Below are 71,406 nucleotides of genomic sequence, written 5' to 3'. Positions count from 1 at the left end.
CCAGCAGACGTGGTTGGTAAATCCACAGTAACTGAATTTAAACATGTCTGGGATAAACATATATCCATTGTAAGATAAAATACAGGAAATAGTATAAGGGCAGACTAGATGGACCATGAGGTCTTTTTCTGCTGTCACTCTTCTATGTTGCAATCAATCAATCAATAAGTAAATAAGTAAATAAATAAATGGTTATTTTGTTTACATCTCCCCTCCAGACATGTGGATGGGACGATCCTGTCGCAATTCTATTCAACGCAAGTAAAATTCCAACAGGAAGACTGCAACTTAACAAATTCTCTTCTTTTTACAGGCCCACCATCCAAACCTTTGTTAGACGTGTTGGGGAACACAATAAACCACACAGAAGGAAATATTACCTTAAGGTGTTCCACGGAGGGCAGCTGGCCTGCTCCTCGGATGACCTGGATGCTACAGAACGGAATAGAAATCTTTGGTATGTTTCAAATAACTTTTTTTTTCTTTCTGGATTATCCTTCGCCTTTTACCGTGTTTCCCCGATAGTAAGGCAGTGTCTTACTATCTTTTTACCCCCAAAAAGCCCCACTGTGTCTTACTTTGGGGGTATGTCTTACATTGTCCCGGGCACCGGGGCCGGCTCATCTTCGGGCGCGGGGAGCTGCCGGAAAGGAGGCGGGCGCCGACCTCGACGTTCGGCGGGTTGCGGGGAGCATCCCCTCGCCGCTCCCGGCAATGTTTCTCGGCAGGGGAGGCCAACTCCGCGGCAACACGGACGCTCGGCTGGCTGGCTAAAGGCAGGTCAAGGGGTGGATGGGCAGTCAAAAAGGGTGAGCGGCCGCCGCTGTGCCCGCCTCCTTTCCGGCAGTTCCCTGCGCGCCCCTCGCCTTCGCTCGCCGCGGCGCCACCGCCTCTTCCCCTGCCGAGGCTCAGCTGCAAGCGGCTCCGAGGCGAGCGGAAAGGAGGCGGGCGAAGGAGGGCGCAGCTCCGGCCGCTCGCCTCGAAGCCGATCTGCCTCGCTGGCCGCTTGCAGCTGAGCCTCGGCAGGGGAAGAGGCGGTGGCGCCGCGGCGAGCGAAGGTGAGGGGCGCGCGGGGAGCTTGGAAGCAATGTCATCGCCCCCCCCGCAATAACGTTTATACCGTGTTTCCCCGAAAGTAAGACATATGTCTTACTTTCGGGGTATGGCTTATATAAGCCGACCCCCCTGAAACCCCCCATATGTCTTACAATCGGGGGGGTCTTACTATCGGGGAAACACGGTAATAGCCCTTCTTCAATAACACTGAAAAAAACCACCAAGCCATTGCCTGCTTTAAAATCAAGTGGTGGCCTAGAGGTGGAGCACTTGCCTCGCAACCAGGAGGTTGTGAGTTCGATCCTAGGTAGAGAGAGATGTAGGGTCTCCTGCTTGGGTAGGGGGGGGGGGATTTGGACTAGATGAGCTGCAAGGTCCCTGTCAACTCTGTTCATCGTTTCTTTTATTTACTAGTTGGACCCACTGAATGAGCAGTGAACTTGGTTTACAATCAGCATTCCACACAAATAATATTAAGGATTTTTTTTTTTTTTAAAGAAAAATCTGTTCCAGATGTTTTCGGATTGCACCAAATTGCTCCTGGTATTATCTTTGCTTCTTTTGCTGTTGTCATTAGAAACATAGAAACATAGAAGACTGACGGCAGAAAAAGACCTCATGGTCCATCTAGTCTGTCCTTATACTATTTTCCGTATTTTATCTCAGGATGGATATATGTTTATCCCAGGCATGTTTAAATTCAGTTACTGTAGATTTACCAATCATGTCTGCTGGAAGTTTGTTCCAAGGATCTACTACTCTTTCAGTAAAATAATATTTTCTCACGTTGCTTCTGATCTTTCCCCCAACTAACTTCAGATTGTGTCCCCTTGTTCTTGTGTTCACTTTCCTATTAAAAAACACTTCCCTCCTGGACCTTATTTAACCCTTTAGCATATTTAAATGTTTCGATCATGTCCCCCCCCCTTTTCCTTCTGTCCTCCAGACTATACAGATTGAGTTCATTAAGTCTTTCCTGATACGTTTTATGCTTAAGACCTTCCACCGTTTTTGTAGCCGTCTTTGGACCCGTTCAATTTTGTCAATATCTTTTTGTAGGTGAGGTCTCCAGAACTGAACACAGTACTCCAAATGGGGTCTCACCAGCGCTCTATACAGCGGGATCACAATCTCCCTCTTCCTGCTTGTTATACCTCTAGCTATGCAGCCAAGCATCCTACTTGCTTCCCCTACTGCCCGACTGCACTGTTCACCCATTTTGAGACGGTCAGAAATCACTACTTCTTTCATTCTACTTCTTTTTGTTGGTCTTCGTATTCAGAGTCTGTTCCTTACGTGTCCAACCACACTTGGCCAATAAAGAATTGTTATTTTGTCGTCGTCGTCATCATCATCATCATCTCTATTTGCCTTTCTCCATGCATTCTAGGGAACACTCAACACCAACTGCAGGCCAAGAGGTTCCATTCTGTAAGCAACTTGGACATCTACGCCTTCCCTCGGGGCTCGGCCATTTCTTGTGTCGTACGCCACAAAGCCTTAGGAAGAAGATATTTAACGGCGACTTTGCGCCTGGAACATGCCAGTAAGTGGACCTCTTGAGGGCAGGATAAAAAATGTGTTTAAAAAATATAAACAGGAGAAGCAACATAGCTCCCAACGACAGTAGTGATGGGCTCCTATGGGTACGGCCAGGTGTTTATTTATTTATTCGATTTTTATGCCACCCTTCTCCTTAGACTCAGGGTGGCTTACAACATGTTAGCAATAGCACTTTTTAAAAACAGAGCCAGCCTATTGCCCCCACAATCCGGGTCCTCATTTGACCCACCTCGGAAGGATGGAAGGCTGAGTCAACCTTGAGCCGGTGATGAGATTTGAACCGCTGACCTACAGATCTACAGTCAGCTTCAGTGGCCTGCAGTGGCCTACTCACTGCGCCACCTCGGCTATGCATCCTAATTTGGATTAAGGCACGTAGCCAAAGCAAAAATAATGACGTTCCAGGTGGTTCGTATTGTTCTTATGGATTTTGAATGTTCAAAGTTCACACTGTACATCACTTACAGACGCCATTTCGAAACACTGCTGCAGCTACGCTATCTGAAGAAATGCAAAATTTACACACACACTCCTGACAATTTAAATAATGTACATCTAAAGTTTCGCATTCGTACCACTACTGTAGACTGAGGGGGGGGAAATGGTGCATTACTTTCTGGGCGACCCTTGTACATATGCGCTGGAGTTGACATGCCTTCATATTATATGGCTCCGCATGCTTCACCATCATGGCCCTAGTATGTTTTTTTATGCATGTTACACTTGGGCATTCATAGCCTTCTTTGTTTCCTTTTCCACACATTCAGAACATAAACAGAAGACAAAAGGAACCTTTAGCATTCCAACATTGTCCCCAGCCAAGGAAGCAGAAACTCAAACTTCTAACACCGCCAATGGTAAGAAAATGACATTGATTTCTCTGGTATTTCTGCACATCAGCCTCAATTTCCTTCCAGCTCTTCTAACTTAACGTTGGTTGCATACCTCCCAGTGACCAATTAGAGCCCACAGGGTTGGCCTTCTCTGAGTCCCATCAACAAAACAATGTCCATAAGATAAAGAACACAAGAATTAGAGAGATGAGAAGGAAAATTTTACATAAATGGTACTTTACGCCAGTAAAACTAGCACACTTCCAGAGGAAAGGGAAAGGAAATTGCTGGCATGGTTGCCAAATAAAAGGAGTTTTTATGCATATGCTCTGGGAATGCGTTGAAGTTCAAAAATTTTGGAAGGAAGTACAGAATGAAATTAACAATATGCTAAACATTAATTGGATAATCACGAAAGAATTGGCAACACTAGTTAAACATGGGGAAATACGAGAATTTAAAGAAATCAAAACAGCAGCTTTGGAAAGCGCTCAAGCAGTAGTGGTATTAGGGTGGAAGGATAGCAATAAATGGACAATCCAGAATTGGTACTGGTACATGGTGGACCACATCCACTTCGGAATTATGGAAATAAGATTAAATAACTTTGATGAAAATAAATTGGAGAAGCTGATGGCACGATGGAATAAGGTGAAAAATTATATCTTAAGTAGAATTTATGACGACAATGTGAAAAATAAATTACAATCACTTTTTGTATGTAAAGAAATGTAAACCGGAGCCAGGGAAGAAATTGAAACTTATTGCAAATAATTTAACCCCCTAAATGGTGGTGGGGTTTATTGGTGTTGGGCACTTTTTCTTTAAGTAATTTTTATTTTTGTTTGTTGTAATAAAAATATTTTTTTTTTAAAAACCAACAATGTCCATAGGCGGGACTGCGAGGGGAGGGCCTTCTCTGTGGCGGCCCCGGCTCTTTGTAATCAACTACCCCCCCCAGAGATCCACGCTGCCCCCACCCTACTGGCTGAAGGCCAGGATTTGCTGGCAGGCCTGGGGGGCATGAAATTGACATCTTATTCCGGCCAAGATATGGTTGATGGAGATTATTATAGAAACATAGAAGATTGACGGCAGAAAAAGACCTCATGGTCCATCTAGTCTGCCCTTATACTATTTCCTGTATTTTATCTTAGGATGGATATATGTTTATCGCAGGCATGTTTAAATTCAGTTACTGTGGATTTATCCACCACGTCTGCTGGAAGTTTGTTCCAAGCATCTACTACTACTACTACTACTACTACTATTATTATTATTATTATTATTATTATTATTAAATTAGATTTGCATGCTGCCCCCTCCAGAGACTCGAGGCGGCTCACAGAATAGATACAAACATAAGCATGTAGCATAAATCTAATAATTTAAAATACACCTGATGTTTGACAGTATGATTGCAGTGGGTTACTTAGGGTTTTAAATGTATTTTTAATTGTTGCATTTTAATTATTCGATTGGTTTTTTTTTTTAAATCTTGCTATAAGCTGCTCTGAGTCCCACAGGACTGGGCGGCATATAAATTTAAATAATAAATAAATAAATAAATTTATCTTAGCCTTTCCATAAGCCTCTTTTTTATCCCTTCCACAGAATCCAGTCCAATATTCAACGTGACAGAAGGAAACCCAACCAGGAAAACACCGTTCGCAAGTAATCGAACATTCAACGTAACAGAAGGAAAACCAACAACACAAACAGTGTTTCCAAGTACAGATACAAAAGTTTGGGCAAACAATCGTAAGTGGCTCCCAGATTACTCCTAATGTTCAACTGATGGGCTTTTAATTCTTTGCTTTCCTTCCTGGTCTGATACCAGAGGCTTCGTGAAATTGTTTAATCTATCTATCTATCTATCTATCTATCTATCTATCTATCTATCTATCTATCTACCTACCTACCTACCTACCTTTCTATCTATCTTTCTTTCTATCTATCTTTCTTTCTATCTATCTTTCTTTCTATCTATCTATCATCTATCTTTCTTTCTATCTTTCTTTCTATCTATCTATCTTTCTTTCTATCTTTCTTTCTTTCTATCTATCTATCTATCATCTATCTATCTATCTATCATCTATCTATCTTTCTATCTATCTTTCTATCTATCTTTCTTTCTTTCTATCTTTCTATCTATCTTTCTTTCTATCTTTCTATCTATCTATCTATCTTTCTTTCTATCTATCTATCTTTCTATCTATCTATCTTTCTATCTATTTTTCTTTCTATCTATCTTTCTTTCTATCTATCTATCTTTCTATCTATCTATCTATCTTTCTTTCTATCTATCTTTCTATCTATCTCTTTCTATCTATCTATCTTTCTATCTATCTTTCTATCTATCTATCATCTATCTATCTATCTATCTATCTATCTTTCTTTCTATCTATCTTTCTATCTATCTCTTTCTATCTATCTTTCTATCTATCTATCTTTCTATCTATCTATCTTTCTTTCTTTCTATCTTTCTATCTATCTTTCTATCTATCTATCTTTCTATCTATCTATCTATCTTTCTATCTATCTATCTATCATCTATCTATCTTTCTTTCTATCTATCTATCTATGTATCATCTATCTTTCTTTCTATCTATCTTTCTTTCTATCTATCTATCTATCTATCTATCTTTCTATCTTTCTATCTATCTTTCTATCTATCTATCTATCTTTCTATCTATCTATCTATCTATCTATCCTCTATCTATCTTTCTTTCTATCTATCTATCTTTCTATCTATCTATCTATCTATCTATCTATGTATCTTTCTTTCTATCTATCTATCTATCTATCTATCTTTCTATCTTTCTTAACATAATTAATTTAATTAATTGGTTCTAGCAGTTCATGATGATGTTTGTAAAATTCTGTGGGAATGCTGGTGTGGTGGACCCAGATATGTTACACCATGGATGCTCAGATGGTGGAGAAATATGATTGATTGATTGATATTGATTGATTAGATTTATATGCCGCCCCTCTCTGAAGACTTCCCATCTTTCAAAACCCCCAATATTTTTCCTGCTGGGAATTAGAACCTAAAGATGACAAAACAATAATAATAATAATAATAATAATAATAATAATAATAATAATAATTATTATTATTATTATTATTATTATTTTTTAAAAAGTAGTGATAATTTATTAGATTTGTATGCTGCCCCTCTCAAATGTTTTCTCTTCCTTCCCCCCCCAACCCCCCAACCCCCCAGAAACAAACATGACTTATAGAGGCTTCGTGGAGGAACAAGCCGACATGTTGTTCCCGGGTCTTGTTTCTATTCTCCTCCTTGCTCTCCTGATTATTGTCCTTCTCTTTGTGATGAAACTGTGGAAAGCACACAGGGACTGGAAAAAAGGTAACGGGGGGGGGGGGATTTAATGCATAAGGCATCCCTTGATAATACACGGGTTTTTGAGTGCATGGCAATAAGGCCAAGCACTTATTTCAGGGTTCAAAAAAACTATAAGACAGGGTCTTTTTGGGGCGGGGACACAGTAGATGGAGACAGACATACAGAGATGAATGGATGGATCGATAGATATAGATATAGATAGATAGATAGATAGATAGATAGATAGATAGATAGATAGATAGATAGATAGATAGATAGATAGACAGACAGACAGACAGCCAACATTGTCGACTAAACAATGTCGTTTGGCGGGACCCAGGGGAAGAGCCTTCTCTATGGTGGCCCCGACCCTCTGGAACCAGCTCCCCCTGGAGATTAGAACTGCCCCCACTCTCCTTGCCTTTCGTAAACTTCTTAAGACCCACCTCTGCCGTCAGGCATGGGGGAACTGAGACATCTCCCCCGGGCCTATACAGTTTATACATGGTATGTTTGTGTGTATGTTTGCTTTTAATAATGGGTTTTTTAGTGTTTTTTAAATTATTAGATTTGTTTTTACATTGTCTTTATTATTGTTGTGAACCGCCCCAAGTCTACGGAGAGGGGCGACATACAAATCTAATAAATAATAATAAAAATAATTATAATTTTGAGTGCATGGCATTAAGGCCAAGCACTTATTTCAGGGTTCAAAAAAATATATAAGACAGGGTCTTTTTGGGGGGGGCACAGTAGATGGAGATTGACAAAGATGGATGCATGAATGGATAGACAGACAGACAGACAGACAGATAGCCTATTGTCCTCCCCTGATAATAAGCCCAATTGGGCTTTTGAGTGCATGGCATTAAGGCCAAGGGCTTTTTCAGGGTTCAAAAAAATATAAGACACAATCTTATTTTCAGGGAAACACGGTAGATGGATGGATGGATGAACGGAGAGATGGACAGACAGATGGATACCCAGTTTTCCCCAAAATAAGCCCTCCCCTGATAATAAGCCCAATTGGGCTATTGCTATAGTTGCAGTGCTAACTGGAGACATCATCTGACCAGACCTGATTTTATTTTACGTTCACTATTTTGGCGGTGTTTGTTAACGAACGCCACGGTTGTTAAGCAAAACCCAGTGGTCATTAAGCAAATCCATTTTACCCAACGGCTTTAAACACAAGTAACTGCCATCGCTCCCCCCCCATCCCCGCAAAAGAGAGATATAAATTCCAGTTATGTGACCACCGCATGCTCCAAACAGCCGGTTGCAAATACCCAAAATGTTGATCGCGTGACTTTGTGTGTGCGTAACTCTATAAACGGGTCATAAGTAGATCTGGAGGCACCTTCACAACTTTGAATTGACATTGAGTGACCAGTCCTAAGTCAAGGACTATCCATAAGTATGTGGCCTAAATCTGCCTTGCCCGAAGAGATATCTGGACTAATACTCTGCACCTCATTCTTGTCCCTGCCTGTTATAGAAAATAGTGCTGCTTCTGAGCAACCCGTTGAGAATTACAGGCCTAAAGTAAATGAAGCCCCTGACAGATTGAAGAAGAATTTATGCGGTATGTATCAATGGGATTAATTCATGTTTGCAGGCAGGGCGGAGGTTGGGATTAAGAAAAGCAAGGGGGAACAAATGTGAAATTCCATTGCTGTGGAATACACATATAGACTGGGTAAAAACGTATATACACAGTATACCCATGCAACGAAATCCATATGACGCCAAAGACCAATGTCAACACAATCCGAAATAACATGTTCAAACCCACCGCAATTTCCCACCTGAACCATCCAACATCCACACAACAGACCAAGCAAACTCAAACTCAACCCAGACAAGAGGGAGTGGCTGTGGGTCTTGCCTCCCAAGGACAATTCCATCTGTCCGTCCATTACCCTGGGGGGGAGAATCATTGACCCCCTCAGAGAGGGTTCGCAACTTGGGCGTCCTCCTCGATCCACAGCTCACATTAGAGAAACACCTTTCAGCTGTGGCGAGGGGGGCGTTCGCCCAGGTTCACCTGGTGCATCAGTTGCGACCCTATTTGGACCAGGAGTCACTGCTCACAGTCACTCATGCCCTCATCACCACGAGGCTCGACTACTGTAATGCTCTCTACATGGGGCTACCTTTGAAAAGTGTTCGGAAACTTCAGATCGTGCAGAATGCAGCTGCGAGAGCAATCATGGGCTTTCCCAAAAATGCCCATGTAACACCAACACTCCGCAGTCTGCATTGATTGCCGATCAGTTTCCGGTCACAATTCAAAGTGTTGGTTATGACCTATAAAGCCCTTCATGGCACCGGACCAGATTATCTCAGGGACCGCCTTCTGCTGCACGAATCCCAGCGACCAGTCAGGTCCCACAGAGTGGGTCTTCTCCGGGTCCCATCAACTAAACAAGGTCGTTTTGCGGGACCCAGGGGAAGAGCCTTCTCTGTGACGGCCCGGCCCTTGGAACCAACTCCCCCCAGAGATTAGAATTGCCCCCACGCTCCTCGCCTTTTGTAAACTTCTTAAAACCCACCTCTGTCGTCAGGCATGGGGGAACTGAGATATTCTTTCCCCCTAGGCCTTTACAATTTACGCATGGTATGTCTGTATGTATGTTTGGTTTTTATAATAATGGTTTTTTTTAGTTATTTTAGTATTGGATTGGATTGTTACATGCTGTTTTTATCATTGTTGTTAGTCACCCCGAGTCTACGGAGAGGGGCAGCATATAAATCCAATAAATAAATAAATAAAATAAATATACATAGTATACCCATGCAACAAAATCCGTATGACGCCAAAGACCAATCTCAACATGCGTAACAATCCGAAATAACATGTTCAAACCCACCACAATTTCCCACCTGAACCATCCAACATCCACACAACAGACCAAGTAATATTGTCCAGCAATTCACCGATGGTGACCCCCTGGTACATTGTTACGTGCAATTATAGCTCTGGGATAAAATCTGTTCAGAAACGTATGGTCTGGGTTTTAATTGTTCTGTATCTTCTGCCAGAAGGCAGAAGTCCAAAAAAATTGTAAGTCACCACTCTATAAAAAAAGTTGTTGAGACTGGAAAGAATGCAGAGAAGAGCAACCAGGGTGATTAGAGGATGATTGTAGGCTAAAACATACAAATAACATTTGCACGGCAGGTACAGTGTTCCCTCGATTTCCGCAGGGGATGCGTTCCAAGACCGCCCGCAAAAGTTGAATTTCCGTGAAGTAGAGATGCGGAAGTATATACACTATTTTTGGCTATGGACAGTATCACAAGCCATCCCTTAACACTTTAAACCCCTAAATTACCATTTCCCATTCCCTTAACAACCATTTACTCACCATTATTACTGGTACTCACCATTGAATAGTGATCCTGATATTTATAAACATAATTATTTATTAACAAGAGTTAATTTTTTTGTTATTTATTTGCAAAAATTATTAGTTTGGCGATGGCATATGACGTCATCAGATGGAAAAAACCGTGGTACAGGAAAAAACCCGCGAAGTATTTTTTTAATTAATATTTTTTGAAAAACCGTGGTATAGGCTATTTGCGAAGTTCGAACCCGCGAAAATCGAGGGAACACTGTATAGTGAAGAGAAGGATCAGGGAAGACATGACAGCAGTCTTCCAATATTTGAGGGGCTGCCACAAAGAGGAGGGGGGGGTCACATTATTTTCCAAAGTACCTGAAGGCCAGACAAGGAACAATGGATGGAAACTGACCAAGGAGAGATTCAACCTAGAAATAAGGAGGTATTTTCTGACAGTGAGAACAATCAACTAATGGAACAGAAGTTGCCTTCAGAAGTTGTGGAAGCTTCATCCCTGGAAGATTTCAAGACGACAATGGACTGTCAGAAATGGTGTAGGGTCTGCTTGAGCAGGGGGTTAGACTAGATGACCTACAGGGTCCTTTCCAACTTGGTTCATCTGTATCTTTTTTTTTTAACCAGCTGTTTGGGGGCTGAATTATGAACTAGTATCAGAAATTTTTAAAAAATGAGCTGGAAGTTGGATAAACATCTGTCTCAAGTAGTGAAGGGTTGCCTGCCTAAGCAGGGGGTTGGACTAGAAGACCTCAAAGGTCCCTTCCAACTCTATTGTTATTATTATTATTATTATTATTATTATTATTATTATTATTATTATTATTATTTAAGTAGTAATGACCTGTGCCTTTATTTTATGCAGTGATCCCCTGGAGGAACAGCGAGAAGTATATAATTCAACAATCATTTACCAGGACACCAAAACCTTCAGAAGGAAGTCAGGATTCTTCAGTCTTTGAGAAGGAGTTGTCCCACTTTGAAGAAACGGATATATAACACTAAGGACAATATTGTGCTGTGTTCAACAGCGAGGACCATTTTTTCTTCCAATTTTTCTTCCTGCGCTGCACTGTTCTACCGAGAAAGTATCTTCAAAAATCCAGATTTTGGAGATGATTTAAGATGAGAGCAGCACAATGTTCCATATAAAGTGATAACCATACTATAAAGGCCTTTGAGAACCTGTGTCAGTTGTTACTTAGCAGTTAAATTCGTTGTGTGGACTTAACGATTTCAGGATACACAAAGTTATTTTAATACATGACTCCAATAAATCTTTTGCAGTGCAATCTCTTTGGTTGCCCTCGATATCCATTATAACCACAATATACGGTAGTATGGTATCCACTTGCCAAATATGTTCTACCGTGTTTCCCCGAAAGTAAGACAGTGTCTTACTTTCTTTTTACCCCCAAAAGCCCCACTACGTCTTACTTTTTGGGGTATGTCTTACATTGGAAAAAAATTGAAAGGGTCGTGTTCCCGAAGGCATCTCCCCAGAGTTCAGAAGGGCAGCCGCGGGACAGGAGCCTCGTGAGCCCTTTTCCAAGTTCAACCTCAGGGCTCCAAGCGGCGTGCACGCATGGAGCCGCAGACGTGTGTCGGGGAAGCGTGTGTCTGGAGGGGAGGAGCCGCTCTGCGCAGTTGGGCAGCCCCACCTACCTGCCGGAAGGGAGGCAGGCGAAGGAGGGCGCAGCTCCGGCCGCTCGCCTCGGAGCTGGTCGGCCTCGCTGGCCGCTTGCAGCCGAGCCTCGGCAGGACTCTGTTGCTGGGACGAGCGCCTTCGCTGCAAGCCGCCGCCCACTCGGCTCGCTTCGAACCAGTGCCGTCCTTCGCTTTACCAAGCCGGGGAAGAGGCGGTGGCGCCGCGGCGAGGCGAAGGGCGCGCGGGGAGCTTGGAAGCGACGTCATCGGGCTCCCCCCCCCGGCAATACCCCCGTGTTTCCCCGAAAGTAAGACATATGTCTTACTTTCGGGGTACGGCTTATATTAGCCGACCCCCCTGAAACCCCCGATACGTCTTACTATCGGGGAAACAGGGTAGCAGCACATCCAGGCTGCAGAAATCAAGACAACCAGGAGAGGGCAGCAGGTTTTGGGTTAAAATCACCCCCTACTGGTCATGTGAAGGTTTGCAACCTCTTACAACTTAATTTTCATTAAACACAGTTCCTTTTTGGAAAAAAACAAATACAGTATGCCAAAGTGAAGACAGAGGGACTGTCATAAGAAAGGCCATTTACAGAAGAGAGAGGGGGGGGGGAGAGGGAGAGGGCGAGAGAGAGAGAGAGAGGGAGGGAGGGAGAGGGAGCAGTCGACTAAATTGTCCTGTAAATTTCCTCCCTGGCTTTCCTTTCTTCCTTCCTTCCCTCCTTTTCTTCCATCACTTTTTCTTTTCTCCTTTTCTTGCTTCCTTCCTTGCTTCCCATCCTATTCCTTCCTTTTTTCATCCCCCCTCCCTTTCTATCTTTTTTCTTCCTCCTTTCCTTGTTTCTCTCCCTTCCATCTACCTACCCTCCCAATCCCTTCCTTCCTTCCCTTTCTTTCTTTCTTTTTTTAAAAATATAATTTATTTATAAATACAGGAAAAAAGGGGGGAGGGAAGGGAAGGGGAGAGTGAACAGAAGAAAAATAGGGGGGGTAAGGAAAAGGGGTACAATATCAAGGAATTTGGAAAAATAGTAACATTACACATCATGGTACGTAAATTTCTTAGTGTCATTATAATATTTCTCAAGCTATGTAAATAAACAGTATCCTTATTATTACCAATTATATCTTAAATTGTAGTAGTAAATCTTATGTCCCGTTTCCAATGAAATATCAATTTCTAATACGTGTATATACATATATGTATTGGGTAATAATAGATAAATAAAGATGATTTATAAAAAAGAAAGCAAGAGCAAAGGGGTAAGAAGATTTTAACATTTATTTACAAATATAAAAATTTAGGGTAGAGGGGGAAAAAACAGAGAAAAAGAGAAAATGTGAAAACAGATATCTGCGTATGGCGCAGACGTATTTAGGTAATACGACATTGTGTAAGGAGATAATAGAAGGTGTACAGTATATGTATAATATAGTAAGTATATTTTTGTATGTAAAGAAAGAAGATATAAGAGTTGACATAGGTATTAGTAAGTATTTGTGTTAATGTAATATATAGTGTATAATCTATTGATTTAAAGACGGATAAAAAGAGATATGATAAAGAATCTTTTTCGAATTTGATTACAATTTAGTTGGTTTTGGAATTGTTTTGTAAATTAATTTGAGCCAATTTTGAACGTTCAGAAATAAGATAAGGTTATTACTTTCATAATATAAAAGTTTGAATTTTTTTTTGCTGAAACCCATTTGTACCAATTATCCCATATTTTGTAATATTCTGAATCTTTTTCATTTTGAGTTTCCATTGCTATTTTGGACATTTCTGCGCACTCTATAATTTTGGTGGTGACTACCAGTAGTGGTGGTATTTTTTCCTGTTTCCAAAAAAAGGGCAAATGAAATTCTTGCTGCAGTCAAGATTTGTAAGATGAGATATTTTTGTGTTTGTGTGAGGTTTTGCCTAAATACACCGAGGAGGTATAATTCGGGTTTGAATGGTAGGTTGATTGACATGACTTGGTCTATTAAGTTTTTAATGGTTATCCAGTATTTTTTCACGTGTATGCAGGTCCACCATGCATGGTAGTATGTTCCAGGTTTTATTTTGCATTTCCAGCAATTGGGGGGGGGGGGGATTAGGAAACATTTTAGATAATCTTGCTGGGGGCAAATGCCATCGATAGAACATTTTTAGTTGGTTTTCTTTATAGGACATTGCTGTGGTCATCTTATAATTTATTGTCCAAGTTTTCTCCCATTCAGTTAAATTAATCGTGTAACCAAAATTTTTAGCCCCGGCTATCATACATCCTTTAACTTGCTCTTCGCAATTTCCCTGTATTAATAAATAATTATATAATTTAGAGATCATTTTTGGTAGAGGGCCGAAAAAAATTGTGTCTATTACATTATCGTTTTGGAATCCAAATTGTTTTTTATGTTCTTTGTATTTTGATTTAATTTGTAAGTATGATAGCCAATCCATATTTATCCCTTTGTCTTGTAATTGTTGTTTTGATATAAGAAGATCGTTTTTATCTAGTAGTTGGTGGTATCTCAATATTTTGGTATGGGAGAAAAGATTGGGAAAGGTAAGTAATTCATTTGGGGATACCCATTTAGGTATTGAGGTGTAGTAATTCTTCTTAATCGCATACCAGATTGTTATTAGAGTTTTTCGGAGGTAATGATTTTTAAAATATTTGGGTATTTTATGGTAATCCATTGTTAAAAATGCATGCCACCCAGCAAGAAGATCGTAGCCTTCTAAAGTTAGAAGTCTTGTATTTTTAAGAATGACCCAATCTCTTATCATTGATAAAGTTGTAGCCTGGTAGTATGTATGAAAATCAGGAAGTCCAAGGCCACCTTTAATTCTATGGTCCTGAAGGTTTTTCAATTTTATTCTGGCCTTTTTTTTGGCCCAGATAAATTTCCTTATTTCTTTGTGCAACGAATTGAAAAATGATTTGTTTAAATTTGTTGGGGCTACTTGAAATAGGTATAAAAATCTTGGGAGAATGTTGGATTTAATGGCAAATGTTTTCCCCATAAGGGATAGTTTCAATTTAGACCATCTGGAGAGATCCTTTTGTACCTCTTTGAGCAATTGATCGTAATTGTCTTTTTTTATAGTACTGTAGTTTGAGGTCATCCATATGCCTAAGTATTTAATTTTTAAAATGACTTTTATGTTAATTAAATTTTCCCCAAAAAAGTACCTGTTTTGTTGTCATGATTTTAGTTAGAATTTGAGTTTTGGTCTTATTAATTTTCATCTTTTATTCTTCCATTCCTTCCTTCCTTCCCTCCCTCCTACTTACCCTCAGTATTCCTTCATTCTTTCTCTCCCTCTTTCGCTTTCTTCCATCTCTTGTTCTTCCACATTTTCTTGCTTCCCTCCCTCCCACCCACCCATCCTCCTTATCCCTTCCTTCCTTCCATCCATCTTTTTTCCTCCTTTACTTTCCTTCCTTCCCTCCAATTCATCCTCCGTCCCTATTCCTTCCCTCCCTTTTTCCCTATCTTCCAACTCCTTTACTTTCTCCTTTCTTTGCTTCCCTCCCTCCCTCCTTCCTACCCACCCTCCCTCCTATTCTTTCCTCCTTCCCTCCCTCTTTACCTTTCTTCCCTCTCCTTTTCTTCCTCCTTCCCTCGCTTCCCTTCCTCCTCCCGCGCTCTCTTTACCTATCCCTGGACTATACCATTTCCCTGCAGACAAAACCGGAAGCTCAAGAACGCAACTTCCTCCCCCGAACACACGCACACCCCTCTCTTAGCAGAGAGTTGGTTCGCGCCGAAACTAGGGGCGGCGCGGCTTGTGCGTCTGTATACCGTTGCTAGGGGGCCTAAGCCACGCTGGTGGCTTAGCGGGGGCGGCGGAAACGCGCTCTGTGAATACCCCTCAGCGCTGCGGCTGGTGGAAGGTACTGAGCAGGTGGGGGGGGGGGGCGACCCCCGAGATGAGCAGGGCTTTTCTGAAGGGGAGGCGGGGGGGGCTGGGAAGGAGGGGGGGGGCAAGCTGTGCTTCTCCCCCCCCCCCGCCGCCTCGAGGAATGGCGTAGTTCAACAGGGCTGTGTAGGTACGGTAGGTGCCCTGGACTTCCTCTGTTGAATTCCCGCCTGGAGGAGCCCATAGATTCTCCCTACTGTGCAGCTTTTCAATGGAATCAGAATTCTTTATTGGCCAAGTGTGATTGGATACACAAGGAATTTGTCTTTGGTACATATGCTCTCGGTGTACATAAAAGAAAATATACATTTCTCAAGAAGAGAAGAGAGAATACTGTAGGGTAGGGTAGGGTAGAGTAGAGTAGAATTCTTCATTGGCCAAGTGTGATTGGACACACAAGGAATTCGTCTTTGGTACATATGCTCTCAGTGTACATAAAAGAAAAGAGACATTTCTCAAGAAGAGAAGAAAGAATACTGTAGGGTAGGGTAGGGTAGAGTAGAGTAAAGTAGAGTAGAATTATTTATTGGCCAAGTGTGATTAGACACACAAGGAATTTGTCTTTGGTGCAGATGCTCTCAGTGCACATAAAATAAAATATACATTTCTCAAGAAGAGAGCAGAGTAGAGTAGAATTCTTCATTGGCCGTGTGATTAGACACACAAGGAATTTGTCTTTGGTGCATATGCTCTTAGTGTACCTAAAAGAAATATATACATTTGTCAAGAAGAGAAGAGAAAATACTATAGGGTAGGGTAGAGTAGAGTAGAATTCTTCATTGGCCAAGTGTGATTGGACACACAAGGGATTTGTCATTGGTGCATATGCTCTCAGTGTACAAAAAAAAATAGAATAGGAATACTATTCTATTCTATTCTGTTGTTCTATTCCATTATTCTATCCTATCCTGTTCCATTCCATTCTATTCCATGTTCTGTTCCGTTCCATTCCCTATCCCATCCCACCCCATTTCCTATTCCATTCCACTCCATTCCATATTCTATTCTGTTCTATTCTAATCTATTCTATTCTATTCTATAGCTCAAAACTAGTATAATTCTGTATTTTATAAGAGCAAAGCAAGCAGTGGCCACCAGACTGCTGGGTCTGTAAGCATTTAAAAGGGCTCCGAACTCTTCATGTCTCTCTAATATTTTGATAATATTTATTCTCAGGGCGCATATGCTGAAACCATCCTGAGGATTAACGGCAAGAACTCATTGGAAATTATTCTTAAAATACGATTGCTTTGGCACAAAACTGGTCCGGGCATCCCTGAAGCTTGACCTATTTGTTTTTGCAAGATGGCGAAAGGCTTGACCGAAGCACACCGCCGTTACTCCTTCTTGCAAACTGCCTCTGAAGGGCTGGCTCGGAACGAATCGGATTCGGAAAGCCTTGCTGAGGAAACTCGGTACCAGTGGGAATTGCAGAAACGGATCCGCGAAACTCAAGAAAGGGTCAGCCGGGCCTACGGAGAAGAATCGGGGGAAAGCATAGAGAAGGACAGTTTGGAAGATATGAACCTGAGTGAAGAAGAGTCCGATGGAGAAGAAACACAGAGGTTGGGTGAGGACCAAGATGAACAAAGAAATCCTGAAAATGAAAGGTAACATATTTTTCGGAGTATAAGATGCGCTGTAGTTTTTGGGGAGGAAAATGGGCGTGGGAGGGACCTGCCTACCAGGTATTCATCTGGCTAGCGTCCTTAGTCTGGTCAGCTGCAGCACATTATTTTATCTCCTAAAAAACTTTATTCAGAGCAATGAAAAAAAGCCTGCAAAGACTTAGGGCTAGAAAAAAATTCTTCAGAGAGAGTAACAATGAAAATGCCTGCAAGCCAGTAAGCCGTAGAAAGATCTTAGCACCTTGTTAGGGCTGGGAAAAACATTATTTGGAGCTAATCGCAATGAAAAAAACCCTGCAAAGACAGGGATGGAAAAAACATTCTTTGGAGAGAGTAACAATGAAAAAGCCTGCAAGCTGGTAAGAGCAGGGAAGATCGTTAGCACCTTGCTAGGGCCAGAAAAAACATTATTTGGAGCAAGTAGCAATGAAAAACAGCCTGCAAGGACTTAGGGCTGGAAAAAAAACATTCTTTGGAGCAATTAGCAATGAAAAAAGCCTGCAAGCTCGTAAGAGCCTTGAAGATTGTTTGTGCCTCATTAGGGCTGAAAGAAAAAGCTTCAAAAAAACCTACATTCAGAGTATATGACGCACCCAAATTTTCAAATTTCTTCAACCAATGGAACAGAAGTTATCTATCTATATCTATCTTTCTATCTGTCTGCCAGCCTGCCTGCCTGCCTGTCTTTGTTTCTGTCTCTGTCTGTCTGTCTTTGTCTCTGTCTCTGTCTCTGTCTGTCGGTCGGTCGGTCGGTCTGTCGGTCTGTCTGTCTGTCTGTCTGTCTGTCTATCTATCTATCTATCTATCTATCTATCTATATATATATATATATATATATATATATATATATATATACCGTATATGTATATATATATATATATTTATTATCATAGATTTTCATTTCGTAGATTCCATATTTACAACAGCACGAAGCTTGAAACTTCAGCCTGATGATGGTGAATGTGATTTCACCGAAACGTCTGCCTACGTACCTACCTACCTATTTCTCAAAGGTGTATAGGATAGTAGTGGTTTCTATAAACGTAATATAAGTAAAAAGTAAGGATAAAAGAGGAAAGTAGGACAGGGATGGTAGGCGCAGTGGTGCGCTTATGAACGCCCCTTACAGACCTCTTAGAAATGGGGAGAGGTTGACTGTAGAAGTTTAAGGTTAAAGTTTTTGGGGGGATGGGGAAGAAGCCACAGAGTCAGGTAGTGCATTCCAGGCATTGGTCACTCTGTTGGCCACAGTTGTACACTGCTCAAAGAAATAAAGGGAACACCTAAACAACACAATATAACTCCAAGTAAATCAAACTTCTGTGAAATCAAACTGTCCACTCAGGAAGCAACACTGATTGACAATCAATTTCACACGCGGTTGTGCACACATTCAACTTTGTACAAAACAAAGTATTCAATGAAAATATTTCATTCATTCAGATCTAGGATGTGTGTGTGTGGGGGGGGTTCCCTCTCACCTTCCTGCCAATCAGCTTAAAGCTCTGTTGGGAGATTTGGCACTAGACTTATGGTTGGGGGCCACCACAACATGAGAAACTGTATTAACAGGTTGCGGCATTAGGAAGGTTGAGAACCGGTGGTATAGGGTCTCCTGCTTGGACGGTGTTTTTATTATTTATTTATTTATTGGATTTGTATGCCGCCCCTCTCCGGAGACTTGGAGTGGCTAACAGCAACAATAAAGCAGTGTACAATAGTAGTCTGATGTTAGAAATAATTAAAAGCCCATTAATATAAAAAAACCAAACATACATACAGACATACCATGCATAGAATTGTAAAGGCCTAGGGGGAAGAGGGTCTCAATTCCCCCATGCCTGACGGCAGAGGTGGGTTTTAAGCAGCTTACGAAAGGCAAGGAGGGTGGGGGCAATTCTAATCTCTGGGGGGAGTTGGTTCCAGAGGGCCGGGGCCGCCACAGAGAAGGCTCTTCCCCTGGGTCCCGCCAAGCGACATTCTTTAGTTGACGGGACCCAGAGAAGATCCACTCTGTGGGACCTAACTGGTCGCTGGGATTTGTGCAGCAGAAGGCGGTCCCTGAGATAATCTGGTCCGGTGCCATGAAGGGCTTTATAGGTCATAACCAACACTTATACTCTTTTCTGCATTCTTTCTAGAGTCCCAACATCTTTTTTATAGTGTGATGACCAAAATTGGATGTCGTATTCTAGATGTGGCCTTATTCAGGTTTTATAGAGTGGGTATTAGTACTTCCCTTGATCTTGATGGAGGCCTTCTATTAATGCAATTTAAGATTGCATTGGCTCATGTTTAATTGGCTGTCCATTCGGCTACTTCTGAACCTTGGTAATACCAGGCATACGGTATTTACTGAGCTGTGTTTTAATTCACTGATCTGTATATCCGCCTTATATTTAATCCTGCTTTTCCATTGAATGTTATTCTCTGTTTTTTAATCATTTGCCAGTCTCCTAGCGAGCTTTCGCTTCATCCTCTGGCTTGGGGGGGGAAATGCAGATATAATCATTTTTTAGAAGCAGTTAGCTGAATAAGTGGCGAGTTAATGGCTATAAATTTCATTGATTTCAAATAATATACAGAGGGCCGCCATGTTCAAGAGATCTTAGACTGTATCACTCTGGAAAACATTATTATTTTGAAGGATTTGCCGGGGGAAAGCACCAGCGGACCGGTTGTGTCTTTTTATTCAATAACCGCCTAAGTGCAAAATTAAAACATTCCCCACTTGTTCCGAGAGCCGCATTAACTTTCCTCTTCTGCGAAGATAGAAAATTGGATTCGTTATGCTCATTGGAGCGTTAATGCCACATAAATGCCAAATAATGGCGGTTTTGAAAGGATTAAATTAAGCCCGAATTGAAAAATGATAAACATGTCCCATTTAATGCCCTGCTTGGAGACAAACATGGCAAGGGAGAGAAAGGGGGACTTATTATGAGTAGCGCGCTTCCCATATGCCTCTCCGACGGGCAAAGTAGGGGGCTCTTGAATGGGTTTTATCGGCAAGTAGGAAAGGATGCTAATTGTGCAGGGCAGGGCGAGCGAGCAGGATGGATCCCGGACTTGCCATTCAGGGAGGATTTAATTTGATGCGTTTCCAAATTAGTGCGCTTCTAATTCAGATGGAGTCCATTAAGGCTAACTTAATGTATCTATCGGTCTATCTCTCTATCTGTCTGTCTGTCTACCTATCTACTTACCTACCTGCCTACCTACCCGTGCAGAATGCAGCTGCGAGAACAGTCATGGGCTTCCCCAGGTATGCCCATGTTTCAGCAACACTCCGCAGTCTGCATTGGTTGCCGATCAGTTTCCGGCCACAATTCAAAGTGTTGGTTATGACCTATAAAGCCCTTCATGGCATTGGACCAGAATATCTCCGAGACCGCCTTCTGCCGCACGAATCCCAGCGACCGATTAGGTCCCACAGAGTGGGCCTTCTCTGGGTCCCGTCAACTAAACAATGTCGGTTGGCGGGCCCCAGGGGAAGAGCCTTCTCTGTGGCGGCACCGACTCTCTGGAACCAGCTCCCCCCAGAGATTAGAACTGCCCCTACTCTCCTTGCCTTTCGTAAACTCCTTAAAACCCACCTTTGTCGTCAGGCATGGGGGAATTGAGACATCTCCCCCGGGCATATACAATTTATGCATGATATGTTTGTATGTATGTTTGTTTAGTACAGGGGTCCTCAAACTTGGCAACTTTAAGACTTGTGGACTTCAACTCCCAGAATTCTCCAGCCAGCTATGCTGGCTAGAGAGTTCTGGAAGTTGAAGTCCAAAAATCTTAAATTTGCCAAGTTTGAAGACCTCTGGTTTAGTAAATGGGTTTTTAAAAATATTTAAAATTATAATTTAGATTTGTCATGAATTGTTTTGTTTTGCTGTGAGCCGCCCCGAGTCTGCGGAGAGGGGCGGCATGCAAATCTAAATAATAAATAAATAAATACGTATCTACCGTGTTTTCCCGAAATTAAGACACTAACTTATATTAATTTTTGCTCCAAAAGTTGCGCTACGTCTTATTTTCGGAGGGTGCCTTATATTTCTCAAATAAGACAAATTCACAGGAAGAAAAGCTGACACCCCCAAAGAAAGTGTACCGTACGGTACACTGATTACGGTACGGTACCTGTCGGTATGGCGCCCACACACACAAACGACAGCACTTATACGGTACAACAATATACTCCCGCTATTGCAGCTTCCGGCCACCAGAGGAACTACAGTCTACGCACTGTAGTGGAGACTGTAATGGCGGTGAGACAGCAGCAGACTTTGTCTGCTGTACTGGACGGTACAAAGCGATGGAAGGGGCCAGCAGGGGACGCCACATTATTACGGTACCGCTATGAACAGCTTTGAATGGTACCGTATGTTTTTCTACCGTACCGTACGTAAACTTGACTATGCCTTATTTTCGGGAGGTGCCTTATATTAGCAAATTCTGCAAAACCTCTGACATGCCTTACTTTCGGGGTACGTCTTATTTTCGGGGAAACAGGGTATCTACCTCCCTCCCTCCCTCCATCCATCCATCCATATCTGCGAGTCTGCGGAGAGGGGCGGCATACAAATCTGATTAATAAATAATAATAAATAAATATCTATTCGTCCATCTCTCTCTCTCTCCCTCCCTCTGTCATATATATATATAAGGTCTTGGCATATTCGGGTTTCTTCCAGTGTAGGGTTTAGAGATTTCTGGCAACGTTTCGACGAGGTCCCACTTGTCATCTTCAGGCTGGTGTTTCCGTCCTTGTTCTAGGGCGAACAGAGCAAGACCTGAGCTGCCTTCCCTCTATAAATACTGGTGGGTGGGTGTGGTTTGATGGCTCAGCAGAACATAGTTTGTCGGCTATGAATAAATTAACTGCCTTGGAAATGGCCCTGGGTTGGGCCGAGGGGCAAAATAGGAGCTGTGATGTTCCTTCAATACACCAGGGTGATTCGACACAAATAAAGAGCTGAAGGGATTGGATACTGTAGCCTAGAGGTTAATTCTCTGCTTTACAAGGCCAAGGTTTGCAAGTTCAAGTCCCAGTGATGGTATGGCTAGCTGATGAGGCCAAAATAAGGCTGAAATAGATCTATCCTAGTCTCCCTTAATTTTCAAATTCAGCAAAAACATGTGACACATATATATGTCAAATGTTTTTTTAGCTGGAATTTTAAAATTAAGGGAGACTAGGATGGTCCCATTTCGGCCTTGTTCTGGCCTCATCAGCTAGCCACACCCTTTCCTTACTGGGATTCGATCTGGTGAACTCTGCCTTGTAAAGCAGAGAACTAGCAGTTTGAGCTATCAGACCTGATCCCTTCCAGCTCTGTACCAGGGAGGGGCTATATGGTTTTTTATGTCGGATCACCCTGGTATATTGAAGGAACGTCACAGCTCCTTTTTGCCTCTAGGCCCAACCCAGGACCATTTCAAGGCAGTTAATTTATAACTATATTCTGTATGTGTCAAATGTTTATATATATATGTGCGCATTCATTCCTTATTCTACTCTACTCTACCCTACCCTACTCTACTCAAATTTGGTTGTCACATCTAATGAGATAAGATTTGGAATATCTTTAAACACCAGGACCCTCTTGACTAGGGATCTTCAAACTTGGCAACTTGAAGACTTCGCCAGCTTGAGACAATTGGTGGCCCACTGGGTGGCACAGAATGCTGGACTCGATGGCCTATGGCTTGATTCAGCATGGCTCTCCTTAGGTTCTCTGCTCTTGGCCAACGTTTACATTTCTTTGCCTTTTGCTTTGTTTTTTTTAGCACTCGGGAAAACATCGTGGATGAGTATTCCGCGCTGCGCTACGATCCAAACTGGAAAGACAATCCCCAGGGAAGAAGCTTCCTTGGGTTAAAAGATTCCCATCGGGATGAATTGGAAAACTTCAGCTTCACTTCCCTTGATCTGGCCAGCCGTCCTTCCCAGGGCGGGATCCCCTCCAAAAACTTCCAGTTAGAGGAAAGTCCTCGAAGTATCTCACCATCAATTGCTGCAGAACTCTGGAACTCAGAACTCAGAACTCTGGAACCCAGAGATGGCCAAGACAGACCTTCCAGGCTGGATCAGAAAGGAGGAAAAGCAGGAATCATCCATCGTTACGACAGCAATGACAGTTTGGCCAGCTCTAGCTGCAGGGTTCGGTTCCAAGAACCGAAACCGAGACCCGAAAAAGACTTCATCGAGAAAAACAAAACCACGCTGGGGTTAGCAACCCAACAGAACGCGTCCTACCTTCGGCTCCATGGAAAAAAGCAGAGGGAAGGGGGCTCAGAAGAGAAGGTAATTGACGAACAAATTATTATATATGATCGGATGAAAGTGAACGATTGGTTTTTAAGAAATTGGGTTCTAAAGAAATGGGGGTTTTAGGATGCTTTTAGATTTCTAGATATTGTATTTTTTTTTTCTTTTGATGGGAGCAGAAGGGCGGCATATATATCAATCAAATCAAATGAATGAATGAATGAATGAAAATATTTTTTTAATTTTTTTTAAAAAAAATAAAAAATAAAAAAATAAAATTAATTGGAGGGGGAGAAAAATCAGAGGTGGGCTTGGTGGGGTTGGGACTTGAGCATAGATGGAAGAGCTTGCTGAATTTTTTTAATTTTTTGTTTTTTTTAAAAAAAAATAATAATTTAAAAAATTAAAAATAAAAAAATTGAAAATTAAAAAAATTAAAAATAAAAAAAATAAATTAATTGGAGGGGGAGAAAAATCAGAGGTGGGATTGGTGGGGTTGGGACTTGAGCATAGATGGGAGAGCTTGCTGAATTTTTTTTATTTTTTTAAAAAAAAATTTAAAAAATAAAAAATAAAAAAATTGAAAATTAAAAAAATTGAAAATTAAAAAAATAAATTAATTGGAGGGGGAGAAAAATCAGAGGTGGGATCGGTGGGGTTGGGACTTGAGCATAGATGGAAGAGCTTGCCGAATTTTTTTTTATTTTTTATTTTTTTAAAAAATAAATAAATAATTAAAAAAAATTAAAAATAAAAAAATTGAAAATTTAAAAAATTGAAAATTTAAAAAAAAAAAAAATTGGAGGGGAGAGAAAAATCCGAGGTGGAAATAAAGCCAGGCGAGGTTGGGACTTGAGGCGCATCGAAGGAAGAGCTTGCTAAACATCTCAGCGCCCGCGATCGCCGCGTTGCCGACTTCTGCCTGACGACAGCCCGCCTTAACAAAACACAACTCTCTCGCCGCCGGCAGAAAAGCAGCGTTCGTTCGGCTAAAGCCTCTTTTCAACCTTCTGGGGGGAAAAGAGCCTTTCTATTAGCGCTCTCCCCGTCCTTAAATGGGTGCACACACCTGCGCTAGATAGCCTAAACCTGGTTGGAAGTTGAATGTCTCCTTAATTCTCCCCTCCGGGCGCATTTTCTCAAGCATCGGTTTCTTTTTCCGGCGGAGCGGGATTGCCTGATTCTCCGAGAATCCGAGGATGATGAGTCCCTTTGATAGAAGGGAGGCTGCCTCCATCTCTCTCACTCAGCTGCAGTCTAAAAAAAATAGCAGCAAAAAAACCCCTTCCTCTATCTCTTCCCCCTTTTACTTCAAAGCCAGAAACATAATGTACAATTTTTTAATGGCTGCAGTAGACTAAGGCACTCAGCTTTTCTCTGCCACTGCGCCTTACCTCTGTGTAAACACCTCATCAAGATTGCCCGGGCTTCCACAATAGCAGCCAAATGCAATTCAAGAACCCGGAGCCTTTGAAGTTTGCTTCCAAAGGCCCGGTTTGCTGGTCCGGGGCTAATGACATCCCATGATTGCAGGGCTTTGTTGCCTTCTCTTTCGTTTTTTATTATTATTTTTTTGCAGGGGGAAGCAATTACGGGCCTCAATTTAACAGAAGAGACATTACACAGCTTACGATGCTCAAAATGCAATTCCATTTGATCATTTTCTCAATTTGATTGGCATTAATAGAACAGTTCGGGTTGGTGTGGGGGGGGAGGACACAAAATTGCGGGTCGAAGTTGTGGCTCCCATCTTATCTTTTTTTTTTTCAAAGAGCTAATGCAGAAAGATGCTCTACCTGCCAGGCACACAACAGCTGTATGGCCAACACACCGCCGTTTCTTTATTCTTTTCTCCCCTAACTGTAAGCCACTCTGTTTCTGAGTGGTCTAACTTCAGCTTCAACCACAACAACACAAGAGCACACAACGGATTTAAACTTAATATTAACCGCTCCAAACTTGACTGTAAAAAATACGACTTCAGTAACCGAGTTGTCGAAGCGTGGAACTCATAACCGGACTCCATGGTGTCATCCCCAAACCCCCAACACTTTACCCTTAGATTATCTACGGTTGACCTCTCCAGATTCCTTAGAGGTCAGTAAGGGGCGAGTACCAGTGCACTAGAGTGCCTTCCGTCCCCTGTCCTATTGCTCTCCTATATCTCCTATACCTTTCCTCTATTCCTATATCTCTTCTTCTATTCTTTCATTGATATGTTCTATTACTATATCTTCTCTTCTATTCTTTCTTAGATATATTTTACTATGAGTATCTCCTCTATAACCTTCATCATGTATTTTACTATGTGTATATCCACTAAAACCCTCATTGTGTATTGGACAAAATCAGTCAATAAATTAAAATAAATAAAGTTCAGATCTTCTCCACATTTTTTGCTTGGCTCTGAGTTGGTAACCGATTGCCTCAGTCATTAATTAATATTTGAATCGATGCCAGCTCAGCTGGAGGGTTGTTTCCAGGCCCGTTACAGTCAGTAAAATGTTGAATTTTGCTCGGTTTCCTATTTGGAAGGAATGACTTTGTGTATATCCTTTTCTATTTGAGATATTCTAAACCCCAGATGTTGGCACATGGATGGGAGGGAAGGAAGGGGAGAGAGGAGAGGATAAATATTGGAATGAAAAATAAAGAGAAGATAAGAGATATTGGAATGAAGAATAAAGAGAAGAGAAGAGATATTGGAATGAAAAATATAGAGGAGAAGAGGAGAGGAGAAGAGGAGAGAATAAATATTGGAGTGAAGAATAAAGAGAAGAGATATTGGAATGAAAAATATAGAGGAGAAGAGAAGAGGAGAAAAGAAGAGAATAAATATTGGAGTGAAGAATAAAGAGAAGAGATATTGGAATGAAAAATATAGAGGAGAAGAGAAGAGGAGAAGAGGAGAGAATAAATATTGGAGTGAAGAATAAAGAGAAGAGATATTGGAATGAAAAATATAGAGAAGAGAAGAGGAGAAAAGAAGAGAATAAATATTGGAGTGAAGAATAAAGAGAAGAGATATTGGAATGAAAAATATAGAGTAGAAGAGAAGAGGAGAAGAGGAGAGAATAAATATTGGAGTGAAGAATAAAGAGAAGAGATATTGGAATGAAAAATATAGAGGAGAAGAGGAGAAGAGGAGAAGAGGAGAGAATAAATATTGGAGTGAAGAATAAAGAGAAGAGATATTGGAATGAAAAATATAGAGGAGAAGAGAAGAGGAGAAGAGGAGAGAATAAATATTGGAGTGAAGAATAAAGAGAAGAGATATTGGAATGAAAAATATAGAGAAGAGAAGAGGAGAAAAGAAGAGAATAAATATTGGAGTGAAGAATAAAGAGAAGAGATATTGGAATGAAAAATATAGAGGAGAAGAGAAGAGGAGAGAATAAATATTGGAGTGAAGAATAAAGAGAAGAGATATTGGAATGAAAAATATAGAGGAGAAGAGAAGAGGAGAGAATAAATATTGGAGTGAAGAATAAAGAGAAGAGATATTGGAATGAAAAATATAGAGAAGAGAAGAGGAGAAAAGAAGAGAATAAATATTGGAGTGAAGAATAAAGAGAAGAGATATTGGAATGAAAAATATAGAGGAGAAGAGAAGAGGAGGAGAGAATAAATATTGGAGTGAAGAATAAAGAGAAGAGATATTGGAATGAAAAATATAGAGGAGAAGAGAAGAGGAGAAGAGGAGAGAATAAATATTGGAGTGAAGAATAAAGAGAAGAGATATTGGAATGAAAAATATAGAGAAGAGAAGAGGAGAAAAGAAGAGAATAAATATTGGAGTGAAGAATAAAGAGAAGAGATATTGGAATGAAAAATATAGAGGAGAAGAGAAGAGGAGAAGAGGAGAGAATAAATATTGGAGTGAAGAATAAAGAGAAGAGATATTGGAATGAAAAATATAGAGAAGAGAAGAGGAGAAAAGAAGAGAATAAATATTGGAGTGAAGAATAAAGAGAAGAGATATTGGAATGAAAAATATAGAGGAGAAGAGAAGAGGAGAAAAGAAGAGAATAAATATTGGAGTGAAGAATAAAGAGAAGAGATATTGGAATGAAAAATATAGAGTAGAAGAGGAGAAAAGAAGAGAATAAATATTGGAGTGAAGAATAAAGAGAAGAGATGAGATAGTGGAATAAAGAATGCAGAGTACAGGAGAAGAGGAAAAGAGAATAAATATTGGAATGAAGAATGAAGAGAAGAGATATTGGAATGAAGAATGTAGGGTAAAGGAGAAGAGGAGAAGGGAATAAATATTGGAATGAAGAGTAAAGAGAAGATAAGAGATATTGGAATGAAGAATATAAAGAGAAAAGAAGAGAATAAATATTGGAATGAAGAATAAAGAGGAGAGAAGAGATATTGGAATGAAAAATATAGAAGAGAAGAGGAGAATAAATATTGGAATGAAGCATAAAGAGAACAAAAGAGAAGAGAGGAGATATTGGAATGAAGAATAAAAAGGAGAATAAAGAGGAGAGGAAGTGGAAGAGGAGAGAATGACAGAGTTGGAGATCTTGGAGATCTTCTAGTCCAGCCATAAATCCATATTATTTCAGATACGTCGCTGTCTAGTAGATTAGATTAGATTAGATTAAACCTTGTAGGTCGTCTAGTCCAACTCCCAGATGAATCCAGGTTGAATCTCTCCTTTATCAATTTTCCATTATTTCTTGTCTGGTCTTTTGGAAAATAGCCTGACCCCCTCCTCCCTGTGGCAGCCCCTCAAATATTGGAGCACTGCTATCAAGTCTCCCTTGGTCCTTCTCTTCACTAGACCAACCATGCCCAGTTCCTGCAACCGTTCATCTTATGTTTTAGTCTCCAGTCCACTAATCATCCCGGTTGCTCTTCTCTGCACTCTTTCTAGAGTCTCAACATGTTTTTATTTTAGTTTTATTTTTCGTTTTTCCAATTTACATATCGATAAAACATTTTTAACAGTGCTGTGTCATAAGTCTCACATGGTTGTTTACATTTATTTCTATACCTCTTTCTTTCTCCTAACCCATTATACCATTTATTCCACACCTTCTTTGCCTTTCATTTCTTTTTTATTTATTATTATTATTATTATTATTATTATTATTATTATTATTATTATTATTATTATTATAGACAGACACAAAACAAGAACATAAAACATATACAAGGGCTTTTATCCGCTCCGGGTCCTCGGAAGGGGGGCGGTATACAAAACTAATAAATTATTATTATTATTATTATTATTATTATTATTATCATCATCATCATCATCCACCCTGCTCCTTTCAGAAGTTGTTTAGAGTAAAATTTTACATAGATAAAATTTCTAGAAACAATATGTACTCTTATTTACCTACTACCTCTTTAACACATGTTCAATTTATTTAGATATTCTCTATAATTACCTATTGTATAACAAGCAGGAAGAGGGAGATTGTGATCCCCTTATATAGAGCGCTGGTGAGACCACATTTGGAATATTGTGTTCAGTTCTGGAGACCTCACCTACAAAAAGATATTGACAAAATTGAACGGGTCCAAAGACGGGCTACAAGAATGGTGGAAGGTCTTCAGCATAAAACGTATCAGGAAAGACTTAATGAACTCCATCTGTAGAGTCTGGAGGACAGAAGGGAAAGGGGGGGACATGATCGAAACATTTAAATATGTTAAAGGGTTAAATAAGGTTTTTAATAGGAAAGTGAACACAAGAACAAGGGGACACAATCTGAAGTCAGTTGGGGGAAAGATCAAAAGCAACATGAGAAAATATTATTTCACTGAAAGAGTAGTAGATCCTTGGAACAAACTTCCAGCAGACGTGGTTGGTAAATCCACAGTCACTGAATTTAAACATGCCTGGGATAAACATATATCCATTGTAAGATAAAATACAGGAAATAGTATAAGGGCAGACTAGATGGACCATGAGGTCTTTTTCTGCCGTCAGTCTTCTATGTTTCTATGTTTCTAACCATTATTTATTTTAGAAACATAGAAACATAGAAGACTGACGGCAGAAAAAGACCTCATGGTCCATCTAGTCTGCCCTTATACTATTTCCTGTATTAGATCTTACAATGGATATATGTTTATCCCAGGCATGTTTACATTCAGTTACTGTGGATTTACCAACCACGTCTGCTAGAAGTTTGTTCCAAGGATCTACTACTCTTTCAGTAAAATAATATTTTCTCATGTTGCCTTTGATTTTCCCCCCAACTAATTTTTCCCTTAATCTTTTGTTCTAACCAGTCGTAAACCTTGCCCCAGACTTTATAATATTCTGCTTCTTTCTTTCTTTCTTTCTTTCTTTCTTTCTTTCTTTCTTTCTTTCTTTCTTTCTTATTTACTTACTTACTTACTTACTTACTTACTTACTTACTTACTTACTTACTTACTTACTTACTTACTTACTTTCTTACTTACCAAATTTGTATGCCGCCCCTCTCCATAGACTCGGGGCGGCTAACAACAGTAATAAAACAATATAAACAAATCTAATAGTTAAGTTAATTTTAAAAAGAAACCCCAATATGAGAAACCAATCATACTTCTTGATCTTTTAACCTTCTTGTCATTTCTAAGTTGAGCTTATACACATTGTGGTGGACAAAACTGGATGCAGTACTCTAGGTGTGGTCTTACTAAGGCTTTATGGAGTGGTATTAGCACCTCACTTCATCTTGATTGCATCGCTCTGTTAATGTAATTTAGGATTACGCTGGCTTTTTTTTGGCTGCCGCCAAAGGCTCATCTTAAAAACCTCCAGGGTTGGATTCCCAAAAGTTCCACCTGTTAATTGTCCTCGCCGTTAGGAAATTTCTCCTCCAAATGTTATTTCGCCCACTGCTTGACCCATCCAAGCAGGGCAATAATGCCCTAACTCCCGAAACTCGGGAGCTTGAAATAAGAGTCGCGACCTACAAACATTAATCACTAGTATAAAAGATCCGGCTAACAAGTTATCGTCTCGCCACCTGGAATCCAGGGTTCCCCGGGGTTAAACCTTTCACCGGAACATTCTGCTCCGTCCGTGAGTTTAATAAGTACCATTAAGCAGTTACTATAAGTGCATATTCTCCAACCCGAACGTCTCCGGTGTGGTTAACAAAGAAAGCCTGCGGTGAAGGCTGGATGAAATGGAGGAGGCCAATGCAGGCAAAGATTAAATGGACTGTGGATGGCTTTTGTGTCCTACCCCTGGGGGATCTCCATCTCCCCTCGTGAGGAGTAGCACCTGAGGCCTTAACTGGACGTTGATGGAGATTTAACTTCAAAATAAAAAAACCCCAGAAAACGCCAACATCTCTTTCAGCTTCGATGGTGCTTTCTAAGGGTTAGGGGAAGAGCACCCAAAGACCAGACAAAGAATAACGGATGGGAACTGAACAAGGAGAGACCATAGTGGAAGTGGAGATGGTGCAAAAAAGGGCAACAAGAATGATCAGGGGAATGGAGCATCTCCCTTATGAAACCAGGTTGCAACGCCTTGGTCTCTTCATCCTTGAAAGACGGTGTTTAAGGGGTGACTTGGTCGAAGTGTATAAAATCATGCATGGGATAGAAAAGGTGGATAGAGAAAAATTATTTTCTCTGTCGCACAATATTAGGACGAGGGGACCCTCCCTAAAGCGCATAGGTAAGAAAATGAGGACAAATCAAGGGAAATATTTCTTCACCCAGAGGGCCCTTGGTTGATGGAATTCACTTCCAGAAGAGGTCGTGACAGCTGTCAGGCTTGATAGCTTCAAAGCAGGATTAGACAGATTCATGGATGCCAAGTGTATCATAGGTGGTTATTGAAACGGATGTCCAAGTGCCGCCTCTATGTTGGTTGAGGCAGGCAGGGGTCCCTTGGGTCCCATTTGTTGGGGGTCAAGGAAAAGGGAGGTTCTTGCCTTCTCTTTCTGCTCAAGATCCCCATGGACAATTGGTGGGCCATTGTGTGACACAGAATGCTGGACTTGATGGGCTTTGGCCTGATTCAGCATGGCTCTTCTTATGTTCAATGGTAGTGATGGCAAACCTTTTTTTTCTCGGGTGCCGAAAGAACGGGTCCAAAGACGGGCTACAAAAATGGTGGAAGGTCTTAAGCATCAAACTGATCAGGAAAGACTTAATGAACTCCATCTGTATAGTCTGGAGGACAGAAGGGAAAGGGGGGACATAATCAAAACATTTAAATATGTGAAAGGGTTAAATAAACTTCAGGAGGGAAGTGTTTTTTAATAGGAAAGTGAACCCAAGTACAAGGGGACACAATCTGAGCTTTGTTGGGGGAAAGATCAGAAGCAACGTGAGAAAATATTTTACCAAAAGAGTACTAAATGCTTGGAACAAATTTCCAGCAGACCTGGTTGGTAAATCCACAGTAACTGAAATTTAAAAATGCTTGGGATAAACATATATCCATCGTAAGATAAAATACAAGAAATAGTATAAGAATAGAATAGAATAGAATAGAATTTTTATTGGCCAAGTGTGATTGGACACACAAGGAATTTGTCTTGGTGCATATGCTCTCAGCGTACATAAAATAAAATATACATTTGTCAAGAATCATGTGGTACAACACTTAATGATTGTCATAGGGGTCAAATAAGCAATGAAGAGGCAATATTAATAAAAATCTTAGCATATAAGCAACAAGTTACAGTCATACAGTCAACATGGGAGGAAATGGGTGATAGGAATGATGAGAAAAACTAGTAGAATAGAAGTGCAGATTTAGTAGAAAGTCTGACAGTGTTGAGGGAATTATTTGTTTAGTAGAGTGATGGCGTTCGGGGAAAAAATGTTCTTGTGTCTAGTTGTCTTGGTGTGCAGTGCTCTGTAGCGACGTTTTGAGGGTAGGAGTTGAAACAATTTGTGTCCAGGATGTGAGGGGTCAGTAAATAGATGGACTATGAGGTCTTTTTCTGCCGTCAATCTTCTATGTTTCTATGTTTCTATATGGCTCTGTGTACCACCTGCGGTACCCATGCCATAGGTTCGCCATCACTGTTCTACATGCTTTCCCCGTCGTCTTTTTTTTAATCTCGTTAAATCCCGGTACGGTTCTATTGATGCCAGAAGTTGCAATTAAGGGAAGACCTTCTGAGCCCGATTTCCCCCCGCCCAAACTGTTGTTATGAAGCATTGTGTCGAGAGGGAGGCAGTCAAGGAACGGTCCTTTGGCTTTAAGAGATGGACCACTTAACCAAGCCTGCCCTTAATTTGTTCCGTTCGAATAAAATCTAATTTGCTTTGCTTTTTTTAAAAAAAAATTCCCCCTTTCTTCTTCACGAAGCAAAGGTTTTTCCGCTTCTGATGTCCGTAACGAAGACGAGTCGGTAATCTCACAAATGGTCCTCTTCAGAAAATATAGCATACCGCGAGATGCCGAAATGTGAAGCGCAGCAATTATAACTAGACAGAGGTCAGAGGTAGCCTCAACGTGGGGCTACCCTTGAAGAGCGTTCGGAGCCTGTTGCAAAATGCAGCTGCTCGAGCGATAGCGGGTTGCACCGAGGTACACCTGTATTACTCCAACTTTATTGCTTCTTCATTGCTTATTTGACCCCTATGACAATAATTAAGTGTTGTTCCACATGATTCTTGACAAATGTATATTTTATTTTATATATGCTGAGAGCATCTGCACCAAGACAAATTCCTTGTGTGTCCAATCACACAATAAAAATTCTCTTCTCTTCTCTTCTATTCTATTCTATTCTACACGCGAGCTGCATTGGTTGCCAGTCAGTCTCCGGACGCAATTCAAGGTGTTGGTTATCACCTTTAAAGTCCTAAATGGCATCTGTAAAATTACATTGTCAGCTGCAGATAAAGAAAAAAAAAATGAACTTTTTTATAGGTGGTACATGTCTCCATCAAGACTTACCAAGATTTACCCGGTATTAAATGAAATTTGCTGGAAATGTAAGAAACAGACAGGCACGTTTTTCCATATAGAAACATAGAAACATAGAAGATTGACAGCAGAAAAAGACCTCCTGGTCCATCTAGTCTGCCCTTATACTATTTCCTGTATTTTATCTTACAATGGATATATGTTTATCCCAGGCATGTTTAAATTCAGTTACTGTGGATTTACCAACCACGTCTGCTGGAAGTTTGTTCCAAGGATCTACTACTCTTTCAGTAAAATAATATTTTCTCATGTTGCCTTTGATGTGGTGGTCTTGCCCCCAAATTCAAAACAATGTTGTTTGGCGGGACCCAGGGGAAGAGCCTTCTCTGTGGCAGCCCCGACCCTTTGGAACCAACTCCCCCCAGATATCAGAGTTGCCCCCACCCTCCTAGCCTTTCGTAAGCTCCTTAAAACCCACCTCTGTCATCAGGCATGGGGGAATTGACACTTTCCCTCCCCCTAGGCTTATAAAATTTATGCATGGTATGCTAGTATGTATGATTGGTTTCTAAATTGGGGTTTTTTAATTAACTTAAATATTAGATTTGTTTACATTGTATTATTATTGCTGTGAGCCGCCCCGAGTCTGCGGAGAGGGGCGGCATACAAATCTGATTAATAAATAATAAATAAATATGGAAAACCACTCATAAATGGCTTACAGAAATCATGAAGGAGGAAATAGAATTTACCCCTGAAAATATGCTTCTAGGAATTTGGAAAAAACAATACCCATAGTAAACGCTTTCTCTTAGAAACATAGAAGGTTAACGGCAGAAAAAGACCTCATGGTCCCTCTAGTCTGCCCTTATACTATTTCTTGTATTTTATCTTAGGATGGATATATGTTTATCCCAGGCACCCGTGCCATAGGTTTGCCATCACTGAGTTAGGGAGTCTCTACTCTTTCAGATTAAAAAAAAACCCTGTTTTTATTCCTGGTGAGAAAAAGGCTCTTCCGCTCGGAATGTTCTCCCTTGCAGACCAAGCTTCTTAGCTTAAATAGCTCAAGCAAGCAAGCCTTTCTTAATCAACTCATGAATAAAATCCTATTAGCGCTGGGGACATGTTCTGAAAGTTGGTATCAAAATCCCCTAAGACCCAAGTCCTCCTAATTAAGAGAAGTATATGATGTCCACTACTTTGCAAAAAAACAAACAAACAAACAACTACTTACAACCCTCCAAACACCTGCGTATGCAGCATTTAAATTAATTTTAAAATAATAGTATTATTATTATTTACTGTTTATTGAAGTAAAACATAAAGTAAATAGTACGGGCTTTTATTGACGTCAGTTGTTTTCTATTTCTGTCCCCTTGGAATTCAGAGCTCTTTTGGAGCACCCAATTTTTCCTTTCCAAGCCAATTCAATTCAATTTGGGGTTTAGTTTTTAGTTATTATATTCGTCTTCTTTTATTGCTTTGCATCTTTTTGTACTTGTATCGTGATTTTATAAAGTGCCCTGAGACCTTAAGAAAGAAAAGGGAGGGGCGGCTTGGAGGAGGAAAGACTTTGCAGAGAACAACGTGCTTGCAAAGGCACTGAAACGGTGTCTTTTTAAGAAAGAAAAGGGAGGGGCTGCTTGGAGTAGGGAAGATTTTACAGAGAACAACGTGCTTGCAAAGGCACTGAAAGGGTGTCCTTTGAAGAAAGAAAAGGGAGGGGCGGCTTGGAGGAGGAAAGACTTTGCAGAGAACAACGTGCTTGCAAAGGCACTGAAACGGTGTCTTTTTAAGAAAGAAAAGGGAGGGGCTGCTTGGAGTAGGGAAGATTTTGCAGAGAACAACGTGCTTGCAAAGGCACTGAAAGGGTGTCTTTTGAAGAAAGAAAAGGGAGGGGCGGCTTGGAGGAGGAAAGACTTTGCAGAGAACAACGTGCTTGCAAAGGCACTGAAACGGTGTCTTTTGAAGAAAGAAAAGGGAGGGGCTGCTTGGAGTAGGGAAGATTTTGCAGAGAACAACGTGCTTGCAAAGGCACTGAAACGGTGTCTTTTGAAGAAAGAAAAGGGAGGGGCGGCCCCCTTGCCTTTCTTCCTTCCCACTCACCCTTTAGCCTAGCCTTGCTTCTTCCACCCGCCCCCTTTAGCTGCTCCTCCCTGCCCTCTGTTTGCCTCCCTTCTAAAGTTTGGGATTTTCCTGAAGGATTTGCACACATTATTTGCTTTTACATTGATTCCTATGGGAAATATTGTTTCATCTTACGAACTTTTCACCTTACAAACCTCCTCCTGGAACCAATTAAGTTTGTATGATGAGGTACCACTGTATTTCAAGTCTGGTGAAGTAAGGTATTTTGTTGCGGGAGGTGGAGTGAAGGACTCTTCTCTTGAAATATTTCTGGACTCTCTCGATTGTATTAATGCCTGAAATGCAATGTGGGTTTCCAGACAGGTGTTTGACAGAAATGCTGTTATCCAATCATGGAATGGTCCAGAGGTGCCATAGGATTTAAGTTTCAGAAAAAGTTTGTTGTGAACTACTGAATCAAAGGCTTTACAAAAGTCTATGCAGATTGCGTCTATTGTTTTACCCTGATCAATCTGAGTGGTCCAGATGTTTTTGATCAACGTCCTTCTTACCCAGCCAAACATAGAGTTTAGTTTATTTAGTTTAGTTTATTTAGATTTGTATGCCGCCCCTCTCCGAAGACTCGGGGTGGCTGACAACAATAAAAAACAATGTAACAAATCTAATATTAAAAAGTAATCTAAAAAACCCCAATTTAAGAGATCAATCATACCAACAAACATACCATGTATAAATTCTATAAGCCTAGGGGGAAGGGAGAAAAAATTTTCAATTCCCCCATGCCTGACGACAGAGGTGGGTTTTAAGGAGCTTGCAAAAGGCAAGGAGGGTGGGGGCAACTCTGATATCTGGGGGAAGCTGGTTCCAGATGGTCGGGGCCGCCACAGAGAAGGCTCTTCTCCTGGGTCCCGCCAAATGACATTGTTTAGTCGACGGGACCCGGAGAAGGCCCACTCTGTGGGACCTAGTCGGTCGCTGGGATTCGTGCGGCAGGAGGCGGTCTCGGAGATATTCTGGTCCGGTGCCATGAAGGGCTTTATAGGTCATAACCAACACTTTGAATTGTGACCGGAAACTGATCGTCAACCAATGCAAACTGCGGAGTGTTGGTGTAACATGGGCATATTTGGGAAAGCCCATGATTGCTCTCGCAGCTGCGTTCTGCACGATCTGAAGTTTCCGAACACTCTTCAACGGTAGCCCCATGTAGAGAGCATTACAGTAGTTGAACCTCGAGGTGATGAGGGCATGAGTGACTGTGAGCAGTGAGTCCCGGTCCAGATAGGGCCGCAACTGGTGCACCAGGCGAACCTGGGCAAACACCCCCCTGAATGTTAAGCTTTTCCCTTACAATTTACTCATTTCCAGGCTCATCAATCTGCGAGGTGTCCGGCGGACGGCGTGGACTTCGTCCCAGTGGCGTGGCTGAAAGTAACCCCCTCGAGCAAGGGTTCCACCCAACATCCCTTAAGAACCCAGGTGGAACTAAGAAGCCCGCCGGGCGGTGGTAACAATCTGCTAGAACTTGAGAATGCTTGCCCGGGTTCCAGTGCTTACAAAGAAACATCCGAGGTGGAGCAGGACCGGAGAAGTGCTCTGCATTGTGAGTTATACCCACCTGCCCGCCTTTGCGTTGCCGAAAACAGCCCGTTCTGTGCCCAAGCTCCATACCTTCTTCAGCACCATGGCAAGAAGCGGTCCGTGAATTTTGCCGGGAAGCCTCTTCCACCGAGTTCATACCACAGCTTTCCAGGGTTTCCTTCGCCATGCGCGGGTGAAAAGTGCCAAGCCGGCTTTGAAAACGCCTCTGGACTCCGCCACCCATACTTCCACCGGTGTACTGTTTCAGAGCCTCCGGGTTTCCCCTGCCATGGCCCCGGCTGGAATCGCTTAGGGGACAAGTGCGTTTCGTATGCTCAGGAAAAGCCGGTAAACGGAGTCGTTGCGCCTTGCAAACCTTGGCACATTTATACAGAAGAGATCCCTAACAACTATGCTCTTGATTACTCAGGGTAAAGAGAACGTTTTATGAATACCGTTTTATTTATTTTATTTATTCATTTATTGGATTTGTATGCCGCCCCCCCCCCTCCGCAGACTCAGGGCGGCTAACAACAGCAACAAAAACAGCATGTAAATCCAATCCTAAAAATATCTTTAAAAACCCCTTATTTATAAAACCAAACATACATACAAGCAAGCAAGCATACCATGCATAAATTGTAGAAGCCTAGGGGGAAAGAATATCTCAGTTCCCCCATGCCTGACGGCAGAGGTGGGTTTTTAGGAGCTTACGAAAGGCAAGGAGGGTGGGGGCAATTCTAATCTCCGGGAGGAGTTGGTTCCAGAGGGTCGGGGCCGCCACAGAGAAGGCTCTTCCCCTGGGCCCCGCCAAATGACATTGTTTTGTTGACGGGACCCGGAGAAGGCCCACTCTGTGGGACCTAACCGGTCGCTGGGATTCGTGCGGCAGAAGGCGGTCTCGTAGATACCCTGGTCCGGTGCCATGAAGGGCTTTATAGGTGATGACCAACACTTTGAATTGTGACCGGAAATTGATCGGCAACCAATGCAGACTGCAGAGTGTTGGTGTTACATGGGCATTTTTGGAAAAGCCCATGACTGCTCTCGCAGCTGCATTCTGCACGATCTGAAGTTTCTGAACACTTTTCAAAGGTAGCCCCATGTAGAGAGCATTATAGTAGTTGAGTCTCGAGGTGATGAGGGCATGAGTGACTGTGAGCAGTGACTCCCGGTCCAAATAGGGCCGCAACTGGTGCACCATGCGAACCTGGGCAAACGTCCCCCTCGCCACAGCTGAAAGGTGTTTCTCTAATGTGAGCTGTGGATCGAGGAGGACGCCCAAGTTGCGGACCCTCTCTGAGGCGGTCAATAATTCCCCCCCCCCCCAGGGTGATGGACGGACAGATGGAATTGTCCTTGGGAGGCAAGACCCACAGCCACTCCGTCTTATCAGGGTTGAGTTTGAGTCATTAAGTACTCAAAGAGATTGTCTGGTTGACATCCCCCTTGTTTTATTGATCCACCCGTTAAATCAATGTCAGGGATCCAAGCTATAGACCAGTGATGGCCAACCTAGGGCATGGGTGCAACAGGTGGCATGCAGAGATTTGAAGTTGCCAGATGTTCTACCATTCTGCTACATGCTCAAGGTCCTTTTGAAGGGTAGCAGCATTGTCGGTGGTATTAAATACTTTAACATCATGAGCAAAGATAACACAGTTGCTTATAATATGATCACAAAGATTGATTATGTATAGTATGAAGAGTGTTGATCCTAGAACACTGCTTTGAGGGACACCACGGATGAAAGGAGCAAGATTAGATATGGCATTTCCTATTTTGACTACTCCTTGTCTGTTTGACAGGAATGCTGTTATCCAATCATGTAATGGTCCAGAGGTGCCATAGGATTTAAGTTTCAGAAAAAGTTTGCCGTGAACTACTGAATCAAAGGCTTTACAAAACTCTATGCAGATTGCATCTATTGTTTTACCCTGATCAAGCTGAGTGGTCCAGATGTTTTTGCAGTGTAGGAGTTGTAGATTACAGGATAATTTTTTTTCTGAAGCCAAATTGTTTGTTGGAAAGTTTAACATCATCATCAGCAAAGAGGACGCAGTTGCTTATAATATGATCACGAAGATCATTTAAGTAGAGTATGGAGCGTGTTGGTCCTAGAACCCTGCCTTGAGGGGCACCACTGATGACAGGAGCAAGATTAGATATGGCATTTCCTATTTTGACTACTTCTTCTCTGTTTGACAGGAATGCTGTTATCCAATCATGTAAAGGATTTAAGTTTCAGAAAAAGTTTGCCGTGAACTACTGAATCAAAGGCTTTACAAAAGTCTGTGCAGATTGCATCTATTGTTTTACCCTGCTCAAGCCGAGTGGTCCAGATGTTTTTGCAGTGTAGGAGTTGTAGATTACAGGATAGTTTTTTTCTGAAGCCAAATTGTTTGCTGGAAAGCTTAACATCATCATCAGCAAAGAGAATGCAGTTGCTGATAATATGATCACGAAGTTTGGAGCGTGTTGGTCCTAGAACCCTGCCTTGAGGGACACCACTGTGGATGGGAGCAGGATTAGAACGGGGCGCACCATGACAAGTGGGGGGAACCGCATTGTAAGCTGCTGACAAAAGCCAGTGCCTTTTCATTGCTTCTTGTGTCTTTTTCCCCCCCGGCACCCCTTCTTTACTTCCCCTTGTTCCTTGAGGTCCTCACAGCCACTTGCTCCTCGCCCGGTGAAGAGAAGCCTCTCTCCGACGGCACAGCTCATCCAGGCGGTAGAACGGCACCACCGAGAAATCTCGCAGCTGGCACATGACCACCTCGCTGGCAACCACTTGGCCAGCATGTTTCCCCCCATAATCCAGAGAGGGGAGAGCGACTCGCAGCTCCACCTGGAGAGCGGCGAAGAGACGCAGCCCATTCTCAGCCGCAGCAATTCCGAGGGCTACTTGCTCCAGATGGAAAAGCAGAAAGAAAGAAAAGGAAAGAAGGAGAACCGGAAGGTGAGATAGATCTATCTATCTATCTATCTATCTCTCTCTCTCTCTCTCTCTCTCTCTCTCTCTCTCTCTCTCTCTCTCTATCTATCTATCTATCTATCTATCTAGTCATCTATAATCAATGTATCTTCATCATCTACTTCTATCTATGTACTCTCCTAATTCATCTCTATCATCTATGTCTCTATCCATCCATCCATCATCTATCTATCTACCTACCTACCTATCTCATCATCTATTAATCTATCTTCATCATCTACCTCTATCTATGTACTCTCTCACTCCTAATTTATCTCCATCATCTATGCATCTATGTCTCTATCTGCCTGCCTGCCTGCCTGCCTGCCTGCCTATCTATGTATCTAGTCATCTATAATCAATGTATCTTCATCATCTACTTATACCTATGTACTTTCCTATTTTATCTCTATCATCTATGTCTCTATCTATCCATCCATCCATCATCTATCTATCTATTTATCTATCTATCTACCTACCTATCTCATCATCTATTAATCTATCTTCATCATCTACCTCTATCTATGTACTCTCTCACTCCTAATTTATCTCCATCATCTATGCATCTATGTCTCTGTCTGTCTGTCTACCTACCTACCTACCTACCTACCTACCTATCTATCTATCTATCTATCTATCTATCTATCTATCTATCTATCTATCCTCTGTATCCCACCTTTATTATTTTTACAAATAATCCAAGGAGATGAAGCTATCCAACATAATATCCTAGTTACTCTATCAGGGAATCCATTTCCCTCAGTCACAGAGAGCTTTCGATTACTTTAAAAACAAAGCCAAGTCTTAATCGTAATAATTTCCTTTTTTTTTTTTTTTAGTTGCTCAAGAGAAGAGAGGGCAAGGGAGTGAGTGAGTTTCCAGTTAGTCTGGAAAAAATACAGTTTCCCCTTAGATCTAAGTTGGTCCATGATGGTTCTTCCTGCATGGTATCAGACGTATAAATATCTTGCTTGTGATGTTCATCTGCCAGTAATTTTCTCTCTCTGGTTTATGTGCTTTTTCTGTAGTTGATTCTTTCTCTGCCTCTTTCCTTCCTTCCTTCCTTCCTCCCTCCCTCCCTCCCTCCCTCCCTCCCTCCCTCCCCTCCTCCTTCCTTCCATCCTCCCTCCCTCCCTCTCTCCTCCTTCTTTCTTCCTTCCTTCCTTCCTTCCTTCCTTCCTTTCTTTCTTTCTTTCTTAACTTCATGTTACCTCTTTGTTCAGGGCTCTAGGGCAAAAGGTTACACGAAGATGGATGTGAGGCTTGGAGGCCTTGGACCGGACTATGAAACCATCAAAGAAAAAGTAAGAGGAATAGCGTTTATGAATAACTTCTTCTGGGGTGGTGTTTGTCCTGCAGGATGTTACGAAGGGAGGTTTTTGGCTGAGTTACCAGATAAAAATCAGGAAGAAGGGAATGGGCAAAGAATCCCTAGCACTGATAGCACTGAGAATGCTACCTAGTTTGGTAATGAAATGTCTGCTAGAAAACTTAAGTTTATCAGTATATAAGCATGAAGGATGGATGGATGGATGGATGGATGGATGGATGGATGGATGGATGGATGGATGGAAGGAAGGAAGGAAGGAAGGAAAGAAGGAAGGAAGGACAGTGGTGGTACAGTGGTTAGGGTGCAGTACTGCAGGCTACTTCTGCTAACTGCCAGCTGCCTGCAATTTGGCAGTTCGAATCTCACCAGGGTCAAATTGGCTCAGTCTTCCATCCTTCCAAGGTGGGTAAAATGAGGACCCAGATTGTTGGGGGCAAATATGCTGACTCTGTAAACCACTTAGAGAAGGCTGGAGAGCTTCCAGAGGTGAAGTTCCCACAACTTCTGAAGTTGTGGGAGCTTTCCTCGGGTTCTGTTCTTCACGACCAAAATAAATCAATCAATGTCCAGAAAACGTCTGGCTGCGTTCAGAGTAGATCATGCTTCCAAGGTGTTTTTCTATATTCATTAGTCTGCGTTCTCCTGCAGAGAATATATCCGTGGGTGCTTTGCTTTAATGAAGTTGAGCTGTTCTGGGGAATTTAGGCCGTCCTGCCTTTAGGACAAAAGGATGAAGAAAAATTAAAATAATGGAAGTCCACCCAACCGAGAAAATCTAGTTGCGAAGAGCTTGAGCGCGCATGATGCCTTGTTAGGAAACATCAGGCATTAATCTGATGCCTGGTGTTTCTCCTTTGGTCCAAAGGAGACGATGAAACTGATCAGCTGAGAAAGTATTGAGAAAAGCCTCTTTCCCAAACCTTCATATTTTTATTATTGATTGATTGATTGATTGATTGATTGATTGATTGATTGATTGGATTTGTATGCCGCCCCTCTCCGCAGACTCGGGGCGGCTAACAACAGTAACAAAACAGTATAATCCAATACTAAAAACAGTTAAAACCCATTATATAAAAAACCAATCATACATACAAACATACCATGCATAAAATTGTAAAGGCCTAGGGGGAAAGTGTATCTCAGTTCCCCCATGCCTGGCGGCAGAGGTGGGTTTTAAGCAGCTTACGAAAGGCAAGGAGGGTGGGGGCAATTCTAATCTCTGGGGGGAGTTGGTTCCAGAGGGCCGGGGCCGCCACAGAGAAGGCTCTTCCCCTGGGTCTCGCCAAACGACATTGTTTGATTGACGGGACCTGGAGAAGACCCACTCACCTAACTGGTCCCTGGGATTCTCAAGAGTTTTGAATCTACCCCTCCCTCTTCCACAATTCCTTTTTAAAGATCATAGTTGAGCTTTTCAACTGGTTTGAGATAGACGGCAATGCAAATCGAACCATTTAAATAAAGAAATATGTAAAATGCATTAAAGGCTCACCTCCAGCCTGTCTCCTCTTTTCTCCTTTTGACAGTCGGAAAAGATAAAACACCAGAAAGTATACGCCAAGCAAGTCAATGAACAAAACCTGAAGAATATGTCAAGCACGCGGAAACCAAAAACGGAGAACAAGTCGGTCGTGTCCAGGCAGAAGGTAGGAACTAGCGAAACAGCCTGGGCCAGTAGAAGACTGACCGGAACAGGGATTCTCAACCTTGGGAACTCAAAGATGGGTGGCCATCCAACTCCCAGGGTTCCCCAACAGCATCCTGGGAGTTGAGGTCCGTCCTTCTTCAAGTAGCCACAGTTGGTCTTCAAGGATCAAGACTAAATGTACTCCTAGATGATCAGAGTGACCCCTGGTTCTCTGTCTTGATATGAATCATGAATCATTGATTGCTTTCATGATTAAAGTGGATGATCCAAGCATACTGTATTTTTAGGAGTATAAGAGCACCTTTTTCCTCCCTAGAATAGGGTTAAAGTGTGCAATAGGGTTGATATTCCTGGAGGCGTCTGTAATATGGTAAATGATTTAGCTTTACTAGATAAATGGTCAAAGCAATGGAAACTGCAGTTTAATGTTTCCAAATGTAAAATAATGCACTTGGGGAAAAGGAATCCTCAATCTGAGTATTGTATTGGCAGTTCTGTGTTAGCAAATACTTCAGAAGAAAAGGATTTAGGGGTAGTGATTTCTGACAGTCTCAAAATGGGTGAACAGTGCAGTCAGGCAGTAGGGAAAGCAAGTAGGATGCTTGGCTGCATAGCTAGAGGTATAACAAGCAGGAAGAGGGAGATTATGATCCCGCTATATAGAATGCTGGTGAGACCACCCTTGGAATATTGTGTTCAGTTCTGGAGACCTCACCTACAAAAAGATATTGACAAAATTGAACGAGTCCAAAGATGGGCTACAAGAATGGTGGAAGGTCTTAAGCATAAAACTTATCAGGAAAGATTTAATGAACTCAATCTGTATAGCCTGGAGGACAGAAGGAAAAGGGGGGACATGATCGAAACATTTAAATATGTTAAAGGGTTAAATAAGGTTCAGGAGGGAAGTGTTTTTAATAGGAAAGTGAACACAAGAACAAGGGGACACAATCTGAAGTTAGTTGGGGGAAAGATCAAAAGCAACATGAGAAAATATTATTTTACTGAAAGAGTAGTAGATCCTTGGAACAAACTTCCAGCAGACGTAGTAGATAAATCCACAGTAACTGAATTTAAACATGCCTGGGATAAACATATATCCATTGTAAGATAAAACACAGAAAATAGTATAAGGGCAGACTAGATGGACCATGAGGTCTTTTTCTGCCGTCAGACTTCTATGTTTCTATGTTTCTAGAAGAGGCTGTAAATTCAGGTGTGTCTTATACTCTGAATGAAGCTTTTTTCAAAGCTTTTTTCCCCAGCCCTAACTAGGTTCCAACAATCATCTCAGCTCTTATCTTGCAGGCTCTTTCATTGTTACTCTCTGCGAAGAATCTTTTTCCAAGCTCTTTGCAGAGTTTTTTTCATTACTCTAACTTGCTCCGAGTGAGTTTCTTTCCAGCCCTAACCAGGTGCTAACGATGTTCCCAGCTTTTACAGCTTGCAAGCTCTTTCATTGTTACTCTCTGCTAAGAATGTTTTCCAAACCCTGTCTTTGCAGGGGGAGGGGGTTCCATTGCTCTAACTTGCTCCAAATGTTTCTTTCCAGCCCTGACCAGTGCTAATAATGTTCCCAGCTCTTACCCACTTGCAAGCTCTTTCACTGTTACTCTCTGTGAATAATGTTTTCCAAGCCATGTCTCTAGGTTTTTTATTGTTCTACTTGCTCTGAATGTTTCTTCCCAGCCCTAACCAGGTGCTAACAATGTTCCCAGCTCTTACTGGCTTGCAAGCTCTTTCATTGTTACTCTCTCCAAATAATTTTTTTTAAAGCCCTGACCAGGGGATAAAATAATGTGCTGAAACTGACCAGACTAAGGACTCTAGCCAGATAAATATCTGGTAAGAAGATTCTTTTCCCTATTTTCCTCCCCAAAAACTAAGGCGCGTCTTATACTCTGAAAAATACGGTAGTTCATCCGTCATGATTGTTTCATCTACTCGGTTAAAATCCTAAAGGGACAAAATTGCAAAAAATCTTGCCAGGTTTTTCACGGAAGGGACATATATTTACCTGTTAGAACTCTGTCCATAACTGTTGGGTTGGCAAAATATTGTCTGCAGGGGTTGCAGGCTGGCACAAGAGGGAGCTAGAGTTCATAGCTTATTTCTCTGAGTCACCGTCTGTTTTTCTTTCCTCTCTCTGTTAGGTTTGCTCTGCAATTCTCTGCAATCTCTCTATTGTAGTCATGTATTATAGCTAAAATGTGTTGAAGCTTGATGTCTTTGTTTACATCAGTTGATATTCTATATCTACAAATGAGCCGGGGTGGCGCAGCAGGTAGAGTGCTGTACTGCAGGCCACTGAAGCTGACTATAGATCTGAAGGTCAGCGGTTCAAATCTCATCCCCGGCTCCAGGTTGACTCAGCCTTCCATCCTTCCGAGGTGGGTAAAATGAGGACCCGGATTGTGGGGGCAATAGGCTGGCTCTATTAAAAAGTGCTATTGCTAACATGTTGTAAGCCGCCCTGAGTCTAAAGAGAAGGGCGGCATAAAAATCGAATAAATAAATAAATTGACATCAATTACATCAATTGGTAAGATCAATTGACAAAGACAATTGGCAAGAAAGACTATTACTACAGCCAATCAGAACATAGCATACGTTTTAAAGCTATATTACATCAATCCATACAACCATATATGGTTGGCTTGTTTATATATTACTAACCCAACTGTTTGGACAGAGTACTAATACAGTAGTACCCCTAGATACGAGCATAATTCGTTCCAGAAGGGAGCTTGTATGTCGTATCTGGAACAAATAACTTTAGACGTTGTTTTTCCCCTCCGAGATAACCAAAAGCAAGGATTCTTGCGCCACCTAGTGGACGCTCGGCTCGTATCCCGAATTTGAGCTCGGGACTGGAACAGAAATGTCTCTCCCCTCGTGGCTCGTATCTTGAAATACTCGCATGTAGAGCAGCTCTTATCTAGAGGTACTACTGTACTGGGCTTTGAGGTGTTGTTGTTTTTTCATGACCAGTCCTTGTGGCCTCCTTTCCTTGCTTCTGCAGGCCCTTGAATACGCCAAGACAATCCCCAAGCCTCGACTTTTTGTCTCGCGATCGTCGGATCAAGAGTCGAAAGAGGAGAAAAACCTGGCACGGACTTTAAACGGAGAGAACCTTCCTCCCATCTCCTCCCTGGAGTCCCTGCAGAACAGACACGAGAAGGAGAAGCAGGTGGTCGCCGCTTTCAAAACGCTCCATATTGTCTGATGAGGCCGTCCCCGTCCACCTTCTCAGGTCTCCCCCTTTCTCCTTCCGGCTCCCCCCCCCCCCCCGTTTCCTTCTCGCCGTGTTCACTCGTGGTCCGAACGGACGAGCGTACCATGATGAGTTTCACGAACTTCTGCAAGATCTGGGAATTGCTCTCTCCACGAGTTGCATTCAGCCTTTACTTATTTTTGTTGGAGTTTATTGTTGATAATTAAAAAAAACGTTGGGTGGAAGTGATCTTTTTCTGCCTTTCTTTCCTTCCTTTCCTCCATTCCAGGGTACTTTTTCCCCCAAAAAAATCCCCTTTTGTGTGTTTAGCAACCATCTTTTTATTTTTTCTGCTCTTCTGTTTTCCATACAATTCTTAGGGGATTACGGTCACCCCATTCATTCCCATCTATCCAAACCTGATCCATTCAATTTTCAATCTTTCTGTTTGCCCATACCAGTGTTTCCCAACCTTGGCAACTTGAAGCTATTTGGACTTCAACTCCCAGAATTCCCCAGCCAGCAAATGCAGAGAAATCCAGAGAACGAGAGTGAGAGCGACGGAGCAAGATAGAGAGAAAGTGAGAAAGAGAGAGAAAGAGGGGGGAGAGAAAGAGATAGCAAGAGAGAGAGAACGAGAGAGAGAAAGAGTGAGTGAGAGAAATGCTGGCTGGGGAATTCTGGGAGTTGAAGTCCAAATAGCTTCAAGTTGCCAAGGTTGGGAAACACTGGCCCAGACCATGTCTATTCTGGACCAACTTTTGTGTGGGTTGGGGTAAAATATGCATTGGCTAACTTCCTTATTCCTCATTCTTCAACAGTCCCTTTAAATTTAATTCTTCGCACATTTGGTGGAATACTTTTTTTTTAATATGGATTTTTGTTTAGGGTTTAAGGTTGTTTAGGGTTTAGGGCCGAGGTCCCGAAACTTGGCAACTTTACGACTTGTGGACTTCAACTCCCAGAATTCTCCAGCCAACTATGCAGGATAAATTGGAACTTGGAAGAAGGTTTGGATTCTGATTTATTTCTTGGATGTTTTTATTATTATTATTATTATTATTATTATTATTATTATTATTATTATTATTATCATCATCATCATCATCATCATCATTATCATCATTATCATCATTATCATCATTATCACTGTTGTTGTTTTGTTGTTGTTATAATAATAATAATAATAATAATAATAATAAGATTTGTATGTTTATTGGGATGCTGACAGAGTGGACCATCACTGGCGCCCCAACACAAGTGATGAGCAAGCTGGCCATGCCCCCGTGCCCCCCCCCAATGTCAAACACAACCCTGATGTGGCCCTCAATTGAAGCTGGGCAACCCTCGTTTAAACCATTTTCAATGAGATGGCACAATAGAAAAACATGGTCTAACTCCCATTTCTCTTATAGAAACATAGAAGATTGATGGCAGAAAAAGACCTCGTGGTCCATCTAGTTTGCCCTTATACTGTTTCCTGTATTTTATCTTAGGATGGATCTATGTTTATCCCAGGCATGTTCAAATTCAGTGACTGTGGATTTAACAAACCACGGCTGCTGGAAGTTTGTCCCAAACATCTACTACTCTTTTAGTCAAATAATATTTTCTCACCTTGCTTCTGATCTTTCCCCCAACTCACCTCAGATTGTGCCCCCTTGTTCTTGGGTTCACTTCCCTGTTAAAAACACTTCCCTCCTGGACCTTATTTAACCCTTTAACCTATTTAAATGTTTTGATCATGTCCCCCCTTTTCCTTCTGTCCTCCAGACTACACAGATTGAGTTCATGAAGTCTTTCCTGATAACTTTGATGCTTAAGACCTTCCACCATTCTTGTAGCCCGTCTTTGGACCCCTTCAATTTCATCCATATCTTTTTGTAGGTGAGGACTCCAGAACTGAACACAGTAGTCCAAATGAGGTCTCACCAGCGCTCTATACAACGGGATCACTTATGACAGTGATGTCGAACCTATGGCATGGGTGCCACCAGTGGCACGCGGAGCCATATATGCCAGCACGCGATCTGTTGCCATAGCTCAACTCCAAGGTGTATGTGTGTACCAACCAGCTGATTTTTGGCTCACGCAAAGGCTCTGGGAGGGCATTTTTGGCTTCCAGAGAGCCTCCAGGGGATGAGAGAAGACGTTTTTACCCTCTCCCGGCTCCAGGGAAGCCTTTGGAGCCTGGGCAGGGTGATACACATGCCTACTCAGCCCCCTAGCAGTTGGGAAACAGGCCATTTCTGGCCTCTGGGGGGGAGCGGGGGAAGCTGTTTTTGCCCTCCCCAGGCCTTGAATTATGGGTGTGGGCACTCGTGCATGTACAAAAGCATACATATACAGTGTTCCCTCGATTTTCGCGGGTTCGAACTTCGCGAAAAGTCTATACCACGGTTTTTCAAAAATATTAATTAAAAAATACTTTTCGGTTTCCCCCCCATACCATGTTTTTTCCCGCCCGATGACGTCATATGTCATCACCAAACTTTCGTCCACCTTTAATAATTTTTGAAAAATAAACTTTAATAAAGTAACATGGTGAGTAATAATCTAAATGGTTGCTAAGGGAATGGGAAATTGCAATTTAGGGGTTTAAAGTGTGAAGGGAAGGCTTGGGATACTGTTCATAGCCAAAAATAGTGCATTTACTTCCGCATCTCTACTTCGCGGAAATTCAACTTTCGCGGGCGGTCTCGGAATGTATCCCCCGCGAAAATCGAGGGAACACTGTACACTCTTTCGACACCCTAGGAAAAAAAGGTTCGCCATCACTGTCTTATGATTTCTCACTTTGTCTTCCAAAACACAGCTTGTAAATCTGTACATCTGGATTGCTGATCCCCCCATAGAAAATTGCAACGAAACGGCACCACTTTGAAGTATTTCTGATGCGCTCGTTTGTGTCTCCGACTCAAAGTGATCCATTCCTTTTACGGCACAGCCCGAGAACCTTTTTTTTTTTTAATACCTCCCTTTGGAGGGATATCATCAAAGCGCTGTTTATTCATTGCCTAATATTTTAATTAGATTACAGCCCCAATTTAACCCATTACACACGCGGATCCCTCTTTGATGAGTAGCCTTGTGCCTGTTTAGCCCCAGATGTTGGAAATAATGAAGGCTGGACCTTTTGGATTTAATGAGTATTTGCTACCTTTCCAATCTGACTCTTTGTACCTATCATTATTATTATTTCCCCCAGCCATAGAATTGAGTTAATTGAAGGACTCTCTTACCGTCAGATATTAAAGGAGTCTAAATTAGCATTTCCTTTGCTGATATATTTTTTTTAATGTAAGTGGCCTTTTTTTTCCTTCTTTTTTTGCTTTGATCAGAGGATTTAGTTGAAGGAGCCTCAGCCTCCTGAAAATGAGCTGATGGGCCTATTATTAGGATACAATGCAACTGTACCCATGTGTTTGACAATGCTTAATGTCTTAATTGCTCACCTCCAGGACCAGATATGCTTTCCGTATCAACCTGGAGGGTTGAACTTTAAAAAGTTACAGATAAAGCTTTTTACTTGCAGAGGGATTTTTTGTTGGAAACCTTTGGATCCGGACTGCTAAACTTTTGAGGCGGTGGTGAAATCTACCTACTGTTGTGATTCAGTCTGAGGCTCCTCAGGGAACGGCTGGAACTCTGCCGGCTCCATGCTCAGAGGGGGAGGACGAGGAACAGGAGGAGGAGGAGGACCAGGCAGACGGGGAAGAGGAATGTCAGGACGAGGAGGAGGGAGAACAGCCTGAGACCCCCGGGGGGGGAGCCACCAGCGAGTAGCCTGGAGTCATTAGATGAGAACGCACAAGCCATCATAGATATGAGGCAGAGAGGGGCAGCACAAAGAAGGGGACAATTAGCCAGGTATTTCCATCCCTAATAGGCAACAGCTGGGTTTGGGTGTGGTTCTCAGAAAGGTTGAAAAGGCAGGCCCGCCCTTCCTGTATTGTGGAGAGTTATCTTTTGGGAGTCCTGTGACCTTGCTTCGATCCTTGGCGTCTCTGATTCTGGCTTGTGGCCTCGAAGGCTAAAAACTTGGGGGAGGCGTGGGTTTTATTATCTACAGTGGTGTGTGTGCCAGCAAGAAGCCTGTTGTATTGTCTAGCCGTCATGACTCTTCTGTGAAGCTTCATAGCATTCCAGTTTGTAAGAACAGTTTTTGTTATCTGTGTTTGTTTTCAAAGATATAAAATGACTTTGCTTTTTACCAGCGTGTCTGGATACTCTTTTTAGTTGGTGTTGACATCTGGGGGAACCCAGACAGAACACCTACTAGTATTTTTCGGTGTATAAGAGGGACATTTTTCCTCCCTAAAAGAGGATGGATGCAGCTTTTTTTCTAATCTTTTTTCCCCCAGCCCTAACTAGGTTCTAACAATCTTCCCAGCTCTTATCTTGCAGGTTCTTTCATTGTTACTGTCTGCGAAGAGTGTTTTCCGAGCCCTAAGTCTTTGCAGAGTTTTTTTTCATTACTCTAACTTGCTCCGAGTAAGTTTCTTTCCAGCCCTAACCAAGTGCTAACGATGTTCCCAGCTCTTACCAGCTTGCAAGCTCTTTCATTGTTACTCTCTTCAAAGAATATTTTCCAAGCCCTAAGTCTTTGCAGTTGTTTGCTTTTTTTCATTGCTCTACTTGCTCAGAATGTTTCTTTCCAGCCCTAACAAGGTTATAAAAATGTTCCCAGCTTTTACTGGCTTGCAAGCTCTTTCATTGTTACTCTCTCCAAATAAGGTTTTTTAAAAGCTCTAACCAGAGGATAAAATAATGTGCTGAAACTGACCAGACTAAGGACACTAGGCAGAGGAATACCTGGTAAGCAGATCCTTTCCCCTATTTTCCGGCTCAAGGTTGACTCATCCTTCCATCCTTCCGAGGTGCTTAAAATGAGGACCAGGATAATGAAGGAGCAATATGCTTGGCTCTGTTAAAAAAGTGCTATTGCTAATATGTTGTAAGTCCTGAGTCTAAGGAGAAGGGCGGCATTAAAAAATCAAATAAATAAATGGATGGATGGATAGATAGATAGATAGATAGATAGATAGATAGATAGATAGATAGATAGATGTCTCCTGCAAACACCACTCCCCTTTCGCTTCTATTTATTCCCTATGGGAGTGGCCATTCAGCATCGCCTTGTGCCTTTACTCCCGAGTCAACCTCTGTTTCTTAATTGTTCCCTTCTCTGCACATGTGTACAGGCTCCAGCTGTTCTTCTGCAACACTTATCTCCAACTCCGAAGGTAGCTGATAACTGTCAGACAGCCCTGGCTCCGTCTCTGCCTCCGATGCAGAGCACTCATCCAGACCCTTCCCCAAATTCCGGGACTGGACCATCTTCCTCCCCAACTTCCTCATTGTCCGATTTTGCACTGTGGAAGAAAGTGCACTAAACATAAAGAGCAAGAGATTCGGAGCGAATTAAAATAGGATTGCAAGAATCTGCAGAAATAATATTCTGTTTATTCCACTTGCAAAGAGGTTCTCGTGTGATAGAAGCTGACGCATCTCAAAAATTTGGAAAGGTAGTGAGGAAGGAAGAGAAGGAGAAGGAGAGAAAGCATAAAGTGAAGAAGAAGAAGAGGAAGGGGGAAGAAGAAGAGGAGAAGGAGGAAGAGAAGAAGAGAGAAGGAAGGAAAGAAGAGAAAAGGAAAGAAGAGGGAAAGAAGGCAGGAAGGAAGGAAGCCAAGGAAGGAAAGAAAGGAAGAAGAGAAAAGGAAGGAAGGAAAGAAGAGAAAAGGAAGGAAGGAAAGAAGGCAGGAAGGAAAGAAAGGAAGAAGAGAAAAGGAAGGAAGGAAGGAAGGAAAGAAGAGAAAATGAAGGAAGGAAAGAAGGCAGGCAGGAAGGAAGCCAAGGAAGGAAAGAATGAAAGAAGAGAAAGGGAAGGAAGAAAATTTTGACATTGAGTTCACCATGTTCCCTAGGACAAATATTTTGAGGAGTCCAAGCTCAATAGTTGACAAGTAAATATAATTAGAAACAGGAGGAAGATAATCATTTTGGGAAAGGTCATTTCAATACATAAACAGTGACCTAAATAATCCTGAAGTTACACCAAGGCACAAGCTGCTTCACCATGGGTGTAAGCCCCACTTCGCTGAATTCAGACCTCACTCTACTACACCATTCATCAAATCCCCACCAAAGCCCCCCCCCCCCAACAAAATCACAACCGACCAAGCCAACTGGCCCCTTGCAAATTTAGGGGATGTTTTTAAGAAAGACTAGATACCGAACCTGTGCCCTTAACTAAGAGCCAGGTTGGTGCAGTGGTTAGAGTACAGCACTTCTGCTGATCCCCAGCTGCCAGCAGTTTGGCAGATCGAATCTCACCAGGCTCAGGGTTGACTCGGCCTTCCATCCTTCTGAAGTCGGTTCCTTCCCTTCCTTCCTTCTTTCCTCCCTCTCCTCCCTCCCTCCCTCCCTTCCTTCCTTCCTTCATTCTCTCGACTTCATTTTGGTGATGGGTTCCCCCCTCCCATTCTCACGACCTTCCTTGGATGATCAAAATTTTCCTTCCGGCTTCAAAAAATGATTTGGGAACCAACCGAAGAACGGTCAGGTTGATGAGGTCTAGCCGCTCCTGATCTGTTAAAAATAAAGAAAGCCCCGAAAACCCACAAACCAGGAACCAGAAATTCCGACCCGCGTTAAACCCCCTTTTAACGCCACCTCCAAAGAAATGGGGTTCCGCAGTGCTTTAAAACTACCTAGCCCAAATCGCTCTCTCCTTTTTTTCCAACAGGTATCTTAAGGAGGCTTGCAGGAAGTGTGTGTGTGTGTGTATGTATGTATGTATGTATGTACAGTATGTATGTATGTGTCAGTGTTGCTTCCTAAGTGGACTGTTTGATTTCACAGAAGTTTGATTTACTTGGAGTAACTCCAAATTGGATAAATACACACAATATATATGTGCATGTGTATTTACTTGGAGTAACTCCAAATTGGATAAACACACACAATATATATGTGTGTGTGTGTGTGTGTGTGTGTGTGTCCAAGTAAATCAAACCTGTGAAATCAAACTGTCCACATAGGAAGCAACACTGATTGACAATCAAATCCACATGTTGTCAGCACATTCAACTTTATACAGAACAAAGTACAGTATTCAATGAGAATATTTCATTCATTCAGATCTAGGATGGGTTCTTTGAGTGTTCCCTTTATTTTTTTTGAGCACAATTCACCAAAAACATGTGACCTGTGTGTGTTTGTGTGTGTGTATTTCGAGGTTTTAAAAAACGTGCAGAAGCAGGTCACCCGCCTGGTTCCAACGACCCCTGTGATCTCGCCCCTTTCACGCGAGTTGGAGGGGGGGAAACGGCCGGTACGTGGACGCTTCAACTGTCCCGGCTTTCCAGCCTCGTGGGCTTCCCCCCCCCCACACGTGTGTGAGTCCCTGGAGAGAAGTCGCGCGGCCTTCCAGCAAAACTAAAGTTCCGTTCACACGACTCAGCCCAACCCAGAGAGGCGATGCGGGTTGTTTGTTTGTTTTTCCAGCATTTTCTTTCTGGGAGATGTTTGGGAGTGGAAAGGTGGGATAGAAGGAAGGGGTTGTGTTTGCCAACACTCGGGTCTTTCTTTCCAAACCTTGGCCCGCATCCTCCCATCCCGTTCACAGGACCCGTCTGGTTGCCAGGAGGGGTTGGGCGGGACCGGCTGGCAAAGGAACCCCCCCTCGTCCTGAGAAGGGAAGGGACGACCCTCCGACCCCGCTGGGACCCCCCGAAATCTCATTCTCAGCAGCCGCTCGCTCGCCTTCCCTCCCGGCTTTGGTCCACCGGTTCTGGTTCCGACGTTCGCGCCCCGCCAGCGCCTTAAATGAGGTGCTGGGGCCCGCACAGCTCCCCACCCTCGATGATGTCCACTTCGTCCTCGGGCTCCTCCGCAGGAAGGAAAGGCCGAGCGGGGCCGGAGTCGGAGGTGGAAGCCGCGTTAGCTTGGCCCGGCGGCGGCTCCAGCTCCGAGTCTCCGGGCGCCAGGTCCGCCCCTTCGGGTCCGGCCGCTTTGGCGTCATCCTGGCTCTTCCGGAGCTGCTTTTTGTGCTTCATCCGCCGGTTCTGGAACCAGGTCTTGACCTGCGGGGGAGGAAGGAGGAGAAGTCGGTCGGGAAACCTGCCTTCGCCCGCCAGCCTTCAGGGAGAGGATTTATTTATCTGTTGGGAGCCGCCCGGAGTCCTTCGGGAGTTGGGCGGCGTAGAAATAATAAAAATAAAATAAAAATATAACATAATAAAATAAAAAATAAAATAGTAAGTAAATAAGTAAGTAGTTAAGTAAATAAATAAGTAAACAAATAAGTAAATAACTAGAGAGGGAGTAGATAGATAGATAGATAGATAGATAGATAGATAGATAGATAGATAGATAGATAGATAGATAGATAGATAGATAGATAGATAGATGAGGGGGATGGTTGGATGGACGGACGGACGGACAGATGGAGAGACAGATGGAGGGATGGGTGGGTAAATGGGTGGGTGGGTGAATAGATAGAATGATAGATAGACAGATATATAAATAAATTACAGAATCTTACAAGACAAGGGACTAGTAGCCAGCGCCAGTCATTAAGAACGTGTCATTCTTCAGGGGTTCACCCAGGAGTGCCGTTTGCTTTGGGGGTCCCTGCCTGATGCTAAGAAGAAGCGGTGGGCGGCTCAGACCGTTCTCCCTGCGCCTAAGCGTCGCGGCTTTAAAAACTTGAATAAACCCATTAAAATAAAAACGAATCGGTAAATCATGGAGGCTGTTTCGTCCATTCCCGTCCGTCCCCTCCCCGTCCCCCACCGACTTAATAATAACAACAGAGTTGGAAGGGACCTTGGAGATCTTCTAGTCCAACCCCCTGCTTAGGCAGGACACTCTACAGTACTTCAGACAGAGGGTTATCCAACATCTGCTTAAAAACTTCCAGTGTTGGATCAGTTCACAACTTCTGGAGGCAAGCTGTTCCACTGATTAATTGTTCTGACTGTCAGGAATTTTCTCCTTAGTTCTAAGTTGCTTCTCTCCTTGTTTAGTCTCCACCCATTGCTTCTTGTTCTAATCTCAGGTGCTTTGGAGAATAGGTTGACTCCTTCTGCTTTGGGGCAACCCCTGAGATATTGGAACATTGCTATCATGACTCCCCTTCTCCTTCTTTTCATTAAACTGGCCATGCCCAGTTCCTGCAACCATTCTTCATATGTTTTAGCCTCCAGTCCCCTCATCATCTTTGTTGCCCTTCTCTGCACTTGGCAAGGTGCGGGAGGGGCAACCCCCCCCCCAATCCTTTTCTCGGCCCGTAACTTACCTGCGTCTCGGAGAGGCTGAGCGCCGTGGCCAACTCGACGCGCTCCGGCGTGGATAGGTAGCGCTGGATCTCGAAGCGCTTCTCCAAGCCCGAGAGTTGCGAGTCGGAGAAAACCGTGCGGGCTTTCCGGCGGCGGCAGTGCTTGCCCGGCAGCTCCGCGTGCGGGTGAGGCTGGAAGAGGGCTGGCATGGGCACCCCTGCGGGGAATGAGACCAGGAGCCGGTCGGAGGGCGAGAGAGACTCCCCACTTCCTCTTCTTTACGCCCAAATTCTCAGCCCCTGCATTGGCTTTCCCGGGGCCGAGCATGAGACCCTCGCCCCCTCCCGGGTGGAGTAGACCAGTGTTTCCCAACCTTGGCAACTTGAAGATATTTGGACTTCAACTCCCAGAATTCCCCAGCCATTGGCAGCTCCATGGGAAGCCCCTCTGCCTTTCCCGGGAGAGTCGGGGTCGGTTTACAAATTCCCACCCTGACATAGGTCAACTCCTACCCTCAAAACGTCGCTAAAGAGCGCTACACATCAAGACAACTAAACACAAGGACAGTTCCCCCCCCCCCGAAGGTCCACACTCTGCTAAACAAATAATCCCCTCAACACTGTCAAACTATGTATTAAGTCTGCACTACTGTTACTACTAAATTTTTCTCATCGTTCCTATCACCCATCTCCTCCCACTTATGACTGTATGACTGTAACTTGTTGCTTGTATCCTTAAGATTTTTATTGATATTGATTGTTTCCTCATTGCTTAATTGACCCCTATGACAATCATTAAGTGTTGTACTTTATGATTCTTGACAAATATGTATTTTCTTTTGTGTACACCGAGAGCATCTGCACAAAGACAAATTCCTTGTGTGTCCAATCGCGCTTGGCCAATAAAGAATTCTGTCTATCATCTGTCTGTCTGTCTGTCTCTGTCTTTATCAATTATCTATCTATCTACGTACCCTCCTATCATCTACCTACCTACCTACCTAGCTACCTATCTATCTATCTATCTATCTTTCTTTCTTTCTTTCTTTCTTTCTTTCTTTCTATCTATCTACCTACTTATTCCGGAGGACCGATGCTGAACTCGTAAAATAAAAGGAGTGAAGAGGTTGATCCAGGGCTGTGTTCCTTCTACCAATGAAACTACAAATAATATTTTGTCTTCGGGTCTTGGGCGAAGGCCGCCCTGGCTCTCTTTGAGTCCAATTCTCAGCGGGTCGGGAAAGGAAGAGAAAGTTGAGCCCACTAAGGCAACGGGACGGGAGGCAAGTTAAGCGCGAGGGAATCGGTGGAGCGAGATGGAAAGTCAACGTTGCCTCCCTGACGCGTAAAACACCCGCAGCTTTACGAGTAAAACGCGATAATTTGGGAAGATCCCCCCCCCTTTCTCTCACCCACCGAAACTCTTTCAGAAACTTTTTTTCCTAAACAACTGAAAATTTAGGCGCAGCCGGGAAAATTCCTGCCTGGCGAGAGTGCAAGAAGCGCCTTTCTTTCTCGCCAAGGCTGCGCGAAGGAAGGCGCGCGTTTTCGGCCCCTTTTGGTCCTCCCCCCCCCCAGAGCTGCCCACTTTCTGGGGATGATGGGCACTCGGCTCCCCACCACCTACCTCCCTTGCAACAACTCTGCAGAGGAGACCTCGGAGGCTTTGCCCCCTCCATCTTGCCAGCCCTAAAGCTGGGGGAGCGCGGTGCGGGATCCCAAAATCTCGCCTGTCCACCTTCCCCGGACGCTTGGATTCAGAGAGCTCTGCAGCCCCCCGAAGCAGGCCGGGGGGGAGTCCACGACAATTCCGGACCCCCAGAAAAAGTCTCCAGGAGAAACGCCTTGGGAGGAATCCATCGAGGCTTCTAACGCCCGGGGGATTGGTGGGCGGCCCGGGAGATGGATAATTAACATTACTATTACTATTACCAGTACTATTACTAGCTGCCCTGAGTCTTCCAAGAGGGGCTAGAGAATAATAATAATAATAATAATAATAATAATAATAATAATAATAATAATAATAATAATAGTATAATAATAATAATAATAATAGTATAATAATAATAATAATAATAATAATAATAATAATACAATAACAATGATAACAACAACAACAACAACAATAATACAATTACTATTGATTATGTTTGTCCATGGTGTTGGAAGGGGACCTTGACATCTAATGGGTTGTGGGCTTTACGAGATGTATCCGCAGGTGGCTGGTAAGGCCTATTCGGGCACAAAATGTTCTGCCACATGTTGGGCAGAGATGCGCCGGCACCATTGTCACTTCATTTGCAGCTCTGGCTTTGCGGAGGGCTCGCTTCTCTTCTGCTCGGATTATTCTTCTGGCCTCCAATATCTGGCAGCCTCAGTGGATCAGCATGCGCCATGTAGTAGTGGCGCCTGCTGCGATTACTATATTACTATTGCCATCATCATCGTCGTCATCATCATCATCTCTTCTATTCATTAAACACGAAATTCAGTCAACTAAGCATTTTAAAAAGTGTCACAAATACCACTGACTTATGCTAATGGTTGATACTACTACTACTACTACTTCTACTACTACTACTACTTTTATTCATTAAACATGAAACTCAGTCAACTGAACATTTTGAAAAGTGTCACAGATACCACTGACTTGTGCTAATGGTTGTTGTTGCTGTTGTTGTCGTCGTCATCATCTCTTTTATTCATTAAAGACAAAACTCAGTCAACTGAACATTTTAAAAAGTGTCACAAATACCACTGACTTGTGTTGATGGTTGATATTACTACTATTACTACTAGTAGTACCATATTATTACCTCTTTTATTCATTAAACATGAAACTCAGTCAACTGAACCTTTTAAAAAGTGTCACAAATACCACTGACTTGTGTTGATGGTTGATATTACTACTACAGTATTACTACTAGTAGTACCATATTATTACCTCTTTTATTCATTAAACATGAAACTCAGTCAACTGAACATTTTTAAAAGTCTCACAAATACCACTGACTTGTGCTAATGGGTATGATGATGGTGGCGGTGGTGGTGATGATAAATTATTATTATTATTATTATTATTATTATTATTATTATTATTATTATTATTATTATTATTATTATTATTATTGTTGTTGTTGTTTGTTGTTATTGTTATTATTGTTATTATGATTACGATTATTATTATTATTATTATTATTATTATTATTATTATTATTATTATTATTATTATCGAGCCCGAGAATTTATCTTATTTTCCTAGGAGGAAAACGCTCCTGTCCATCCCGGCCACAGTTAATTGCGTGTTTGTGGATTCTGTAGCAGCGGTTCCCTGTTGGCGGATCCCGTCTTTGAGACGCGCTCCGACGGGGAATAGATTGAAGGGGGACATCCTCTGAGCTATAAAGCGCGCGGTTCGGCTCCCAGTTCTAAATCAAGGGCCCGGGTCTTCGCTAAAGGCCTCCCCCACCGCCAGCTATGGAAAAAATGAGGAGTTCGCTCATCTCCAGGCGTGTCCCTGGTTACTTCTGACCCGTTGATTCGAGTCTGAGCAATCCCGACTTTTGCACCTTCAAAAAACTTGCCATTTTCTGCAAGTTTTACATATACACTGCTCCAAAAAATAAAGGGAACATTTAAGCAACACAATATAACTCCAAGTAAATCAAACGTCTGTGATATCAAACTGTCCGCTTAGGAAGCATCAATGGTTGACAATCAATTTCACATGTTGTCAGCACATTCAACTTTGTACAGAACAAAGTATTCAATGAGAGCATTTCATTCATTCAGATCTCGGATATGTCATTTGAGTGTTCCTTTTATTTATTTACTTTTTGAGTAGTATAGGATCGCAACTGCAGGCTTGCCAGGGGGAGATCTTCTCCCCACTCCTTAGGTTTTGAGCCTCGATTATTCCCGATCATTTTAAGGTGTCTTGGAGAGGGGGGCAGAGGAAGGGGCGCCGGAGGAAGACCCAGGTTCTTGGGCTGGTTCCAGCAAAATGGACCCAGGGATAACCGTTCCCAGTTTCGCTGTTTTAGAAACATAGAGGATTGACGGCAGAAAAAGACCTCATGGTCCATGGTACTATTTCCTGTATTTTATTTTAGGATGTATGTATGTTTATCCCAGGCATGTTTAAATTCAGTGATTGTGGATTTATCAACCAGGTCTGCTGGAAGTTTGTTCCAAGCATCTACTACTCTTTCAGTCAAATAGTATTTTCTCCCGTTGCTTCTGATCTTTCCCCCAACTAACCTCAGATTGTGCTCCCTTGTTCTTGGGTTCACTTTCCTATTAAAAACACTTCCCTCCTGAACCTTATTTAACCCTTTAACATATTTAAATGTTTTGATCGTGTCCCCACTTCGTGTTCCCTTCTGTCCTTCAGACTATACAGATTGAGTCTTTTCTGACAAGTTTTTTTGGGGGGGAGACTTGGCCTCGCTTGGGTTCGCGCAGCGACTCCTCTATTTTGGACTAAAACTAAACGGAAAGACAGAGAAATAAACCCAGTCCAACCTATTTTTCCCCTCATTCTGAATTGGCGAAACATTAAATCTTTAGCCAGGATAATTTTGGGAAAGGGAGTTCTTTCTAACGTTAATTCGCCTCCCCCGAATTATCGATAAGTGATATTTGTTTTTTAGAAATGCTACAAATAATTGAAGCGGTCCTTGGAACTCCCCGAACCATCCTGTTTTTCTTGCAGACGTTTCATCACCCAAACCAGGTAACGTCATCAGGGCTAAATGTCGGATGGAGATTCGCGGCCCTATCCAGGTCATGGTTGTCCCAAATATGCTTTTTCAAGACTCTTGGAAAAGCATCTTTGGGCACCATCAGCAGCGCTAGAGAAATCATTCCATTGAGTTAAATTAATTTTACTCCCAAGTAAGGAAGCATACTACACTGTTCAAAATAAATAAATAAAGGGAACACATAAAGGACAGAATATAACTCCAAGTCAATCAAACTTCAGTGACATCAAACTGTCCACTTAGGAAGCAACACTGATTGACAATCCATTTCACCTGCTGTTGTGCACATTCAACTTTGTACAGAACAAAGTACTCAATGAGAATATTTCATTCATTCAGATCTATTTGAGTGGTCCCTTTAATTTTTTGAGCAGTTTATAATCCTGACTGTCTGGAGTTATAATCCTGGGCGTCCTTCAGAATTAGCAATCGCTGACCTTAGCGAGCGCCTGCCTGCCTTGCTTCCTAAAATGTAGCTTTGCAGTGCTAAAGCGTGCGTTTATCCCCGTTTCTTTTACGGTATCTTTTTCTTCCTTTCCTTTTTAAAAAATAATAATAATTAGAAAAATGGTCTGGGCGGAAGGTTGGTATAGGTGCAGCATCTAAACCTGCAGCTGTTTAAAGATCGGCAGGTTGTCAAAGGGTATCAAACGGATAAACTTGATCGCATTCCTAAATTAACGGCCTTTTCCTGATTCTCACTAAACAGATCCTAAGCTGTATCGGGCACCTATTGTGGGGGAAATTTTATAAGTTAGGATGTAAGATTGAAAATAATTAAATGCTTTTTAACCGTAGAAGTCCTTCCTTCCTTCCTTCCTTCCTTCCTTCCTTCCTTCCTTTTCCCCTTCCCTTCTTTTTATTCCTTCTTTCTTTCCTTCCTTCCTTTTCCGCTTCCCTTCCTTTGCTTCCTTCTTCCCTTCTTCCCTTATTTCTTTCTTTTGTTTCCTTCCTTTTCCCTTTCACTTTTTTTCTGCCTTCTTTCCTTACTTACTTTTTTCCCCTCTTCCTTTTCTTCCTTCTTTCATTCCTTTCCCCCTTCCTTTTCTTTCCTTCTTTCTTTCTTTCCTTCCTTCCTTCTTTCCTTCTTTCTCTAAAACTCACTTCCTAGTGCTCGATTGGAAATTTACAAACAAATATTGCCTCCCTGATGGCACGAAAGGGACTAAGCGTAAGACAAGCTCAACTAACTTGGTCCTTAGCTTAAGAATGTCGCAAATAAGGATTCTTTCAAAAGCTACATTTATCCGAAAATTTCCAGGAAGGATCGCTGCGTTTAAAGATACTCTGGAAATACCACCCCTCCCACTCCCCCAAAGAGTGGAGGAAGCAGCGGGACTGTTCCTTAAAAACGGCCGAAATTTTAAAAAAACCCGCTGTTTACTTTCCTTAAAACGGGACTGTTGAATTTCCATCCCTGGCGACCGGAGCCGAAGGCAAGCTGTTCCCCACTTACCTGCACCACAACCTCGACAGGTTGCAGATTCGGATCCCCGCAGGTAACCTCAGCTCGGCCCAAGGTCCTCGGCGAGTGCGCGCAGCCACGGCCCGTGCAGCTGGGCGGTTTTAAACCCCAACGTGGTCACCTTTCCGAGGCCCTGCGCCCTTCTTTGCTTATCTCCCCCAAAAAGGATCCCTTACCCCTGCCGACGTCCTTGGTTGCCTTGCCCTGGACCTTGGCCGGCTACCAGGGACCCACAGCTTCTGTCTCTCTCCCCAAACTCCTCACCTGAAGACCTTCCCCGTTGCCCTTTGCCCAACTGACCCCGGAGGGAAGAGAACGCTTACCCGAAGCGGTCAAGAAATAAGGATGGTGGTGGTCGGGTTTGTGAAGCGGATGGTGCGGGTGAGGTGCCAAAATGGCCGGGGGAGGCATCAGCGGGTACCCATAGTCCAGCAGAGGCACCCGCGCGGCCAGGGCGCTGTGGAAAGCCTCGGGCCCACCGTCGCGCAACGGCTTGGGCTTATGGAGCAGGATGTCTTCGATGAAGAAGGAGGTCGGCCGGGGGGCCACGGCGGGCGAGGTGAAGTTCAGGTTCATTCTGGCCCCTTCCTTGCTCGTGGGGACGGATCGGGACGCCCGCTCTCCTCGTAGGTATGGGGAGATTCGTCTTCTCCTACGCTCGCCCTGGATGAGCGAGGAGAGGAGCGCGCCGGCGATCTTCAAGATCTTTTGGAGGGGAGGGGAGGGCCGGGGGAGGGAAGGAGGGAGAGACATGTGCCTTGGAGGGCCGCTTCGAGAGGGGCATCTCCAACCAGCCAATGGCGAATTAGCAGGGCGGAGGGAAGGCCGGCTTGGGCACGGAGTCGCCCACCTGAATGGCAAGTAAACGGGACCGCTCTCCGTGGTGCTGAAAAGAGAGAGACAGAGAAAGAGAGCTAGATAGATAGATAGATAGATAGAGAGAGAGAGAGAGAGAGAGAGAGACCCTGGGAAGTGGGGCGACCACGGGGCAGAATAAAAGGGCTTCGATGTTTCTCCCTCTTTCCCCACTTCTTCTCTCCTTTACAGGTAAGCTGGCGGGGGGAAGACAAGAAGCTTGCCACTCAATGGAGCCAACCACCTCTCAAGACCTAAAATGGTCACCTAACATCAAAAACATCATCAAAAAAGCACAACAAAGAATGTTCTTTCTGCGCCAGCTCAGGAAGCTCAAACTGCCCAAGGAGCTGCTGATACAGTTCTACAGAGGAATCATTGAGTCTGTCATCTGCACCTCTATAACTGTCTGGTTTGGTTCTGCAACCCAACAAGACCGACACGGACTTCAGAGGAGAATCAGAACTACAGACAAAACAATGGCTGCCCCACCTGCCTTCCATTGAGGACCTGTAGACTGAACGAGTCAAAAAGAAAATATTTACTGACCCCTCACATCCTGGACACAAACTGTTTCAACTCCTGCCCTCAAAACGTCGCTATAGAGCCCTGCACACCAAGACAACTAGACACAAAGACAGATTTTTCCCGAACGCCATCACTCTGCTAAACAAATAATTCCCTCAACACTGTCAAACTATTTACTAAGTCTGCACTACTATTACTACTAGTTTCCCCCATTGTTCCTATCACTCATTTCCTCCCACTTATGACTGTAACTTGTTGCTTGTATCCTTAAGATTTTTATTAATATTGATTGTTTCCTCATTGCTTATTTGACCCCTGTGACAATCATTAAGTGTTGGACCTCATGATTCTTGACATAGGTATCTTTTTCTTTTGTGTACACTGAGAGCATCTGCACCAAAGACAAATTCCTTGTGTGTGCAATCACAATTGGCCAATAAAGAATTAAATCCTATTCTGTAAACCCAGAAGAGAAACAGCCCTGTAGGTTATGTTCAAGAGCTCAATGATAGCTTGCAAGGGTTGAGCTTAGTAAATAAGCTTTTGGGTGGCCGGCTGGATGAGGGGAAGCCAGTTAGCTTTGGCAGCTACTAGCACATTGGGTTGTGTGAGCTCCACAAATAGATCCATCTAATAACCAACTGAAACCTGTTGTGTAAAGTTCACCATTTCTGTCTGCACATTGCGAAAGACAGCGATGGACAAAAGTTGCAATTAGGAGTAAGCTATCAATTTGGATGATGAACTACTTACCCTGAAAACATGTCCAGGGGACAATTCACCCAATCATTAACTGTTGTACTTCATAATTCTTTACAAATGTATATTTTCTTTTATGTACCCTGAGAGGATATGCACCAAAGACAAATTCCTTGTGTTTCCAATCATACTTGGCCAATAAAGAATTCTGTTCTATTCTATTCTATTCTACTCTACTCTACTCTATTCTTTGTCTGTTATCATTTGGTTCAACCATAAATCATGATTTTCAAACAATTGGAAGAAGGGATATCACAGGATATATTAAGTCACAAGAAAACAGGTTGCAAGTTTTACAATGGGGGAATCCTTTTGAAGAGAATACCATGCCTAAGAGGGGTTTTGATAGTGAAGTAATTGTGCTTTACAGTGTTCCCTCAATTTTCGCGGGTTCGAACTTCGCGGAACGTCTATACCACGGTTTTTCAAAAATAATAATTAAAAAATACTTCGTGTTTTTCCCCCCTATACCACGGTTTTTCCCGCCCGATGATGTCATATGTCATTGCCAAACTTTCATCTGCCTTTAAAAAACATTTTTTTAAATAAACTTTAATAAATAAACATGGTGAGTAATAATCTAAATGGTTGCTAAGGGAATGGGAAATTGTAATTTAGGGGTTTAAAGTGTTAAGGGAAGGCTTGGGATACTGTTCATAGCCAAAAATAGTGTATTTACTTCCGCATCTCTACTTCGCGGAAACTCGACTTTTGCGGGCAGTCTCGGAACGCATCCCCTGCGAAAATCGAGGGAACACTGTATATCCATTTTCTCCAAGTTGGCATCCCGGAGATGTCTTAGGACCGACTTGCATTCCGATGGGTGAAATTCCAGAGCTGCATATCAAGCACACTTGGAGGGTACTAAGTTAGGAAACATTCCCAAGAAGTTATCCCAAATTAAAAACCACAAAGCTACTTAAAAAAACCGATTACTCCCAAAGAACCAATATCATTTTTGTGTTAGCCCCCCAAAATGGGATTTTAAAACACCAAAGAAACACACAAAACATTTTGCTATGAAGATGATCCACCAAAATATTGCAGTACTTTCTTTCAAATTTATTTGAATCCGCCCTAATATTGAATTGGACAAATGCATGGTCAATTATAGGACAGGCACTAAAGTCCGAAGATGTCCATTGATTTCACAGGGTCAATATTAAACCTGGCTAATCCATGATTTTGCTGGGATTTTATTTACATTCACGCCTATAAAATCTTATGATTCATCCTCTCTTATTTTCTCTCTTCTTGTTCTCCCTCCCTCTCTCTCTCTCCCTCCTTGTTTCTCTGGTGTTTTTATTTTTTTATCCCCTTCTAATCTGTAATACTCATTTCTCCAGAGTCAATTTGCTAAAATTAGGGTGATACTCCACATCACAGCCGAGATAATTTCAGCTCGCATCTTGGAAAATTGCTCTAATTATTGATGTTAAATTCAGGGAAATTAAAAGAAGGCACTTCTCCTTCATCTCCCAATTTTAAGCTCTAATTTGTCAAAATCGAGTTGTCATCACAATTCCAGTCAGGGGCTGTTAATAGTCAAAATGTTTTAATAGAGCCAGAATTCTCGCAACCCATGCTATTAGATAATTAGGAGAGATGTTAGAAAGACAAGTGGTAATCCTTGGGCACATGGACAGCAGTTCCATCTAATCCAGCAGGTAGAACAAATTAATTAGCAGAATCAATTAGAATGAGAAGTGCAGTTCTCCAGGAACTGTAAACCATGCCTTCCATATGTATGAGCTGGTAAATGGTAAATAAATGGCAGAACCCTGGAAATAATAGAAACAGCAATCATGATATTTTAATGAAGAGGCAACTTGGGGAGCACTGGGCAAGCTCTCCAAGTCGCTGCTGGCTGCCCACTGCAATGTTCCAGACATCGCTTCATTGTTCCGGTCTTATTGGATTATTAAAGCAGCTCATTGTCATGAAACGATTGTTTGAAACAAAACAGAAGCGGACCGCGAGCTTGGTTGAACTTACAAAAGAGAGTCCTTTGTGGTAGCAGGCCGTGGTTCCGTTTGCAGGATTGATGTAGGTTTAATGCTCTCCTGGGCATCCAACCTTGGATGGTGAGTTGGTGAGGCCATGTTTTCTTGATAGTGGCATTTGGTACTGGAGTAACATGACAGCAGGAGGACTTTGACCTGATATTAGGAGGACAAGAATTACAGCTCAATTGTCTGGAACCCAAACTGCATATCGGACATTAATACAATCGAGAGAATCCCAAAAATATTTCACACGAAGAGTGATCTACTCCTCTGCTCGCAACAGAAGATCTTATGCCACCAGACTTCAAATCTTGGGCCTAGACATCTTAAAACTACAGCCATATACAGGTGTATCTGTGTACAGTTCTGGTCACCGCACCTCAAAAAGGATATAATGGAACTGGAAAAGGTGCAAAAAAAGGCAACAAGAATGATCAAGGAAATGGAGACCTTCCCTTATGAAACCAGGTTGCAACACCTTGGTCTCTTCAGCCTTGAAAGACGGCATTGAAAAGGTGACTTGAGTGAAGTGTATAAAATCATGCAAGGGATAGAAAAGGTGGATAGAGAAAAATTCTTTTCTCTATCACACAATACTAGGACAAGGGGACACTCCCTAAAGCTCATGGGTAAGAAAGTGAGGACAAATCAAGGGAAATATTTCTTCACCCAGAGGGTCCTTGGTTTATGGAATTCCCTTCCAGAAGAGGTCGTGGCAGCTGTCAGCCTGGATAGTTTCAAAGCAGGATTAGACAGATTCATGGATGCCAAATGTATCGGTGGTTATTGAAACGGATGTCCATGTGCCGCCTCTAAGTTGGTTGAGGCAGGCAGGGTTCCTTTGGGTACCATTTGTTGAGGGGTCAAGGAAAAGGGAGGGTTGTGCCTTCTCTTTCTGCTCAAGAAGCCCATGGACAATTGGTGGGCCACTGTGTGACACAGAATGCTGGACTCGATGGGCTTTGACCTGATTATGTTCTTATCAAGTGAAATGGTACCATTTTGGCCCTGTTCGGACATACCAATAGTGATGGGTGGCGGTGGTTCAGACAACTTCTTCAGAGAGGGTCAACATACAAATCTAATAAATAATAATAATAATAATAACAGGTAGTGGCAGTAGTGCAAGGCTCAGCCCATCCACCTGGCTCCGCCATTTTCTTTTTTTAATCTTCTGCGCATACGCAAATCCATCTGTGCATGTTCAGAGGGCAAAAAGTTGTGCGCGCAAACAGAGCAGGGGTGAAAAAGCATGCAAAGCATGTATTCCCAAACCAGTAAAAAAGGTAAGTAGATTTCACCGCTGAGGTTTCCAGTCACAATTCAAAGTGTTGGTTATGACCTATAAAGCCCTTCATGGCACCGGACCAGATTATCTCAGGGACCGCCTTCTGCTGCACGAATCTCAGCGACCAGTTAGGTCCCACAGAGTGGGCCTTCTCCGGGTCCCGTCAACTAAACAATGTTGTTTGGCGGGGCCCAGGGGAAGAGCCTTCTCTGTGGCGGCCCCGGTCCTCTGGAACCAACTCCCCCCGGAGATTGGAATTGCCCCCACCCTCCTCGGCTTTCGTAAGCTCCTTAAAACCCACCTCTGCCATCAGGCATGGGGGAACTGAGATACTTTTTCCCCCTAGGCCTTTACAATTTATGCATGGTATGTTTCCTTGTAGGTATGATTGGTTTTACAATAAGGGTTTTTTAGTTGTTGTAGTATTGGATTTACATGCTGTTTTTATTATTGTTGTTAGCCGCCCTGAGTCTACGGAGAGCAGTGTTCCCTCTAATTTTTTTTGGGGGTGGGCGGAAAAGTATAGTGTCTGAGCGGCAGTCCCTTCGGGACTGGGCGGCACAGAAATATTAAATAAATAAATAAATAAACAAACAAACAAGCAAACAAACAAACAAACAAACAAACAAAAAACCCACCCTGTTTTGGCTCATAGAATTTCAACATAAAATACTGTACTGTGTGTCTATAACAGTGAGCTCATAATAGGGCAACTCTATCAATATCAAATTGTCACTTAAATAGTTGAGCTAGTTTCAAACTAGATTTTGATTTTCTTTCTCTCTTCCTTACTCCCATTCTTTCTCTTTTCCTTCCTCTCTTTTTTCTATCTGTTTCTCTCTCTTCCTCTCTTCCTCTCTCTCTCCTTCCCTCTCACTCTTTCCCTCTCGGCTTCTGGGCAGGTTTGGAAAACTCTGAGTTGATGATGATTTTTAAGTGAGCGATTGCTCACTGCTCAGCTTAGAGGGAACTATGACGGAGAGGGGCGGCATACAAATCCAATAAATAGATAGATAGATAGATAGATAGATAGATAGATAGATAGATAGATAGATAGATAAAATGAAGCAAGCCTTCGCTTCTATGGAAAACTCCTTCTTGTCTTCCTTTGGGCTTGGGACTTGATGCTTCAAAAAGCCAAGGGGCTCAAAAGTTTTCTCATTAAAGCAAGTGGGGAAAGAAAAATGAATTAATTTCAAGGAAACAGGCTTTTTTAAAAAAAAATCAAGGTATTAATGCAGCTGGTTTAGGGAGTGAGAGCAAGCCAGAGCTAAGTGGATCACTTTCCCATTGTATCTTATGCAATTGCTTCTTTGGTCAGAAGGCAGGTTCTCTTTAGCCATCGGAGAGATTTCTTTTTCAAAGCAGATGCAAAGATTAAAGAAAGGGGACTTTAGAAACCCTGGAGTGGAGGAGGAAAAGGAGGAGGGAGAGGGGGAGAGAGCGAAGAAGAGAGAGAGGGAGGGAGGGAGGGAGAGGGAGGGAGAGAGAGAGAGAACAAAAACAATATTAATGTTTTTTAAAAGCAAGGAAAAATGCACAAAGCTCACTCTATTGTTCTGACCAGCTCTATCAATTAACAGCAATTAAGCCCCAATGAAAACTCGGACTCCAAATTGATAGATACAGAAGTCTATTTACAAAACATCCTGCTGCAAACAATGAAGAACTCAAAAGAATGGCACATGCCTGCCAAGACTTCAGTGTTATCAATCCAACTGATAATAAATGTCCAACAGAAAGACGTAAATTACAGCCGATTCACTCTTGACATAAACAGTTATTCCCAAGATTTTCCAGGACTATATTTTTGCAAGGTTGCAGACAAGAAAAACAACTTTGGCTGTTAGCTCTCTCAATTCAGAAACGAACATTGCAATTCTGCAAATGAACTTTCCTTTCTCCTCCCCTTTTATGCTGCCTGTGATGACGTGATCTCTGTTGCCGGGAATACTCCTGCCTCCATCTCATCCTTCTCACTCTTGCATCTAGAATAGGGTCCATCACATCTGCCTCCTCCTCTGACTCTGGGTATCCCCAGGACCCAACTCTCCCTCTCTTTCACTGTCTGACTCCTCTGATAGAATCACTGGCCTGTGACCCCCAGACGGACCCAGTTCATCCTCATCAAAGTCCATGACTGGAGTAGCTGGACTTGAGCCAACCACAACATCTAGCACCCCCAAAAAATGTAAAGGGCAAATAAAGAGAATTGGGAAACTGCTAAGTCTGGTGTTGAAGGAGAAAATAGCAATAGCACTTAGACTTATATACAGCTTCACAAGAGCATTAGAGCCAGTGAAAGGCTACCAATTTTTTTACTACCACACTGTGGGCGTGGCTTATGCAGGATGCCCTGCTTTTTCTTTCAATATCTTTCAGAGCAAATTGGGTGCTCTGGGGTGGAGCTCCATTTTCGCTACCCCACTGTGTGTGTCCTCCCCAAATCTGGGCAGCAGCCCACCCCGCTCTAAGCTGTTTACAGAGTCGGCATCTTTGCCCCGCAACAATCTGGCTCCTCATTTTACTGACCTTGGAAGGATGAGTCAACCTTCAGTTGGTCAGGATGGACCTGTTGGCACAGAAGTAGCCTTCAGTACCGCCTTCTAACCACTGCGCCACCATAAACTGAACACAGCAAGAGGAGTTGATATAAATGCACAACCTTATCTGTAGACGATTTGTCACCAACACGGTTCCCTTCTGTGGTTGACCCTAATAGCCATGTTCACACAAAAACCCCCCAACAACAGTAGCTCATGGTCCACAAAGCCATGGTTCATTAAATTAACCTAGCAGCTCTAAATCATGGAGGTCAGTAGAACAATTAGCACATTTTAGCTTATTGGCTAGAGGGAAAGTGATCAGGGTGAGAAAGGAAACAAACAGACAGCTGCCATTGAAGGTTTGACACTGTGGAACAGAGGTCTTCAAACTTGGCAACTTCAAGACTTATGGACTTCAGCTATTTACTGACCCCTTGCATCCTGGACATAAACTGTTTCAACTCCTACCCTCCAAATGTCGCTACAGAGCACTGCACACCAAGACAACTAGAGTCTAGTTGAAACAATGTCATCTGGCGGGACCCAGGGGAAGAGCCTTCTCTGTGGCGGCCCCGGCCCTCTGGAATCAACTCCCCCCCGGAGAGTAGAACCGCCCCCACCCTCCTTGCCTTTTGCAAGCTACTTAAAACCCACCTATGTCGCCAGGCATGGGGTGACTGAATTACCCCTAGGCTATTGTAGATTTGTGTATGGTATGACCGAGTTGTATTAGATTTGCATGGTTTTAATAATGGGTTTTATGTGCTTTTTTATAATACATATTGGATTTGTGATATTGTATTACTGTTGTGAGCCACTCCAAGAGATCTTGGAGTCTTGGTGGACAATCAACTAAACATGAATCAGCAATGTGCAGCAGCAGCCAAAAAAGCCAACTCAATCCTAAGCTGCATCAACAGAGGAATACGCTCCAAGACCAGGGAAGTACTAATACCTACTTACGAAGAGAGATTGAGAGAACTGGGCATGGACAGCCTAGAAAAAAGAAGGTCTACAGGGGACATGATAGCAGTTTACAGATTCTTGAGGGGTTGCCACGGTGAGGAGGGGGTCTCTTTATTCCCCAGGGCACCAGAGGGCCGGACGAGGAACAATGGTTGGAAGATGACCAAGGAGAGATTCAACCTGGAAATAAGGAAGAACTTCCTGACGGTCAGAGCGATCAACCAATGGAACTGCCTGCCAGGGGAGGTGGTGAACTCCCCAACTCTGGACACCTTCAAGAGGAGATTGGACTTCCATTTGGCTGGGGTGCTGTAGGGTTTCCTGCTCAGGCGGGGAGTTGGACTCGATGACCTAACGGTCCCTTTCAACTCTATTAATAAATAAATAAATAAAGTCCTCAGAGAGGGGCGGCATACAAATCTAATAGATAATAATAATAATAATAATAATAATAATAATAATAATAATAGAGATAAGAACAGTTTTTTCCCAAATGCCATCACTCTGCTAAAAATAATAATTCCCTCACCACTGTCAAACTATTTATTATTAATTTTCTCATCATTCCTATCACCCATCTCCTCCCACTTATGACTGTATGACTGTAACTTG

General features: G+C 42.6%; 3 protein-coding genes and 1 long non-coding RNA gene across 4 annotated transcripts in view; 3 read left to right on the top strand and 1 right to left on the bottom strand.

Moving 5' to 3' along the window:
* CRTAM (cytotoxic and regulatory T cell molecule) overlaps positions 1-11,437 on the top strand; it is a 14,600-nt gene extending 3,163 nt beyond the window's left edge. Inside the window, exons 4-10 of the mRNA XM_070765195.1 lie at positions 314-457; positions 2,447-2,602; positions 3,387-3,476; positions 5,067-5,213; positions 6,683-6,829; positions 8,304-8,390; positions 11,036-11,437. Coding sequence (XP_070621296.1) covers positions 314-457; positions 2,447-2,602; positions 3,387-3,476; positions 5,067-5,213; positions 6,683-6,829; positions 8,304-8,390; positions 11,036-11,169 — 905 coding nt within the window. The 3' untranslated portion in view covers positions 11,170-11,437. The remainder of the gene's footprint in view (positions 1-313; positions 458-2,446; positions 2,603-3,386; positions 3,477-5,066; positions 5,214-6,682; positions 6,830-8,303; positions 8,391-11,035) is intronic.
* Positions 11,438-15,591: 4,154 nt separating this feature from the next.
* On the top strand, positions 15,592-46,577 carry JHY (junctional cadherin complex regulator). Its single transcript, XM_070765051.1, has 8 exons — positions 15,592-15,713; positions 16,916-17,349; positions 23,155-23,671; positions 36,951-37,594; positions 39,825-40,122; positions 41,361-41,441; positions 42,997-43,116; positions 46,141-46,577. The coding sequence occupies exons 2-8, from the start codon at positions 17,045-17,047 to the stop codon at positions 46,342-46,344; spliced, it is 2,169 nt and encodes a 722-aa protein (XP_070621152.1). The 5' UTR covers positions 15,592-15,713; positions 16,916-17,044; the 3' UTR covers positions 46,345-46,577.
* A 469-nt stretch (positions 46,578-47,046) lies between these two features.
* LOC139174773 (uncharacterized) lies at positions 47,047-54,591 on the top strand. The gene is made up of 2 exons (XR_011560423.1): positions 47,047-47,342; positions 48,106-54,591. It is a non-coding gene; the product is annotated as an uncharacterized lncRNA (long non-coding RNA).
* On the bottom strand, positions 54,159-62,422 carry BSX (brain specific homeobox). The gene is made up of 3 exons (XM_070765323.1): positions 62,170-62,422; positions 55,637-55,833; positions 54,159-54,419 (listed from the first exon to the last, which is right to left on the bottom strand). Exons 1-3 carry the CDS (start codon positions 62,420-62,422, stop codon positions 54,159-54,161), a joined length of 711 nt encoding a protein of 236 aa, XP_070621424.1.
* Between the last annotated feature and the right edge of the window lie 8,984 nt (positions 62,423-71,406).

The sequence above is a fragment of the Erythrolamprus reginae genome, chromosome 12, assembly GCF_031021105.1.
Source record: "Erythrolamprus reginae isolate rEryReg1 chromosome 12, rEryReg1.hap1, whole genome shotgun sequence".
In the NCBI taxonomy this organism is placed as follows: domain Eukaryota; kingdom Metazoa; phylum Chordata; class Lepidosauria; order Squamata; family Dipsadidae; genus Erythrolamprus; species Erythrolamprus reginae.
The sequence above is the reverse complement of the archived record's forward strand: the minus strand, read 5'-3'. Positions and strand labels throughout refer to the sequence as shown.

Excerpts from the sequence above, each read along its gene's own strand:
- BSX (XM_070765323.1), bottom strand. The coding sequence starts at position 62,422 with ATGAACCTGAACTTCACCTCGCCCGCCGTGGCCCCCCGGCCGACCTCC. Across the intron at positions 55,834-62,169 it reads TTATTTCTTGACCGCTTCGG|GGGTGCCCATGCCAGCCCTC; the intron begins GTAAGCGTTCTC and ends CATTCCCCGCAG. Across the intron at positions 54,420-55,636 it reads TCAGCCTCTCCGAGACGCAG|GTCAAGACCTGGTTCCAGAA; the intron begins GTAAGTTACGGG and ends CCTCCCCCGCAG.
- JHY (XM_070765051.1), top strand. The coding sequence starts at position 17,045 with ATGGCGAAAGGCTTGACCGAAGCACACCGCCGTTACTCCTTCTTGCAA. Across the intron at positions 17,350-23,154 it reads AGAAATCCTGAAAATGAAAG|CACTCGGGAAAACATCGTGG; the intron begins GTAACATATTTT and ends TGTTTTTTTTAG. Across the intron at positions 40,123-41,360 it reads GAAAGAAGGAGAACCGGAAG|GGCTCTAGGGCAAAAGGTTA; the intron begins GTGAGATAGATC and ends CTCTTTGTTCAG.